The 72,089-nt window shown below is 41.9% G+C and overlaps 1 protein-coding gene, 1 long non-coding RNA gene and 1 pseudogene across 3 annotated transcripts; all 3 read right to left on the reverse strand.

Annotated features, from left to right (window-relative positions):
- Positions 1-24,867: 24,867 nt before the first annotated feature.
- Positions 24,868-32,507, reverse strand: LOC132398256 (uncharacterized). The gene is made up of 3 exons (XR_009513594.1): positions 32,425-32,507; positions 29,420-29,516; positions 24,868-25,238 (listed from the first exon to the last, which is right to left on the reverse strand). It is a non-coding gene; the product is annotated as an uncharacterized LOC132398256 (long non-coding RNA).
- A 1,420-nt stretch (positions 32,508-33,927) lies between these two features.
- Positions 33,928-46,524, reverse strand: LOC132398245 (interferon-inducible GTPase 5-like). Of its 2 annotated transcripts, XM_059977383.1 has the most exons (4): positions 45,886-46,524; positions 44,152-44,255; positions 40,934-41,067; positions 33,928-37,745 (listed from the first exon to the last, which is right to left on the reverse strand). In XM_059977383.1, the coding sequence occupies exons 2-4, from the start codon at positions 44,200-44,202 to the stop codon at positions 36,542-36,544; spliced, it is 1,389 nt and encodes a 462-aa protein (XP_059833366.1). In that variant the 5' UTR covers positions 44,203-44,255; positions 45,886-46,524; the 3' UTR covers positions 33,928-36,541. The 2 variants fall into 2 exon arrangements, with proteins under 2 accessions (XP_059833366.1, XP_059833367.1); XM_059977384.1 differs by lacking the exon at positions 44,152-44,255.
- A 14,637-nt stretch (positions 46,525-61,161) lies between these two features.
- Positions 61,162-63,516, reverse strand: LOC132398254 (interferon-inducible GTPase 5-like; annotated as a pseudogene).
- Positions 63,517-72,089: the final 8,573 nt, after the last annotated feature.

Raw genomic sequence — 72,089 nt, forward strand, 5'->3', positions numbered from 1 at the left:
AATCAATATATAGAGATACCAATGAGAGAGAATGCAATACTTGATCTCCCATTAGGGAACCAGACTGGTCAGGTGACATAAGTATGTGTAGGTGAAAATTTTGGGTCCAGTGACCATAATGTCATTAGTTTTAAGTTAATTATGGATAAGGATAGGTTTGGTCCTCAAGTTAAGGCTCTAAATTGGAGAAGGGCCAAGTTTGTGGAAATGAGAAAGGATCTAGGAAGAGTGGATTGGGATAAGTTGCTTTCCGGCAAGGATGTATTCAATAAGTGGAAGGCCTTGAAGAGCAAAATTTTGAGAGTGCAGAGTTTGCATGTTCCTGCCGGGATTAAAGGCAAAGTTAACAGGCATAGAGAACCTTGGTTTTCAAGGGATATTGGCAATCTGGTTAAGAAGAAGAGAGAGGTGTATAGTAGATATAGGCAACAAGGAACAAATGAGGTACTTGAAGAGTATAGAAAATGTAAGAAAATACTAAAGAAGGAAATCAGGAAGGCAAAAAGAAGACATGAGGTTGCTTTGGCAGATAATGTAAAGGTAAACCCGAAGGGTTTCTACAAGTATATTAAGAGTAAAAGAATAGTAAGGGACAAAATTGGTCCCCTAGAAGATCAGAGTGGTCATCTATGTGTGGAGCCTCACAAGATGGGGGAAATTTTAAAGTTTTTTTGCATCAGTGTTTACTCAGCAAACTGGCATAGCATATATGAAAGGAAGGGAAACAAGCAGTAGTGTCATTGAACATATAGAGATTAAAGAGGAGGAGGTGTTTGCTGCCTTATAGCGAATAAAGGTAGATAAATACCCCGGGCTTGACATCAGATTTCCTCGGACCTTGAGAAAGACTAGTGTAGAAATTGCACAGGCCCTGACAGAAATATTTAAAATGTCCTTAGCCATGGGTGCAGTGCCGGAGGATTGAGGGGAACTCATGTTGTTCTGTTGTCTACAAAAGGCTCCAAAAGTAAACCAGGAAATTACAAGCCAGTGAGCCTGACACCAGTAGTAGGTAAATTATTGGAAGGTGTTCTGAGAGATAGGTTATACAGGTATTTGGACAGCCAAGGCTGTTTAGGGATAGTCAGCATGGCTTTGTGCCTGGTAGATTATGTTTAATGAATCTTGTAGAGTTTTTCGAGGAGGTTACCAAGAAAGTAGATGAAGGAAAGGCTGTGGATGTTGTCTACATGGACTTTAGTAAGGCCTATGACAAGGTCCCGCATGTGAGGTTAGTTCAGCAGGTTCAGACTCTATGTATCCATGGAGAGGTCGTAAACTGGATTTGAAATTGGCTGTGTAGAAGAAGACGGAGAGTGGTATTGGATGATTGCTAATCAGACTGGAGGCCTGTGACTAGCGGTGTGCCTCAGGGATCTGTGCTGGGTCCATTGTTGTTTGTTGCCTGTATCAATGATCTAAATGACAATGTGATAAATTGGATCAGCAAGTTTGCTGGTGACACTAAGATTGGAGATGTTGTGGACAGTGAGGAAGGCTTTCAAAGCTTGCAGAGGGATCTGGACCAACTGGAAAAATGGGCCAGAAAATGGCAGATGCAAATTAATGCAGACAAGTGTGAGGTGTTGCATTTTGGAAGGACAAATAAAGGTAGGACATACACAGTAAATGGTAGGACACTGAAGAGTGCAGAGTGCAGAGAAGTAAAGGGATCTGGCAGTTCAGATACATAATTCCCTGAAAATGGCGTCAGAGGTGAACAGGGTTGTAAAGAAGGCTTTTGACATCCTGGCATTCATAAATCAAAGTATTGAGTATAGAAGTTGGGATGTTATGGTGAAGTTGTATAAGACATTGGTGAGGCCAAATTTGGAATATTGTGTGCAGTTCTGGTCACCTAACTATAGGAAGGACATCAGTAAGATTGAAAGAGTGTAGAAAAGATTTACTAGGATGTTGCCGGGTCTTCAGGAGTTCAGTTACAGGGAAAGATTGAACAGATTACGACTTTATTCCTTGGAGCATAGAAGAACGAGGGGAGGTTTGATAGAGGTTTACAAAATTATGAGGGGTATAGACAGGGTAAATGCAAATAGGCTTTTTCCACTTAGATTAGGTGAGATAAATACGAGAGGACATGGCTTTAGCGTGAAAGGGCGAAGGTTTAAGGGGGACATTTGGGGGAAATTCACTCAGAGAGTGGTGGGAGTGTGGAACGAGCTGCCATCTGACGTGGTAAATACAGGCTCACTCTTAAGTTTTAAGAATACAGTAAATTAGATAGATACATAGATGGGAGAGGTCTGGAGGGTTATGGACTGGGTGCAGGTCAAGAGGAGTAGCGGAATAATGTTTCGGCACACACTAGAAGGGACGAATGGCCTGTTTTCTGTGCTGTAGTGTTCTATGGTTCTCTGTTGATTGTTAGTGTTTTGAGCTAATTAAACAGTCTAGGCTAGTGGTTCCCAAAGTGAGTGTTTATTGGCAGGTGATAAAGGGAGCAGTCGGGCAGAAGTGACACTCGGTAGCAAGGGGGATAGCTGAAGGATTATAGTCTTAATTTAAGAAATTAATAACCTATTATAAACATTTTATCCTGAGTGTCTCTTAATTGTACCATCATATACCATATTGATTTTGTAAAAAAATATGGTGAACGATTACGGAAAACAATGAAGAGGCAAGTGAGGGCAAGGCTGAGAATGAGGGTTGAAGCATGACGGTGCAAGGCGAAGTCAAGGGATTTTGGAGGCAAAGTTTGGACAAGGTTGAGGCATATTCAAAGTAAAGTCAGGGCAAGGTCAAGGTGAGCAGAGCGGAGCAAGAGAGGCTGATTCAAAGCACGTCCACCTTAACCGAGAGTGAGGTTTGATTGATCGAAGCAGCAGGTTGATTTGGAAAGGTTGGGTACGGCCAGAAACATGACAGTAAGATCCAGGCCCAGAGTGTGTCAATGCAAGGTCTTAGTGCAAGGCATAACCTGATGTTTGGATGATTTAAATGCTGGGCCTGATGGATTAGTAATGGCACCAGAGGTGAGGGTCAGGTCAGTTGTGCTGCTAATCCAACATGTTTACTCTGCTCTGAGTTGCACTGAGGCTGAGGCCTGCTCTGGCTGCTCCAGGCTTCGTGCCTGAGGATTCACTTTCATTCTCAATGCTGTTTGCTTACTTTTACTGTTGGATGATTTGTTTCTTTCTCTCTCTGCACATTGGGTGTTTGTTGGTCTTTTTATGGGTTGTATTGGGTGTTTTGTGGCTGTATATAAGCAGACAAATCTCAAGGTTGTATAATCTATACATATTTTGATAATAAATGCACTTTAAACTTTTAATTGATTACAATGATCACATAACCACCACATCTCTTGCTAACACCCCATTCTGTGAGACTTTACTCAAAGTGGGTTATAATGCCACACAATGTGACATTTCTGTATTTGTCTTATCATGAGAAATTATTTCCGAGCTGTGGTAAACTACATGTATACCTGTCTGGACATGCCCCTCTGCTGACTGCTCCTGTGGTTCCTCCCACAGACCCCTGTATAAAGGCGATTGGAGGCACTGCTCCTCCCTCAGTCTCCAAGATGTCATGGTCACATTTGCAGCTAATAAAAGCCTATCTTTTGTCTCCCGTTTCCAAGAGTTATTGATGGTGCATCAATTTTATTAGCTGCAATTTTAAACCATGGAGAGTATTTTACAACCGGACCAGTTTGACATTGATCCTCAAGCTCCCAAAGCAGCTATTGCCTTTGAACTCTGGCTTGCATGCTTCCAATCGTACCTGGAAGAGATTCCCATGACTGAGCCTGCTATCATGCACAAAGTCCTTTCTTTTTTTTTCTTTTTCAATCTTTTTATTAAATTTCATATATAAAGAAAAACATAACATAATATTAAATAGGTTATAAATACACTAGGCTTGAAGTTAAATTAGTAATAAGATAATAATATCTTATTAAAATATCAGCAAAAAAAACATTGTACAATAATCAATCAAACCTATATTGATTATACATGAAAAAGAATAATCACCAAAAGAAAAAAAAGAAAAAAAATACAAAAATGCAAGAAAAAATGTATATTGAAAAAAAAATAAACCTAAACTAACATGGGCAATAATAACAGTTTATGTGTACATGATAGTGTCAAGAACTCCGGAACTCCATACCAGAACAAGAATAAAAAGAGAAAAGGTCTGGAAGAGGCCAAATTAATTTATATGAAAGTGTCGAATGAATGGTCCCCAAGTTTCTTCAAATTTAATTGATGGATCGAAAATAGTACTTCTAATTTTTTCTAAGCTCAAACAAGAAATAGTTTGAGAGAACCACTGAAACGTGGTAGGAGGATTTACTTCTTTCCAATTTTGTAATATAGACCTTCTAGCCATTAAGGTTGCAAAGGTGATCATTCGTCTAATTGAAGGGGAAAGTCGACTACCATCCTCATTTGGTATACCAGAAATTGCAGTGATAAAATGAGGTTGTAAATCAATATTCCAAACTGAGGAAATGGTAGCAAATATGTCCTTCCGATAGTTATGTAAAGTGGGACATGACCAAAACATGTGGGTCAATGAGGCCACATCTGAATGACATCTGTCACATTGAGGGTTAATATGAGAATAGAATCGAGCAAGCTTATCTTTAGACATATGAGCTCTATGTACGACCTTAAATTGTATTAAAGCATGTTTAGCACATATAGAAGAAGAATTAACCATTTGTAGAATTTTTCCCCATTTTTCTGTTGATATATTATATTGAAGTTCTTTTTCCCACTCTTGTTTAATTCTGCCCGACATTTCTGGTTGTATCTTCATAATCATATTATAAATACGAGCCACTAATCCCTTCTAACAAGGATTCAAGGTAAAAATCATGTCTGAAAAATCTATCGGAGTTGAATTGGGAAAGGATGGTAAAACTTTATATAAAAAATTTCTGATTTGTAAATATCTAAAAACATAAGATTTAGGTAACTTAAATTTGTTGGAAAGTTGGTCAAAAGACATCAAACTACCTTCAGAAAAAAGATCACGAAAACATATTATACCTTTCCTTTTCCATATGCTAAAGGCTTGATCTGTTAAAGAAGGTTTAAAAAAGAAGTTAAATAAGATAGGGCTGTCAAGAACAAAGTTTTTCAGAGTAAAAAACTTACGAAATTGAAACCAAATTCGTAATGTGTGTTTGACAATAGGGTTGGATATCTGTTTATTGAATTTGACTAAATCAGCAGGAAGAGAAGAACCAAGAATGGAGAATAAGGAATATCCTTGTGCATCATTACATTCTAAATTTACCCACGGTGGGCACAATGGTGAATCCAAATCTTGTTTCCAATATATTAAGTTTTGAATATTATTCGCCCAATAATAAGATCTGAAGTTAGGTAAAGCTAAACCACCATCTTTTTTAGATTTCTGTAACTGTTTTTTACTTAACCTGGGGTTTTTATTTTGCCACACAAATGAGGAAATTTTTGAATCAATGTTATCAAAAAAAGATATAGGAATAAAAATTGGTAAAGCTTGAAATAAATATAAAAATTTCGGTAAAATCATCATTTTAATAGCATTAATCCGACCAACCAATGATAAGGATAAGGGAGACCATCTAGTAGTAAGTTGTTGAATTTGATGAAGCATAGGTAAAAAATTCAATCTGAATAAATCTTTATATTTCTTGGTGATTTTTATACCTAAATAAATAAAGTTATCAGTAACAACTTTAAATGGTATCCTGTCATTCAATAAAGTTTGCGCATTTAAAGGAAATAATTCACTCTTATCCAAATTTAATTTATAACCAGAGAAACTACCAAATTGAACCAACAAGGATAGAATAGCGGGAATAGACCTATCAGGATCAGAAATATATAACAACAAGTCATCAGCATAAAGTGATAACTTGTATAACTTCTCATTACGGGTAATACCAAAAATATTAGGAGATTCATGAATAGCAATGGCTAGAGGTTCGAATGCAATATTAAATAATAAAGGACTTAAGGGACAACCTTGTCTCGTACCACGAGATAATTGAAAAAAAAGGATCTATGATTATTTGTAAGAACAGAAGCAACAGGTTTATAATATATTAATTTAATCCATGATATAAAATTAGAACTAAAATTAAAATTTTTCAAGGCATTAAATAAGTATATCCATTCAACGCTATCAAAAGCTTTTTCAGCATTTAATGAAATAACACATTCTGGGGTTCTGGGTGAAGAAATATAGATTATATTAATCAATTTTCTAACATTGAAAAAGGAACACCGGTTCTTAATAAAACCAGTTTGATCTTCTGAAATAATCTGTGATAGTATCTTTTCTAACCTAATAGCTAAAATTTTTGTAAGAATCTTAGAGTCTACATTTAATAGCGATATAGGGCGATAGGATGCACATAAAGTAGGATCCTTATCTTTTTTAAGAATTAGAGAGATAGCAGCTTCATAAAAAGACTTGGGTAATCTCTTCTTAGTAAATGCATCATTAAAGATTTCACATAACCAAGGGGAAAGCAAAGAAGAAAAAGTTTTTAAAAATTCTATAATATAACCATCAGGACCAGGAGCTTTCCCTGAATTCATTGATGAGATAGCCTCTCCTACTTCAGCCATAGAAATAGGAGCATCAAACAAACTCCGATCTTCATCTATCAGTTTGGGAATATTCAAATTATTAAAAAAATGATCCATCATGGACAGATCGCCATCAAATTCTGATTGATATAAAGATTTATAAAAATCTTGGAAAGTATTATTAATTTCTTTATGATCAGTAGTCAAATTACCGTCTTGTTTACGAATTTTAATAATTTGTTGCTTAGTTGAAATGGCTTTTAATTGGTTAGCTAACAATTTACCAGTTCGATCACTATGAATATAAAATTGAGCCCTGGTCTTAATTAATTGATTCTCAATTGAAGAAGATGATAATAAGCTATGTTCCATTTGAAGCTCAACTCTCTTCTTATAAAGTTCTTTGGTAGGAGTCACGGAATAAATCTTATCAATTTCTTTAATTTTATCCACCAATAAAGCTATATCTAAATATCTTTGTTTTCTTTTACCAACGGAATATGAGATAATTTGTCCACGGATAAAAGCCTTAAAAGAATCCCAAAGTATTCCTCTGTCAATCTCTTCGGTATAATTTGTTGAAAAAAACAAGTCAATTTGCTGTTCTATGAAGGTGATAAATTCTGGATCTTGAAGCAAAGTAGCATTGAGTCTCCAAGATCTAGTATTAATGGAAGAGTCCGATATCTTAATAGATAACTTCAAAGGTGCATGATCCAAAATGGCAATAGAATCGTATTTACAATCAATAACATCTGTTAATAAACGATGATCAATAAGGAAATAATCAATTCTAGAATAACTATGATATACATGTGAAAAAATGAAAATTCTTTATCTTTAGGGTTCAAAAACCGCCATATTTCAGTAATTCCCGAATCAACCATAAAGGAATTAATAAGTAAGGCTGATCTATTCAGAAGAATTCAAATAGGTTTAGATCTATCCATCAAAGGATTCAAACAACAATTGAAATCTCCACACATTATCAACATATGTTCATTTAGATTAGGAAGGGAAGTAAATAAACATTTAAAAAATTCAGGGCAGTCAAAGTTTGGAGCATAAATATTAACTAGAACCACTTTCCGATTGAAAAGTGAACCAGTAATCAACAAAAATCTGCCCTGTGGGTCAGAAATAATTTCATGATGTGTAAATGAAATTGAGGGGTCAAAAAAAATAGACACACCCCTAATTTTGGCAGTACAATTCGAGTGAAATTGTTGACCCCTCCAGAACCTAAAAAGCGTTGATTATCCTCCCTCCTAATATGGGTCTCCTGTGCAAAGATAATATTAGCATTTAGTCTATGGAATACTTTAAATATTTTTTTACGTTTAATCGGATGATTTAAACCATTAGTATTCCAAGAGATAAAATTAATAGACTTATCCATCATGCCAATATTAATTGTATATATCATAAAAGGTTAAAAAGACACATAACCCATAATTCAGGAAGAAGGAAAAATGATTCAGGAGCCACCAGAGGACATGACACCTCAACAATATTAATAATTTAAAGTCGGCCCATAAACTAAAAGCAAAAAAATAAAAAGCAAAAGAGTGAAAAAAGATCCCTACCCCCTCCCCCAAACCCTCAAAAAAAAGCCAAGCGGCAGGCGCACAAACTAATACTAATTTCAAGATGGCAACTCCACGAAAAGATAAAAAGAGACTATATAACACCCAGATTTAAATACAGGGTTGCTAAGAAAAAGGGATATATATCAATCAAAATGAAAAAGAAAGTAATATAATAAAGCAAAAGATCATTAATAAAAAAGGATAAACATTAAAGTTTGAAAAAGTGTAATATACCTTTAAAAAATAGATTCCATATTCAAATACAAGAAAATGACGTTTCAAAAGCAAAGACTTATGGGAAGAAGAAACGATATTTTGAAAAAACCATATTACAAAATATAAATTCACCAATCTATTAAAAAAATTTTAAAAAGTCATCAAAATAGGATTGAAAAAGGATTCAGTAATCACTACAATATAAAAAAAAGGTCCAAAAATCCAAAACATTTGTCCCATATTCAAGTACAAGGAAACAAATAAACGCTTACGGAAAGCAAAGTCTTATGGGAAGAAGAAACAACATCTTAAAAAATAAATCATTATTACAATGTATTAACGTGTATATCCAATTCAGAGAAAAAAAATTCAGAAAAAAAGACATTATAGTAAAATTAAAAGAGCATCTATAAGCCGTGATAATAAAAAAAAAACCAGGTCTACAGACCAAAGTAAAAAGCTATAACGCAGCTTCATGAGTTAAAGCCCAAAACGAAATGGCATCTTCTCTCCAAAAATTCTTCAACATAACACATAGTTCAACTTATACTAGAAGGTCGATATTCTTCGATGAATTTCTTCGTGTCTGCCGGAGTTTTAAAGAAGTGCTGACTGTCGTCACTCAAAGTAACTCTGAGATTCGCTGGGTATCTTAAAACTTGTTTAAATCCAATCGAATGAATCTCTGCCATCACTGGTTTAAAAGCGATTCTTGCTTTCATCACTTCAAATGAATAATCTTCAACAATACGAAACTTATTGTTTCTGTGAAAAATCATGCCTTTCTGACGAGCTAATCGGATTAGAAGCTCTTTCTCCCAAGGATAATGGAGGCGAACAATCACAGCTCGTGGCTTGTCGCTCGAGATCGAAAATCTCGAAACTCTGTGGGCGCGATCAATTGTAGGTTTAGCATGCAAAGCTTCAGCGCCAAAAACTTCCCATAATAAGTTAGAGAAAAATTCAGTTAAGTCACCAGACTCAACTTTCTCGGGAAGCCCAATGATTTGCAAATTCTGTCTGTGAGATCTGTTTTCAAGATCGGTGATTTTAAACTTATAATGCTCTACTGTTTCAGCAGTCAACAGTACCTTCTTCTCCAATGTTTCAATTGTACGTATTTTTTCACAAATTAACTTTTCAAGAGCTGAGAACTTTTCTTCATGCCGTTGAATATCTGCTGCCTGCGATTGAAGCTTGGTATCAAGCGATCTAACGACTTCTTCAAGCTCAGACATTTTCGCAGTAAGCTTATTTTCCAGACTTGCAAGTTTAGTATCCAGTTTAGTATCTAGAAGATTAGAAATTGCCTCAAGAGATAGAGGCTCTTTAGGCGATTTCTTAGTTGTAGCCATTTTAAGTTTGAAAAGATTAGATCAAGTATTATTTTAGAAAAAAAAGTAAATCGTAAGTATCAACCCATGTAATTAAGTACGAAAAGATTTTATTAAAGGGTGATTATAGTTTAAAAAATGAAGAGCGCCTAAAAGGCAGATGTCTACGTTGCCATCTTGAAACTCCACCCCCCATGCACAAAGCTCTGCTCTCCAGAGTCAGTCCGCGGATATACTCCCTTATCAGAGACCTGCCGACCTACCAAGGGGAACTGGACGCCCTCAAAAGACAATACCTGCGGCCGGTGAACACCATCTACACAAGACATCGCTTAGCGACATGGCCGCAGCGGGCCGGAGAGTCGAACGCTGCGTTTGTCCGGGTCCTACAGACACTCATGCGGGCCTGCGACTGCAGGGGATTGATGGTGGAACAGCATGCGGAGCTCCTGGTACGAGACACCTTCATTATAGGGATCAGGTCGGTGTACATGTGCCAGCGGCTGCTGGAAAACGCCAATCTTACCTTACAGTTGGCGATCGAGCTGGCTGACACACTGGAGGCTGCTCTGCACAACGCTGACGCTGTCCAGCCACGCGATCTCCTGCCGGTCCCATGGATGCTGCAGACCCTGCCACCCGCCGGCGAATCAACCACAGCTGCTGCCACTCGCGAGTCAGTGAATTCCCCGCAATCGACCATGGCTCCTGCCAATCGCAAGTCTACGCAGTGTTACTTCTGCGGACTCAAAAAGCACCCCCAAAATCACTGCCTGGCCCGAAAAGCTACCTGCTCCAGCTGTGGAAAGAAGGGCCACTTCACCAAGGCCTGTAAGTCTAAATCACGAGCGAGGTCGAGCAGCGCCGCATGCGAGGCATGGGGGTCGCCATCTTGGTCACCGCCATTTTGCCTGCCCGCCTCATGCGAGGCGTGGGTGTGGCCATCTCTGTTGGCGTCACCTCGCCCCACCTCTGACCCACGGGTGCTTACCGGGCCTTCAACTCTGGCCTCCATAACCCTCGACCAAAGCGCTCCACACCAGCTCGCAAGGTCAATGATGGACATCCTGGTGGAGGGGCACAGGACTAGCTGCCTGTTTGACACGGGCAGCACTGAAAGTTTTATTTACCTGGACACTGTGCAACGCTGCGGACTCGTGACACAGCCGGTAAGCCAGAGAGTCACCATGGCTCCTGGGTCGCATTGCACAGACATCCGGGGGGGGGGGTTGTGTAGCGACATTGGTGGTGCGGGCACTGAATATTGGAACTTTGCGTTACTGGTCATGCCTCAACTGTGTGCCCCTGTGCTATTGGGGCTCGACTTCCAGAGCCACCTGAAAAGTGTGACAATGGAGTATGATGGGCCCCGCCCACCAATCACTGTCAGAAATCCTGTTTTGTGGGACTTCGTCATATACCCCGCTACTGACCACGCACACACACCGACCCGCACATCCCACCCAACACCATGCCAATGGCCACGCTACTGACACCACTTGCAGCCTCTCCACCCTCAAGATCCCTCCCCCACCGCTGTTCGCCAACCTGACACCCAACTATAAACCTGTGGCAACTAAAAGCAGGAGGTACAGTGCGGGGGACAGGGCCTTCATTCAGTCAGAGGTGCAGCGGCTGCTCGGGGAGGGGATCATTGAGCCAAGCACAAGTCCTCGGAGGGCCCAGCTGGTTGTTATTCGGACCGGGCAAAAAAATAGGATGGTTGTGGACTATAGCCAGGCCATCTATAGGTTCACGCAGCTTGACGTGAACCCCCTACCCCGCCTCGTGGATATGGTCAGTCAGATAGCCCAGTACAAGGTGTACTTGACCATAGACCTGAAATCCGCTTACCATCAGCTCCCCATCCACCTGGAGGACCGCCCCTACACCGCCTTTGAGGCAGGCGGCAGGCTCTATCACTTCCTACGCGTCTCCTTCGGTGTCACGAATGGTGTCTCTGTCTTCCAGAGGGAAATGGACCGGATGGTGGACCACTGCCAAATGAAGGCTAGGTTCCCATATTTGGATAACATCACCATCTGCGGTCACGACTGGCAGGGTCACGACACCAACCTCCAATGATTTTTCCAAGCGGCCAAAGCTCTTAACCTCACCTATAATAGGGACAAGTGTGCGTTCGAAACCACACGACTTGCTATCCTTGGGTATGTCGTGGAGAATGGGGTCATTGGCCCTGATCCCAACCTATTGGAACTCCCTCTCCCCACCACCCTCAGAGCCCTCAAACGGTGCCTGGGCTTCTTTTTCTATTACGTCCAATGGGTCCCCCACTATGCAGACAAGGCCCGCCCCCTGGTCAAGTCCACCGCATTTCCGCTCTCAGCCGAGGCCCGCGTGGCCTTCAGCCGCATTAAAGGGGACATTGCCAAAGCAACAATGCATGCGGTGGACGAGACCATTCCCTTCCAAGTAGAGAGTGATGCCTCCGACTTTGCGCTGGCTGCTACCCTCAATCAGGCAGGCAGGCTGGTAGCATTCTTCTCTCGTACCCTTCAGGGCTCTGAAATTTGGCACTCCGCGGTGGAGAAAGAAGCCCAGGCCATAGTGGAGGCTGTTAGGCACTGGAGGCACTATCTTGCTGGCAAAAGGTTCACCTTGCTGACTGACCAGCGCTCGGTTGCGTTCCTGTTCAGCAACCAACAGCGGGGCAAAATCAAAAATGATAAAATTTTGCGGTGGAGAATAGAACTCTCCACCTACAACTCTGATATCCTGTACCGGCCTGGAAGGCTCAATGAGCCCCCTGATGCCCTATCAAGGGGAACGTGTGCTAGCGCACAGCTCGACCGGCTATACACCCTCCATGCAAATCTTTGCCACCCGGGGGTCACCGACTCTACCATTTCGTGAAAGCCCGGAACCTGCCTTACTCCCCTAAGGAAATCAGGACAATGACAAGGGACTGTCTAGTCTGCGCTGAGTGCAAACCGCACTTCTACCGTCCTGAAAAGGCACACCTTATCAAGGCCACCCGCCTCATTGAGCGACTGAGTGTCGACTTTAAGAGCTCCCTTCCCTCCATCGACCTCAATGTCTACTTTCTCAACGTCATCGACGAGTACTCGCAGTTCCCCTTTGCCATCCCCTGCCCCGATACTACTGCCACGTCCATCATAAAAGCCCTGCGCCAGCTCTTCACTCTGTTGGGATATCCCTGCTATATCCACAGTGATAGAGGGTCCTCGTTTACGTGTGATGAGCTGCACCAGTACCTGCAGGCTAGGGGTATTACTACTAGTAGGACCACGAGCTATAATCCCCTGGGGAATGGACAGGTGGAGAGGGAGAATGCCACTGCAATAAATACTCCCCAATGGTCGAGAGGGTTCACCTACTTCATGTGAACCCCCAGTATGCCTACATGGTTTTACCTGATGGGCAGGAGGACATGGTCTCCGTCCGTGACCTGGCGCCCGCAGGAGCACCAGACCCCTACCCCCAACACTCCACAGTGACTATCAACCCCGTACTCCTCACGACACTCCCATACTGGGCGCCAGGCACACGCATGAGGGATTACTGACGCCTAACGGGCTGGCACCTCAAGTCAGGCCGGAACCAGCACAACCACCGTCACCAGTGCAATCACCACCAGTGCTACAAAGATCGCAGCAACAGACTCGACCACCTGAAAGACTTAACCTGGGGACTCTCTTTTAAAACAAGGGATGGTGAAAGTGGTACACTATGTGAATACCTGTCTGGTCATGCCCCTCTGCTGACTGCTCCTGTGGCTCCTCCCACAGACCCCTGTATAAAGGCGATTGGAGGCACTGCTCCTCCCTCAGTCTCCAAGATGTCGTGGTCACGTTTGCAGCTAATAAAAGCCTATCTTTTGCCTCCCGTCTCTGAGAGTTATTGATGGTGCATCATGAGCACATGCATTATTTCCTTTCACTACCTCAGTACAGTGTTAGCGAGGAGGATCCACAGACACAAATCATGCAGTGAACCAGAGTACATGTTGAAAGGGGTAGAGTTTAGAATCTGCACTTTTGATGGTCCTGACCACACTTCTCTACCCCACAGCCCAACCAAGATATCACTACCACACTTTATTTACCGTCCGGAAGAGAATCAGGATCTGCCTGAGCTATTATGATGTCGTCACTTACCCCTTTATTGATCGTAAGCTTCATGTTAGACAATAGATGATTGACCGTGATTGTTAATCTATAAAGAAAATGGCAGAAGCAGATTTTCAAAAAAGTGTAGATGGAATTATGGATTTACAGTCTATAAAAAGTATTCACATCCCCATGGAATTTTTCATGTTTTATTCTTTTACAACATTGATTAACATTGATTTAATTTGGCTTTTTTGACACTGATCAACAGAGAATGTTTTGTGTCAAAGTGAAAACAGATCTCTGCAAAATTATCTAAATTAGTTACCAGTATAAAACACAAAATATTTGATTGCATAAGCATTCACCCCCCCCCTTTAAAGTGACACACCAAATCATCACTGGTGGAGCCAATTAGAAGTCACCTAATTAGTTAAATGGAGATCAATTTTTGGAGACCTGTGCACAATCAACGTGTAATTGTTTGTAATAAAAAAACCTGTATCTAGAAGGTCCAAAGGCTGATGGGTCAGTATTCTGGCAAAAACTACACCATGAAGACAAGAGCACTCCAAGCAACTTTGCAAATAGGTCACTGAAAAGCTCAAGTCTCAAGTCAGGAGGTGGATACAAGAAAATTTCCACGTCACTGAATATCCCTTGGAGTACAGTTAAGTTAATCATCAAGAAATGGAAAGAATGTGGGACATCTGTAAATCTGCCTTGAACTGGACATCCTTAAAAACTCAATAACCGTGCAGGAAGGGGCTAATGAAGAAGGCCACCAAGTGACCTATGGAAACTCTGGAGGGGTTACAAGCTTCTTGGTTATGTTCACTTCAAATAACACAAAGTGGTTCAAGAGCTGTTATTTGCCAAGTGATTAGAATAACTTCTACACCCGGTTTGAGCTGGAAAATGACGTTACGGCAAGGAAGTCCACCCCTCATCCGAATGACCAGGTGCTGTGTCTCTCCGTGGCCGACGTGAGAAGAACCCTTTGCAGGGTCAACCCACGGAAGGCTGCTGGACCAGGCAACATCCCTGGTAGAGTGCTCAGAGGATGTGCAGACCAGCTAGCAGATGTTCTCACTGACATCTTCAACATCTCCCTGAGCAGCGCCACCGTTCCAACGTGCTTCAAGGCCACCACCATCGTCGCCATGCCGAAGAAGTCTTCAGTGACCTGCCTGAATGACTACTGTCCCGATGCACACATGTCCATCATCAAGAAGTGTTTTGAGAGGCTTGTCATGAGACATATCAAGACCCTGCTGCCCCCCTCACTGGACCCCCTGCAGTTTGCGTACCATCCCAACTGCTCAACAGATGATGCCATTGCCACCACCCTCCACCTGGCCCTAACCCACCTGGACAAAAAAGACACATACGTTCGGACGCTGTTCATAGACTTCAGTTCAGCATTCAACACAATCATCCCTCAGAAACTGACTGGAAAGCTGAGCCTATTGGGCCTGAACACCTCCCTCTGCAACGGGATCCTAGACTTCCTGACTGGGAGACCTCAGTCAGTCCAGATCCGGAGCAGCATCTCCAACACCATCACACTGAGCTCGGGGGCTCCCCAGGGTTGCGTGCTCAGTCCACTGCTGTTCACTCTGCTGACCCATGACTGTGCTGCAACTCACAGCTCGAACCACATCATCAAGTTCGCCGATAACACAACTGTGGTGGGTCTCATCAGCAAGAACAATGAGTCAGCTTACAAAGAGGAGGTGCAGCGGCTAATGGACTGGTGCAGAGCCAACAACCTGTCTCTGAATGTGAACAAAACAAAAAAGATGGATGTTGACTTCAGGAGGGCACAGAGCGACCCCTCCCCGCTGAATATCAATGGCTCCTCGGTAGAGACTGTAAACAGCACCAAATTTCTTGGTGTTCACCTGATGGAGAATCTCACCTGGTCCCTCAACACTAGCTCCATAGCAAAGAAAGCCCAGCAGCGTCTCTACTTTCTGCGAAGACTGAGGAAAGTCCATCTCCCACCCCCCATCCTCATCACATTCTACAGGGGTTGTATTGAGAGCATCCTGAGCAGCTGCATCACTGCCTGGTTCCAAAATTGCACCATCTCGGATCGCAAGACCCTGCAGTGGAAAGTGATGTCAGCTGAGAAGATCATCGGGGTCTCTCTTCCTGCCATTATGGACATTTACACTACACGCTGCATCCGCAAAGGAAACAGCATTATGAAGGACCCCATGCACCCCTCATAAATCTTTTCTCCCTCCTGCCATCTGGGAAAAGGCTCTGAAGCATTTAGATTCAGATTCAGTTTATTGTCATTTAGAAACCACAAATGCAATGCAATTAAAAAATGAGACAACGTTCCTCCAGAATGATATCACAAAAGCATATGACAAAACAGACTACACCAGAAAATCCATGTAACGTTTGGCAATCCCCAATCCAGAGTCCAGAGAGGCTGATGTGTATTAATATCGCTCCTAATCCACTAGACAAAAACAAGACCAAAAACTAAAGCTACAAGACCTGCACAAAACTACATAGTTACAACAGTGCAAACAATAGCATAATTGATTTTAAAAAAAACTGACTATGGTCCCAGTAAAAATAATCCAAGATGTTAAAGTTCTGTAAGTTCAAAAGAAATCACCACAGTTTCCACAAGTCCCCAGGGTCCCGACAGACTCGCCATCACATGCCGACGGCAGAAGGGAGTACCCCCGCTATGGACTTCCACAGAGCCGCCTGACTCAGCCTCGTAGACGCAGCACACAGTGAAAGCGACCTGAGTCCGTCAAACCTCCGTGCCGACGACCATCCCCTCCGGCACAGCTTCTCCGAGCACCATCCTCTGCTGAGCATATTAAGACGGCCCCGCCAACGGCCATCGGCAACGCAACCCCGAGGACTGGGGGCCTGTTCTTCCCAGCAGAGTCCCGGACCTCACAGCAGCAGCAACGAAGAAGGTCTTCCTGGAATTTCCCAATATTTCTCCGTGCTCCCACATCCGTTTTTAATTGATCATGATTGCGCGTGGCACCCCACTTCACAAATAACAGATAATCAGTTCCGGAGTGGCCGCAGCAAGCTGCGTCGTGCCACCATCTTGGATCTTGCACGATCTTGATCATTCTGGCTCTCACGACCAGACCGTGTAACAGTTTCTCCCCCTAAACTATCAGACTCCTCAATACCCAAAGCCTGGACTGACACCTTGCCCTACTGTCCTGTTTAATATTTATTGTAATGCCTGCACTGTTTTGTGCACTTTATGTAGTCCTGTGTAGGTCTGTAGTCTAGTGTAGCTTTCTCTGTGTTTTCTTATTATGTTTTTAAGTCTAGATTTTTGTACTGTGTCATGTAACACCATAGTCCTGAAAGATTTTGTCTCATTTTTACTATGCACTGTACCAGCAGTTGTGGTCGAAATGACAGTAAAAGTTGACTTGACGACTTTACTTGTAGGGGAAGTCAGTATTTTGGGTTGTTGGACAATTTTTCAAAGAGAGCACATTTCATTCACTAACAACCTTGCTTGTGCAACAGATGGGGCACCATCGTGGGATTATTATTTTCTTCAAAAACCTCTCCCTATCATATTCCCCATTCACTGTGTAATTCACAGACAACATCAGTGGTTCATAGCTGTTTTCTCACAGCTTGAAGAGCAGCCAATTGGAGTTAAAGATTCATTAACAAAGTCAAATAAAAATAAGGCAGGGGAAACTGACAAGGCATTGTTGGAGAGGGCCAGTGTTGGGCAGACTTTTGGCTTTGGCAATGGTGACTTAAGTATTTGTTGTTGTACCTTTTCATACCTTGTGGTATATCAGGTACCATTGTTACTGTTTCCATATTATTTGTTTTTTATGAGGGCAAGTTGCTAGCTCAATGCTCAACCCAACTCTGATGGAAAGCTTTTGAATTCAGGACCTCAAAGATTTACTGTGCTGTTGCCACTATTGTAAATAGCTGGTAAGCTTTTTCTATCTCATTCTTCATCTGTAAGTGTATCATTTGGGCAGTAAGAATGGCTCAAGGGACAGTATTTTGTTCATTGTGTGAAATGTAGTAATTCTGGTAGACTTGCAGTCTCCTGGATAACCACACTTTCACCAGGTGCACCAAGCTTCAGCTCCTCAGACAGTGTGTTAATGAACTGGAGATATACCTTCAGTCCATAAGAGAGATGACAGATAAGAGCTACAGGGATGTAGTCACCCCTAGGTTGCAGGAGGCTGGTGAATGGGTGTCTGTCAGGACTGGCAGAAGAGAGAAGGAAGATAGGCAGTCAGTACAGGGTTCCCCTGTGGCCATTCCCCGACCATTTTGGATATATTTGGTGGGTTGTGGGCTCAAATTACCAGGGAGGAGCCACAGTGCCCAGGTCTCTGACACTGAGTCTTATGCTGGGGCTCAGAAGGGAAGCAGACAAAGAAAGAATATAGTTGTAATAGGAGATTCCGCAGTGAGAGGTGAGTCGGTGGATGCCATAGAGTGTCTCAGATGGTATGTTGCCTCCCAGCTGCCAGTTTCAGGGATGTCTCAGATCATGACACATTAAAGGGGAGGGTGAGCAGCCAGATGTTCTGATTCTTATTGGTACCAGTGACATCGGAAGGAAAAGAGGGGAGGTCCTAAAGAGAAAATTTAGAAAGCTAGGTGGAAAGCTGAAAAGCAGGACCAGCAGGCTAACCATCTGTGGATTACTGCCTGTGCCATGCGCCATTGAGTGCAAGAATAGAATGATGTGGCTGTTGAATGCATGAGAGAGAAACTGGTACTGGGGGCAAGGTTTCAGATTTCTGGATCATCGAGATCTCTGCTGGTGAAGGTATGATCAGTACAAAATGGACCGGCTACACCTGAACTCAAGGAGGACCAATATCCTTGCTGGAGCTGTTGTGGGGAGGGGGGGTGGTGGGTGGTAGTGATAAAACTAAACTGGTAGGGGAATAGCAACCGGAGTGATAGGACTGAGAATAGGGCTGTTGGTTAACATCAGAGGTCGTGTATGGTGAGACCGTCAGAAAATAGATGATGTTGTAGCACAGTTAGAGATTGGCAGATATGATGTTGTGGGTATAACGGAGTCATGGCTAAAAGAGAATGATAGTTGGGAGCTTAATATCCAAGGATATACAATCTATTGAAATGTAGGCAGAAGAGGAGAAGTGGCTCTGCTGGTAAAATGTGAAACCACATCTTTAGAGCGAGGTGATATAGGATCAGAAGATGTAAAATCCTTGGGGGTAAAGTTAAGAAACAGTAAGGGTAAAAAAAAACCCTGATAGGAGTTATCTACAGGCCTCAGAAAAGTAGCTCGGATGTGGTCTACAAAGTGCAGTGTGAGATAGAAAATGCATATCAAACAGGCACTGGGATGGATTTCAATATGCAGGTAGCTTGGGAAAATTAAGTTGATGCTGGAACCCAAGAGAGAGGATTTGTGGAATTAATCCAAGCTGGCCCTTTATCAATCTGTAATTCTGGATTGGGTGCTGTGTAATGAATTTGATATGATTAGAGAGTAAAGGATAATGGAACCATTACTAAGCATTATATGATAGAATTCACCCAGTAGTTTGAGAGGGAGAAGCTAAAGTCAGATGTGTCAGTATTATGGTAGAGAAAAGGGAATTACAGAGGCATGGGAGAGGATCTGACCAAATGATTGGAAGGGGACTCTAGATGGGATGACAGCATAACAGTAGTGGCTGGAGTTCCTGGGAACAATTTAGTAGGAACAGGATAGATACATCCCAAAGACGAAGTATTGTCAAGGCAGGATGACTCATCTGTGGTTGTCATGGGAAGTGAAAGCCAACATAACAGCCAAAGAGAGAACAAATCTTAGAGTAAAAACTCTGTGGGAACTTCGAGGATTGGGAAGCTTTTTTAAGCAAAGAAAACCCATAATAGCTTTTTCAGATGAATAAAGAGTAAAAAAGAGACGGGAGTAGATCTTGGACCAGTGGAGAATGATATTGCAGAGATAGTAATGGGAAGACAAGGAAATGATTAAGTATTTTGCATCAGTCTTCACTGTGAAGTACACTAGTAGCAAGCTGGAAGTTCAAGAGTGTCAAGCGGCAGAAGTGAGTGCAGTTTGCTATGACTAGAGAGATGGTGCTTGGGAAATTAATAGGTTTGAAGGTAGATAAATCACCTAGACCTGATGGACTACACCCTATGGTTCTAAAACTGAAAGCTGAAGAGATTATGGAGGTATTAGAAGTGGTTTTCCAAGAATCAAATAGATTCTGGCATGATTCCAGAAGACTGGAAAATTGCAAATGTCCCTCCACTCTTCAAGAAGACAGAAGAAAAGAAATAATATGCCAGTCAGCCTTACCACAGTGGGTGGGACAACAATGGGGTTGAGGTTAAATGGATGTGGTTTTGGGATACTTTGAAGTACATGGCAAAATTGGCTAAAGTCGGCATGGTTTCCTTAAGGGAAGATCTTCCCTGACATATCCGTTGGAATTCTTTAAAGAAATAACAAGCCAGATGGACAAAGGATAATCAGTGGATGTTGTGTACTTGGTTTTCAGAAGGCCCCTGTGACACACATGATGCTGCTTGTCAAGTTAAGAGCCCATGGTATTAGAGGAAAAATACTCACATAGATAATACATTAGCTGATTGGCAGAAGGCAAACAGTGGGGAAAAAAGGGATCCTTTTCAGATTGGCTGCTGGTGACTACTGGTGTTCCACAGGAGTCTGCTTTGGGGCCATTTATTTTTAAGTTGTATATCTGGGACATGTGTGATGAAATAGATGGCTTTGTGACCAAGACTGCAGATGAAATGAAGATAGGTAAAGCAGTAGGTAGTTTTCAGACAGTAGAGAGGCTACAGAGGACTTTGACAGATTAGGAGAATGGGCAAAGATGAGGCAGCTGGAAGACAGTGTTGGGAAGTGTACGGTCATGCACTTTAGTAGAAGGAGAAAATAGACTACAGGTAGAACATTTCTAAAATTTGGGGTGCAAAGGTACTTGGGAATCCTTGTGCAGGATTCCCTAAAGGTTAATTTGAAGGCTGATGAGGAAGGCAAATGCAATATTCACATTTGTTTCCAGAGGACTAGAATATAAAAGCAAGAATGTTGTGCTGAGGATTTTGTAGGGCACTGGTGAGGCCTCACTTGGAATATTGTGAGCAGTTTTATGCCCCTTATTGAAGGAAGGATATGCTCTCATTGGAGAGGGTTCAGAGCAGGTTAATGAGGTGTTTCCGGGAATGAAAGGGTTATCATATGAGCAGCAATTGAGGACTCTGGGCCCATACTGTCTGGAGTTTTGAAGAATGAGTGGGTATCTCGCTGAAACCAATTCAATGTTGAAAGGCCTAGATAGAATGTATTTGAACAGGATGTTTCCTTTGGTTGGCACAGCCTCAAAATAGAGAGACGTCCATTTAGAACAGAGATGAGGTGGATTTTTCTTAGCCAGAGGATGGTTAATCTGTGGAATTCATTGCCACAAATGGCTCTGGTGGTAAGATACAGGGTGTATTTAAGGCAAAGGTTGCGAGGTCCTTGATTAGTCATGGCATGTAAGGATATCAGGACTTTTGGTTGCAGAAAGAAATCTCAACACTATCCTGCACTGTGCAAATAGGTCAAGATGTTCCTTATTACCTTTCAATCATCATATTTAGTGGAGCGTGGTTTCAGTGCAGTGTCCCAACTTCTTTCGAAGTAACAAAACAGACTGTAAGTTACTGAATGTGGGGATCTGAGACACATGAGTGACACTCAGTCTGATGTTGAGAATCTGATATCACTGCCCCAAGCCCATCCATCTCACTGAAAGATGAAAAAGCAATGAATCAGTGAATAGTTGCACTATGATACTGGGAATGTGGTCCAGGAACCCAGGGGACATAAACAGAAAAATGTTCGGGAACCACTGTACTACAGTAGTGAACAGCAATAATGCACGGGCTGGCCAGAGAAGTAACAGGATTATTCAGTCAAGATTTATCATGATATGCCAAGTACAGAAATGTCATATTGCCTTTCAATATTTGTAACCCGCTTCGAGCAAAGGCTAAGAGAACGTAGGTCAGCAAGAGATGAGGTGATTGCATGGTTATTGCAATCATTCAAATTTCAAAGTACCTTATTATCAAAGTATGTATACATTAACACATAACACATTGATGAAGGAAGAGCAGTAGATGTAGTGTATATGGATTTCAGAAAGGCATTTGACAAGGTAGCCCATGCAAGGCATATTGAGAATATAAGGAGGCATGAGATCCAAGGAGACATTGCTTTGTGCATCCAGAACTGGCTTGCCCACAGAAGGCAAAGAGTGGTTGTAGGAGGGTCATATTCTGCATGGAGGTCGGTGACCAGTGGTGTGCCTCAGGGATCTGTTCTGGGACCCTTACTTTTTGTGATCTTTCTAAATGACCTGGATGAGGAAGTGGAGGGATGATTTAGTAAGTGTGCTGATGACACAATGGTTGGGGGTGTTGTGGATAGTGTAGAGAGCTGTCAGAGGTTACAGTGGGATATAGATAGGATGCAAAACTGGGCTGAGAAGTGGCAGATGGAGTTCAACCCGGATAAGTGTGAAGTGGTTCATTTTGGTAGGTCAAATATGATGGCAGAATATAGTATTAATGGTAAGACTCTTGGCAGTGTGAAAGATCAGAGGGACCTTGGGGTCCGAGTCCATAGGACGCTCAAAGCAGCTGCGCAGGTTGACTTTGTGGTTAAGAAGGCATACGGTATATGGGACTTCATTAACTATGGAATTGAATTTAGGAGCCAAGAGGTAACGTTGCAGCTATATAGGACCCTGGTCAGACCCCACTCGGAGTACTGTGATCAGTTCTGGTCACCTCACTACAGGAAGGATGTGGAAATGTTAGAAAGGTACACAGGAGACTTCCAAGAATGTTGCCTGGATTGGGGAGCATGCCTTATGAAAACAGATTGAGTGAATTTGGCTTTTTCTCCTTGGAGTGATGGAGGATGAGAGATGACCTGATAGAGGTGTACAAGACAATGAGAGGCATTGATCATGTGGATAGTCAGAGGCTTTTTCCCAGGGCTGAGATGGTTGCCACAAGAGGGCACAGGTTTAAAGTGCTGGGGAGTAGGTACAGAGGAGATGTCAGGGGTAACTTTTTTACCCAGAGAATGGTGAGTGTGTGGAATGGGCTGCCAGCAATGGTGGTGGAGGTGGACATGACATGGTCTTTTAAGAGACTTTTGAATAGGTACATGGAGGTTAGAAAAATAGAGGACTACAGGTAACCCTAGTAATTTCTAAGGTAGGGACATGTTCGGCACAACTTTATGGGCAAAAGGGTCTGTATTGTGCTGTAGTTTTTCTGTGTTTTCTATGTTTTTTCTATTATATGACCTTCAGATTTGTCTCCTTACAAGCATACACAAAACAAACACAAAAGAACCCACTGAAAAACTGACAATCACCCTTTGAGCAGAGAGAAAGAAAACAAACCATACAGACAATAAAAGTAAACAAGTAGTATTTGGAACAAAAGTGAACCTCAGACACAAAGCCCAGAGCAGCTGGAGCAGGCCCCAGCCGCAGTCTCAGTTCAGTGCAGAGCACAATAAACATCGCAGAGCAGTGAGCAGAAATGGCCCGACCCTCACTTCTCCTCCAAACATTCTGCATTTATAATCCATCTGGTCCAGCGTCTGGATCACCTAAGCACTGGATAATTTGTTGCACTAGGACCTTGTGCTCTTGTATTGATGTGCTCGGGGTCTGGACCCTGCTGCAACGTTTCAGTACATACCTGACCTTTCCGAATCATCCTGGTGACTAGATCAATCAAACCACTCTCTGTTTATGTGGACAGATCTCGAATCTGCCTCTCCTCCCTTCCAACCTAGCTCCGCTCCGCTCCACTCGCCAAGAAAATGCCTCCACCTCACTCCGTCTTTGCCTTGAATTTGCTTTGACCTCAAACCAAATTTGCCTCGAACATGGCCTGACTTTACAATGCATCCATGAGCTTCAACGTTCGAATCAGCCTCGTCTTCGCGAACCTCTTCATTGTTTTTGGAGATCGTTTACCATCAGCTTTTTCATGAAAAGTTTATGGTGAAAGATGGTACAAGTATGAGGATCAAATGCTAATAACAAGTAATTAATTTCTTAAAATAATTTATTTATCCCTCAGCTGCACCACCCACCTTGCTACTGATTGCCCCTACCCCAACTGCCCCCTTTATCATTATCACCTGCTAATAAACTTTTACTGTCCCAATTGGAGCGATATCACCCACTTTGGGAACCACAGTCCTTGACTGTTCAATTGGCTGAAAACACAATAAATCAACACTGGTTCATATTAAGTTCTCTGTTTGCTGGTTGAGAGACTTTGTTTCCATTGACCACATTTATTAAAATTTCTGCTTGATGCTCCACAGTACATCATGTTGCCTTTGATTATTTTGCTTGAAATGATGATCGTCAGCCAGTGTGTAAGTCCATTTGTCTGATGGCATCTCCAGCAGGATACTTATCCCCTGAGAGAGGGTGAAATTGTGTAATTTTAAGGGAGAATCAGCAAAACACCTGCTACTGGAAGGGGAATGAATTGAAATTTATTGTATTCACTTGATTGAACTGAGTGAAGAGGATAGCAGCCAGTGTAGAGGAGTCAATGGTTATGTTCAGATTCAGATTCAGATTCAGTTTATTGTTACTTAGATACCACAAATGCAATGCAGTTAAAAAATGAGACAACGTTCCTCCAGAATGATATCACAAAGCATATGAGAAAATAGACTACACCAGAATATCCACATAACATTTGGCAATCCCCAATCAAGAGTCCGGAGAGGCTGCTGCATATTAATATTGCGCTACCTTCTTAGCGCATTCCCCGGAAAGGAGCTCCAAATCCATCAGACAAACAAGACCAAAAACTAAAGCAACAAGACCTGCACAAAACCACATAGTTACAACATATAGTTACGACAGTGCAAACAATAGCATTGATAAGAACCAGTCTATGGTCACAGTAAAAATAGCCCAAAGATGTTAAAGGACTATAAGTTCAAAAGAAATCACCACACAGTTTCCACAAGTCCCCAGGGTCCCGACAGACTTGCCATCCCACGCAGGCGGCAGAAGGGAATACCCCTGCTATGGACTTCCATAGCGCCACCCGACTCAGCCTCGCAGACGCAGCACACAGTGAAAGCTCCGTCGAACCCAGCCTCACAGACACAGAACACACCGAAAGCGACCTGACCACAGCGGACTCCAAGTCCATCGAACCTCCGTGCCGACGACCATCCCCTCCGGCACAGCTTCTCCGAGCACCATCCTCTGCCGAACGTATTAAGACAGCTCCGCCAACGGCCATCAGCAATGCGACCCCGAGGACTGGGGGCCTGTTCTTCCCATCAGAGTCCCGGACCTCACAGCAGCAGCAGCAACGAAGAAGGTTTTCCTGGAACCACAATAGAATTTTCAAAGCATCAGCAAATCTCTAACCCCATTTTCCAATATTTTCCTTCCTGTACTGGGTGACATGATTCAGATTGGCAAGTCGCTACACACAGCTCCAATGCCACATTCAAGTTTGCTGATAACGCCACTATCATAGGCTGATGATGAATCAGGATATTGGAGTGAGATTGAAAATCTGGCCGAGATGCCATAACCACATCTTGCTCAATGTCAGCAAGACCAAGGAGCTGAACGTTGACTTCTGAAGGAGGAAACCAGAGGTCCATGAGCCAGTCCTCATCTGAGGATCAGAGTTGAAGAGGGTCAGCAACTTTAAATTCCTCGGTGTTATTATTTCAGAGGATCTGTCCTGGGCCCAGCACCTAAGTGTGGTAACAAAGAAAGCACGGCAGCCCCTCTACTTCCTTCAGAGTTTGTGGAGATTTGGCATGACATCTAAAACTTTCACAAACATCCTTAGATCTGTAGTGGAGTGTATATCGACTGGCTGAATCACAGCCTGGTAGAGAAATACCAATGCCTTTGAATGGGAAATCCTACAAAAAGTTGTGGATACTACCCAGTCCTTTACGATTAAAGCCCTCCCCACTGCTGAGCAATACAGCAGCATCTATCATCACAAATTCCCCCCCCCCCCCCCACACAGGACATACTCTCATCTCATTGATGAAATCAGGAATGAGGTAGGGGAACCTTGGCACCCACACCACCAAGTTCAGGATCAATTATTGACCCTCAGCCATCAGGTTTTTAACGTTAGGGATAACTTCACTCAACTTCACAGACCCTATCATTGAGAGAAATGGTCTTTCATGAATTCTATTGTAGTTGTTATTCTATTAAGATCTTATTAAGTATGCCCACAAGGAAATGAATCACAGGGTTGTTTTTGGTGACATTAATGTACTTTGATAATAAATATACTTTGAACTCTGAAATTTGTTAAGATTCTTTTCCAGGATCCCAACTGTGATTCGTCCTCATTCCTCGGCAACTTTCAGTCTTCATCCCACACTTCTGTTCTCACACACTTTCCACCCATCCAGAACATGGAGAGGATTTTCTTGTCTTCAACATCCACCTCACCAGCATCTACATCCAGATGTCACCATTCTTCCCAGTGTAACAAGACATCTCCAGGCCCTTTTTCAGGTTATTCTCCTCTCCCTCCCCTCAGTCCCAAGGATTTCACATCACTGGTCCCTGCTGATTATCACATTTTCAAACACAGAGTAACCTTTACCATCACTAAACATTGATTTAATGACCCTGGTGGCAACCAGCAGAGTGCATTATGTCTGCTGTTACCAACTTAATTTTGATTGATGGTAATCCTGATGTTCCTGGTCCAAACATGTTGTGCAGGAGGGAACATCATCACGATCTGTGAAATTTTGTCTGTTTGCTGATAATGACACTGTTAAATCTCTACACAGATCCATCACCAAGGACCCTCACCATACAGGTCATGCTCTATTTTCACTGCTGCCTTTGGGAACTAGGAACAGGAGCATTAGGTCCCCCAGGCTTAGGAACAGTTATTACCCTTCAGTCATCAGGCTCCTGAACCAACGTGGATAATTTACTCACCTTAACATTGAACTGATCACTGAACACAACCTATGGACTAATTTTCAAGAACTCTACAACTCTTGTTCTCAGCTTTCTTTCTTTCTTTCCTTATTCGTCTGCCTATCAGTGTTTGTTTATGTATTTATTCATTTATTTGTGTTTGTGTTTATTTATTTGTATTTACACAGTTTGTCTTCTTTTGCAGTTTTCTTGTCCGTCTTTGCATCAGTTTGTCATAGATTCTACTGTATTTCTTTGTTCTACTCTGAATGCCGGCAAGTAAATGAATCTCAGGGTAGAACATGGTATCATATACATACAATGATAATGCTTAATTTGAACTTTGAACTTGAGGCAGCCTAGACTGCCAGGAGCAGTGACACCATCCTTTTCCGATAAGGGAAATGGTAAGATGTTGGTAAAACTTCAGATAATGTCAGGAATCAAAGGATTGAGCATGGTGAGACTAGTGTCCTGTATTTGGCATGTATAGTGGCATGTATTTCAATGGTAAAGGTATTGTAGGAAAGGCAGAAAAGTTCTGGGCAAGGATCAACATGTGGAATTATGATATTGCAGACTTTAGTGAGGCTTGGTTACATGATGGGCAGGACTGGCAGCTCAGGATTCTGGGGTTCCTACGGGAGGAAAGTGCAAAAATTCTGGGGCCCTACCAAAGATATTTAAACCATCCTTATATCAGGATAGTTAACAGAGGATTGAAGGATAGACAATGTTGTTCTGTTATTCAAGAAAGGCTGTGAACATAAACCAGGAAATTATAGGCTAATGAGTCTGACATCAGTTGTGGAAAAGTCATTGGAAATCATTCCAAGAGACCAGATACATGGACTGATCAGGGATAGCTGGCATGGTTTTGTGTGTGGTAGATTAAGTGAAATTAATCTAATAGATTTTATTGAGGAAGTTAACAGGAAAATTGAAGGATGTTCTCTATATGGATTTTAGCAAGGTATTTTTACAAAGTCCTACATGGAAGGTTCGTCGAGAAGGTTCAGCATTGAAGATGAGGCAGTAAATTGGATTAGACATTGCCTTTGTGGGAGAAGCTAGAGAGTGGTCGTAGATAATTGCCTTTCTGACAGGGGACTGTGACTAGTGGTATGCCGCAGGACTGGTGCAGGGTTTATTGTTGTTTGTCATCTATATCAATGACCTAGAAGACAATGTAGTCAACTGGATCAGCAAATTTGTGGATGACACAAAAATTGAGGAGTAGTGGACAGCAAGGAAGACTACCATGGCTTGCAGAGGAATATGGATCAGTTAGCAAAATGGGCTGAAAAATTGGCATGTGGAAGTTAATACAGACAAGTGTGAGGAGTTGCACTTCAATAGGACCAACCAAGGTAGGTCTTACACAGTGAATGATAGGACACTGAGCAGAATGCTAGAACAAAGGGATCTGAGGATATTGGTCCATAATACATTAAAAATTGTGTTACAGGTAGATAGGATCATAACAGGATCAGAAGGAAACCTTTTGGGGGATTGGACTTCATAAATCAAAGTACTGTGTGCAGGAGATGTGATGTTGAAATTCTATAAGACATTGGTGAGGTCCAGATTGGATTGCAGCACATAATTCTCTGCAACATCCGCCATCTCCAAAGGGATCCCACCACCAAGCACACCTTTCCCTTGACGCCCCCACCCCACTCCCACTTTCTGCAGGGATCGTCCCTACACAACTCTCTTGTCCATTAGTCCATCCCCACTGATCTCCCTCCTGGCACTTATGCTTGCAAGCAGAACAAATGCTACACATGCCCCTGCACCCCCTCCTTCCTTACCATTAAGGACCCCAAAGAGTCCTTCCAGGTGAGGTGTCACTTCACCTGTGAATCTGTTGGGTTCATATACTGTGTCCAGTGCTCCTGGTGTGGCCTCCTCTATATCAGTGATACGTGATGCAGATTGGGAGACCAAATCACTGAGCGCCTACACTCTATCTGCCAGAAAAAGCGGGTTCTCCCAGCAGCCATTTAATTCCACTTCCCATTCCCATTCTGAAATGTCTATCCATGGACTCCTCTACTGTTGCGATGAGGTCACACTAGGTTGAAGGAACAACACCTTATATTCTATGTCCTGTCTTGACAAAGGGTCTCGGCCCAAAACGTCGACAGTGCTTCTCCCTATATTTGCTGCCTAGCCTGCTGTGTTCTACCAACATTTTGTGTGTGTTGTTGTTTGAATTTCCAGCATCTGCAGATTTCCTCGTGTTTGCACCTTATATTCTATCTGAGTAGCCTACAACCTGATGGTATGAACATCGATTTCTTGAATTTCCAGTAATACCTCCATGCCTTCACTGTTCCCTGTCTCCTTTCCCCTCTCTCACCTTGTCTCATTGCCAGCCTTCGCCTCCCTCTGGTGCTTCAACCCCTTTTCTTTCTTTCTTCCGTGGCCTTCTGTCCTCTCCTATTAGTTTCCCCCTTTTCCAGCCCTGCATCTCTTTTAGGAATCAACTTCCCAGCTCTTTGCTTCACCCCTCCTGCTCCCAGATTCAACTGTCATCGTCTGCTTCTCCCTCCCCTACCCCAACCTTTTAACTCTACTCCTTACCTTTTTTTCTTCAGTCCTGCCGAAGGGTCAACTTCCATAGATGCTGCCTGGACTGCTGAGTCCAGCATTTTGTGTCTGTTGCTTGGAGATTGGTCAACTAGGTACAGGATCGATGTAAATAAGGTTGAAAGAATACCAAGAAAATTTACAAGGATATCTCCAGGACTTGAATAATAAGAAAACTTTGAATATTATTCCTTAGACATTATGTCCTTAGGACATTATTCCTTAGACTGTAGAAGATTGAGTGGAGATTTTACAGAGGTGTACAAAATTATGAAGGATATATATAAGGTAAATGCTAGCAGACTTTTTCCACTGAGGGTTGATGGGACTACAATCCAGAGTCATGGGTTAAGGGAGAAAGTTGAAAAGTTCACCCAGAACATGAGGGAGAAGTTTGTAACTCAGAGGGTCAGGACAGTGTGGAGTGAGTTGTTCTTTTCTATGACTCTTTGACTCTAAATGGCTGTGAAAGATCACTTTAAGTTTAATGGAATTTACATTGTTTAATTTGTTAATTTTACTACAGTTCCTTGGTTAGTTATTAAGTATATTTTCTCTTGTACAATTCTAATAGTTTTCTGATCTTTAATCATTCTAGGATATCAGGCAGCACCGTATCATAATGATCTAGACCCAGGGATTGGAAAGTCCGTGTTCAATTCCCATTACTGTTGATAAGGAGACATGTACTCCCTGTGATTATGTGCATTTCCTCTGGATGTGCTGGTTTCCTCCCATATGCACAGGTCAGGGTTAGTAAGTTGTGGCCACACTATATTGGCACCAGAATCATGGTGACAATTGTGGGCTGTCCCCAGAACATCCCTGGACTGTATTGGACGTTGCCTCACATGATGTATTTCACTGTAAGTTTCAATGTTTCAATACACCGGTAATCTTTAATCAATCTTTTAATTTTTTTTTTGAAATGCATTCAGTTTTTAAAAACTGTGACATCCAGCTAAAAGGTGTGATTCAGCCAATTGCAAGCTGTTTCAACATTTCTGTGAGCATTCTTTCTTTTCCCCCGCTGTGGAAATCACTCATTGACCCAGACACTCACCAATGAAAAGACTGGGACAAACTTGTGTGAATATATCTTCACAGGTGAACATACATATTGTAGATCAGTGACCAACACTGTGACAACAACCCACTGTAAATCTCAAGAGTTACTGTGATTCACTGGATTCTGGACTCGTCGATTTCTTTATTCCATGTGTCATTAAGTATGATTTGTATCTAATGGAAGAGGGTAATTCTACCAAATATCTGATCAACCATTGTAATGAAAAGATGTTTGTGACTGGGTGGTCTAGAAGATATCAGCTGTGTCCATTACTCTGCATTCTACAGGTGAGGTGTTCACATCTGGCAGATCCCTTTACATATTTATATTCTCATTGAACTGCACACCCCAGCAGTATGAAGTACAAAGTGTATCACTGGGCATTATTTCATCTAGAAGATTTATGGCAGGCAGGAAGGAGTTTAAGAATGAAATTATGGGAGCAAGAAGGGGCCAGGATTAAGGGGCCAGGAATAAGGAAAACCCCAAGGCACTGTAAAAGTATGTGAAGAGCAAGATGTTAAGATGTGAGAGAATAGGACCAAACAAGTGTGACAGTGGAAAAGTGTGTATGAAACCAATGGAGATAGCAGAGGTACTTAATGAAAACTTTGCTTCAGTATTCACTACGGAAAAGGATCTTGGTGATTGTAGGGATGACATACAGTGGGCTGAAAAGCTTGAGCAGGTTGATATTAAGAAAGAGGATGTGCTGGACCTTTTGGAAAGTTGGGTAAGTTACCGGGATCAGATGAGATGTACCTGAGGCTACTGTGGCAGGTGAGTGAGGAAATTGTAGAGCATCTGATAATGATCTTTGCATCATCAGTGGGGATGGGAGAGGTTCTGGAGGATTGTAGTAGAGAGTAGAGATAGCCCAGGAAATTATAGACCAATGAGTTTTACTTCAGTGGTTGGTAAGTTGATTGAGAATATCCTGAGAGGCAGGATTTATAAACATTTGGAGGGGCATTATATGATTAGGAATAGTTAACATGGCTTTGTCAAAGGCCGGTCATACCACACGAGTCTGACTGAATTTTTGATGTGACTATACACATTGATGAAGGTAAACAGTAGATGTAGTGTATATGAACTTCAGCAAGGCACTTGATAAGGTACCCCTTGTAAGGCTTACTGAGAAAGTAAGGAAGCATGGGACCCAAGGGGACATTGCTTTGTGGATCCAGAACTGGGTTGCCCACAGAAGGCAAAGTGCGGAATTAGACAGGTCATATTCTGCATGGAGGTTGGTGACCAGTTGTGTGCCTCAGGGATCTGTTTTGGGACCCCAACTCCATGATTCTTATAAATGACCTGAATGAGAAAGTGGATGGAATGGGTAGTAAATTTGCTCATGACACAAAGGTTGGTGGAGTTGTGGTGTTATGGATAGTGTGGAGGGTTGTCAGATGTTACAGCAGGACACCAATAGTGCTGTAGGTTTTATGTTTCTAGCTCCTTTTTTTCAAAGTACAAGGTTTCCCTTCTACCACCATCATTGCTGCCCTCACCAGCCACGTTCTCTATTACTCAAACATCTGTCCTCATCCCATCCCATCCCATCCCATCCCATAACAGGGACAGGGTTTCCCTTGTCCTTACTTATCACCACAAAAGCCTCAGTATCAAGCATATCATTCTCCGTAACATTCACCCTTTCCAACGGGTTCCTACCACTAAGTACATCTTTCTATTCCACTGTACCCCACCCCATCCCACACACTGCCTCTCCACAGGAAATGCTCACTGTGTGATTCCCTTGTCTACTCTTCCTTCTCCACTGACCTCGTTGACAAATTGTATCCCTGCACGTGTGCATTCTAAACCTATCCCTACACCTTCTCCCTCATTGATGAAGGCAGAGCAGTGGATGTGTGTATATGGATCTCAGGAAGGCATTTGATAAGTTTCCCCATTTGAGACTCACTCAGAAAGTAACGAGGCAGGGGGTCCAAGGAGACCTGGCTTTGTGGATCCGGAATTGGCTTGACAACAGAAGGCAAAGGCTGGTGGTGGATGGTTCATATTCTGCATGGAGGACAGTGTTCAGTGGTGTTCCACAGGGATCTGTTCTGGAATCCCTTCTCTTTGTGATTTTTCTAAATGACCTGGATGAAGAAGTGGAGGGATGACTTAGTAAGCTTGCTAATGACACAAACGTTGGGGGTGTTGTGGATAGTGTGGAGGACTATCAGAGGTTACAGTGGGACGTCAATTGGATGTAGAACTGGGCTGAGAAGTGGCAAATGGAGTTCAACACAGATAAGTATGAGGTAGTTCATTTTGGTAGGTCAAATATGATGGCAGAATACAGTATCGCTGTGTGGAAAAGCTGTGAAATTTTGTGGTCTGAATCCATAGGATGCTCAAAGCTGCTGCGCAGGTTGACAGTGCTGCTAAGAAAGTGAATGGTGTGTTGGCCTTCATCACCCGTCGGATTGAGTTCAAGAGCCATGAGGTAACATTATAGCTATCTGAGACCTTAGTTAGACACCACGGAGCATTGTGCTCAGTTCTGGTCACCTCGCTACAGGAAAGAAGTGGATACTATAGAGAGCGTGCAGAGGAGATTTACAAGGATGTTGCCTGGATTGGAGAGCATGCCTTATGAAAATAGGTTGAGTGAACTTGGCCTTTTCTCCTCGGAGCAACAGAGGATGAGTGGTGACCTGGTAGAGGTGCATAAGGTGATGAGAGGCTTTGATCATGTGGAAAGCCAGAGGTGTTTTCCCAAGGCTGAAATGGCTAACAAGAGCGGGCATATTTTTAGGTGCTTGTAAGTAGGTACAAGGGGAATGTCGGAGGTAAGATTTTCACACAGAGTGGTGGGCATGTGAAATGCACTGCCAGCGAAGGTGGTAGATGCTGATACAATAGGGTCTTTTAAGAGACTCTTTGATAGGTACATGAGCTTAGAAAAATAGAGGGCTATGGTAGGCAAGTTCCTAGCAGCTTCTAGATTAGGTACCACAGTCAGCACAACATTGTGGGCTGAAGGGCCTGTCACGTGCTGAAGACTTCTATGTTTCTATGCTTCATCACCATTCGGGGGTAGCTGTCCTTCCAGGTGACACAACACTTCAGTTGTGAGTCCGTCAGTGTCATCTGAGGCCACACTCAGACTGGATGAATAACACTGTTATATTTTGTAACTCAAAAACATGAAACTAAGCAACAAAAAAAAACACAGGGAGACTGGGACAAACGTGTACTCTTCATTTTTATGTTTATCGAGGCATGTACTTAAGATATGGTGATGTGATGATGTATGACATTCACGCACTGTTATATATAACCCATAATAGATTATTAAGTAAATACTTAATGCTTAATCAAACAATATATCTGGCGAGCTGTTGGCTGTGGAGTGTGTTGCATTACGACATGCAAGGAGCATTTCTGATTCAAGTTTCAAAGTACACTTTTTATTAAAGTTTGTGTGAATCATACAATCGAGATTTGTTTGCTTACAAACAACTGCAAAGCAAGAAGCCCGAAAGAACCCAGTGATAATAAAATCAAATAAAGACCAACACCTGGTGTGCAGAGAGAGGGAGAAAAACACAGATCATTCAAACAATAGAAGTCAGCAACAGCATTCTGAACCAAAATGATTCGTTCACTCCAATCCCCACAGCAGCCCATAGTGGACCCAAAGCCTCAGTATCAGTTCAATACATCAGTGGGTACAGAGCACAGCAGCCAGGGCAGTCTACATAGCCCCAGCACCATGGAGAGAGGAGTGGTCATTGCGGGGACAACGAGTGATATCGGATGTCACCTCTGATCCTGACACCCTGTCTTTCCAGTATTTCTAGACCAGCATTTAAATTGTCCAAACAGTGTGTCATATTTTGCACTAGGGCTCAGGCAAATCTGCTGTGAAAGACTCTGAACCAAGACCACGCTGTCTGGCGACTCGCTTCATATCCAAATTTCACTGCCCATCCCAAAGTCACTCTTGACTTCTCCAAATTGGCTCAGTGCCCAGTGCGATCTAACCTTCACCCGGGCCAGTTGCATGGGCATCAAAACTCCTCTGCCTCAATTTCTCCTCTCCACATGCCTCATTACATCGCCTAAATTCTGCAAAGTACCATTATCGTTCATCCCTCGAATTTGGTTTGCCTCACGTCTCTTCATTTTTTTGGGGTGGAAATTTACCACGTTACTCCAGAAAAGGGGTAATTAGTGATGCTTTTGGTTGGATTTCTTGCCTTTTGAACATCTAGTGAGCCGCCACATGTGTTCGGTAGCAGATTCAGTGTTAGAAAGATGTGTTCTGCTGACGTTGATCGCAGTGCAGTCTTTAGACTCTGGACAAACCTCTCCACTAAACCATCTGTAGCTGGATGTTGCAGTACAGGTGTGCTTTGTCTTAATCAAGGGGAGCGACCTCTTTTCTAAATTGTTTTTAGGAAATTCCTTTTCCAAGTGTAAACTGGGCCACCCATCAGCATTTGCATGATTTATCATCTTCTTGATTTCAATCTTGTAATTGAGTCCTCCAAGAATCAGAGCACATCTTTGCATTTGTGCTGCTGAAGTCAGTGGAATATTCTTCTGTGGATTTAAAATGGACACCAGTGCTTGGTAATCAGTAATAACGGTAAAATCTCTCCCCTACAGGTCGTGGTTGTACTATTTTACTCCCCAAACCAGATTCAAGGCCTCTCAGTCAATCTGTGCATTATTTTTCTCTGCAGGGGTCAGGGAATGTAACACTAAGGCTATGGAGCATTCACATACATATCTCATATCAGTTGATTTGACTGTACCTGTACCTTAAGGCAAGGAAACGAAAGCAAGCTTCACTGGACGAGGTGGATCATAATGTGTGAGTACTGTGTCTGACGTCACCATCTGTTGGTCGGCCTCAGCTAAGCCCACAGCTGAAATGCTTCCCTGCAGAAAGGGGTGCAAAGATATCCTCTGTCCTGGGGAAAGGGCATTGATCTACTTTCAGGACTGGGTTGGTGGTGACCTTAAAATCAACACTGATCCTGTTAGACTCATTCTTCTTGGCTAATGTGAACATTGCTATTGCCGATGGGCTCCACACAATCTTGAAAATAATTATTTAGCCTCCAGCTGATCTAGCTCACTGGCTACTGTATCACTGATGGTAGAAGGAACCAGATGAGCTCTATAAAATGTGGGTGTTTCATTTTCAGTTAACACTATTTTACTGTTGATAAGTTTGAGTTTTCCAATGCCATGCTTGAACACTGCTATTTACTTTTGTCTGCCGCACATGCTCTGTGACCTACATTGTTGTATTTTCTGCAAGTTTCCCCTTTAAACCTGAAATGTTCTGGTGTAAACACGAGGAAATCTGCAGATGCTGGAAGTTCAAGCAACACACACAAAATGCTGGTGGAACACAGCAGGCCAGGCAGCATCTATAGGGAGATGCACTGTCGATGTTTTGGGCCGAGGCCCTTCGTCAGGACTGGTCTGGTGTATGTGTTCTTTTGCCACAACGGTTACACAATCTGATTGGTCAGGCTCTTTCCTCTTTAGATGCTGAGATTTTGTTCCAGCTCACTTTCATTCCTGACTGCAACTCAGTCGTATCTCTGGCTGCTGTTTCATCTGATACTGTAATTTCTTGCAATGCCTTTCCATTGCCCTTTTTATGATGTCACAATCAGATCTTTATAGATATTGATGGGAAAACGCAAACACCAGTTTGTACACAGCAATAATGCATACACTGTGACATTATAATTTCCAAACAGTCTGCCCCAGAGCTATTGATTGACGAGTGAGCATCATTCAGACACCTGGAGATAACTTCTCAGCTCCTCTTCAAATTAGGGTCACATGTCATTTATATCCATCTGTTTCATGTCTTTAACAGAGTCGCGCTCCCTCGGTCAGGCACAAGTGTTCCTCAGAAATGGATAAGCAATATTTCAGAAGGAAAGCAGCAAACGGGAAAGTTATCATGTAGAATTACAGCAGGGTTCAGTGACAGGCTGAATGAATATTTTTACCGCAGTATAACATGAGCTCATTGTGTTGATGTTGGTGCTGACCAGTTAATCAATGCCATATGCGACCTTCACCACCCTCTCTGCACTCTCTGTAAGGTCCTTCAGTGCATCGGTCAGCATTCTGTAGGTCATGAGAAAGGATGATCCTGCTCCAAAGATGGAACCAATGATAGGGATGAAGTTAACACCAACTTCCAAAGCTGAAACGGCAACAGATGTAGCACCCCAACCTAACCTTTTAATTATATCTTTATTTATTATCCCCAGCAGAAGAGGGTTAACAACGGCCTTAAGCTCTTTAACAGGTTTTTCTGTGATGTTGGCCAGTCTTTGAAGAGAAGCTTCATCCAGACCCAGGTGTTTACGAAAATAGATTATTTCCTCAATCAGAATGGTGATGTCACAAGCAAGGGAGAGACCAGAAATGGGGACTGCTCCTACAGCTCCCGAAATTATTGCCGACATCCAAACACGTTTCTGCAGCATCTTGCTTTTCCGCTGAACAATCTCCACACTTGTGTTTGCATAGGCCAGAACAAAGATACTTTTCTTTAAATATGGCAGATCATCTTCAAGTGCTTTATTTAAACGATTGAAATCATATCGATCCTGTTCAAAACTGGATATCAGGAACACAGGTGGGGTCCGAATCCCCGCTTCTCTCAAATTGTTGACACAGTTACTCCGAATATCATCCAGCTTTTCTTTCTCATTAATTTTATTTCTTCCCCCCTTTCTCATTGAGTAAAAATCTTGATCAATCTTAGTGCGGACAAAGTAGAAATTTTTCCTGAGCTGTTTAATCTCTTCAGCAAGTTTTGCATCATTTTCTTTGAAACGACAAGCTGATATTATGATGAAGAAATCATATCTTTCAAAATTCATTTTCTTGAGATAAGTAGCAGCTGGAAATTTTGTGGATCCGATCCCTGGCAGGTCCCAGTAGCGGACGTTGGACTGATTGGGATGTGGGTACGCGGTTGGCTTCATTGTAGCTTCAATGACATCAACTTTAGCAGCTCCATCATCATTGTTCCGAAGTCCTCTCATGGCATTGATGAAGGTGGATTTTCCTGTACCTGTTTCTCCAGTCACTGCGATGTTAAGCTCTGTCCCATCCAGCTCCGATAACTTCTCTTGTATCAGAAAGGTAACTTTTTCCACCCCGCCTTCTTCAAAGAAGGATTTCAGTTTGTTGAGCTGTTCCATTGTGAAAAATGTGGCATTCTCAGACTGAGTATCCTGTTGCCTGAAAGGAAACCGTTTCCGTTAGAATTTCTAAACAAAAAAACTTCCATTTCCACAGATCCCTATTTGGTTGACAAACATCTCATATGTGACAACATGCGGTGAACAACTAAGCCAAAAGTTAGCATGTCTTTGGGATGGGGAGGTAATTGCAACATACAGTCAAACCTACAGGACAAAGAATGCTTGCAAATTTCATGAGGATAACACCATAGGTCAGGCTGCAACCTGTCTCTCTAGAACTATGAGTATTGGAAATCTATCCATACAACCTCATGATATCAATGCAGAAGTCCTTACATGAGAGCTGCCAGTTCAACCAGTATCATTCCTTTCTCCACAAGGTCAGATGACAGATGTTTGCTGATCATTACACAAGATCCAATTAATTTGACAATGAAAACTAAACTAATTCATGCCTGCTGTAACAAAGTTACCCAGGGTGGTTCAGCAGACTGACACCACCAGTGACCTGGCTTCACTCCTGGTCTCTGGTGCTGTCTGTGTGGAGTCTGCATGCTCTCCTGTGACCGAGTCGATTTCCTGTGGGTGATCCTGCCACACTGTATTAGTTGTTAGGTTAATGTGCCCCTGTAAATTGCTTGTTATGCAGGTGGGGGTGGGAAAGTTAAAAATTTGATGTGTGTGTGAGAGAGAATTTGTTAGATGGAAATAAGCAGATCCATGGGAAAGGTGGGAATGCTCAGTGGGGGGGTGGAGGGTGGCAACAGAGATGAGTCTGGGTATCATAATGAAAAATAAAAAAGTACAAGTGATTTGAATAGATGAAAAAGATGAAAAAGTTGTAAACAAAGACTAGTAACGTGTTTGTAACAAATGTACCAGGCTGTGACCATCTCCAAACAAGGAGAGTCTAACCACCTACTCTTGACACCAATACCACACAGACTTGTCACTGTGTGTCACATACACATCCCCTACACTGTTTCTTCTTGGCTACTCTGACAGCAACTGATAACCTCAAGATCTCCACTAATAAAACAGGGCACTACTGATTAGGGAAAATATCGCGGCTGCTCTCAGAGGGAGTGGATAATGGGGGCTTATCAACTGAGCCCATAAGGATAAAACACAAGGTGCAATTACTCTGAGTGGATTACGTTATAGAGCCTCCAGCAGAAACAAGATATTGAGAAAAGAACTGCAGGCAGCTGAGGATAATTTGCAAGAACGACAGGGTAGCTTTATTGCGTAACTGCCACTTCACCAAATAGACTGGGGTCTTCTTTGTGCAAGAGAGGTAGATAGGGCAGAATTGTTAGGTGCATCAAAGACAGCTTCTTAAAACAATATGTGAATAACCCAACTAGAACAGGATCCATACTAGACCTGGTATTGGGCAGTGTAATTTGTCAGCTGACTGACCTTTCAGTCAGTGGAAATAAAAAGAATCAGTAATTACAATAGCTTAAGTTCTCATATAGCTGAGTAAATATAGTTGTTGCAAGAAAGCTTTAAATAGCAGGAGGATAATTCTCTCTGTTTTAAGCAGGACCTAGGTAGAGTTATTCAGAAACAGTTGTTGCTAGGCAAATCTCTTCTGTGGAGGGTGTTCCATGGCCACATTACAGAGTATGGAATTGATATGATCCAGTAAGTTGGAAGGATAAGGGTGGCAAGATAGGGGAGCATTTGAAAGAAGTCAAGAGGGAAAGGTAAGCATATGTACAGTTTAAGTTAAAATAATCAAAGTGTCCTTGATTGAGAGAAGAACCCAAGAAGGGAATTAGGTGACTCACATGAAAACTCCTTGGCTTGTTCGATTAAATGAATCCCAAAGAATTCTGTACATCAATCAAGAGAATAACTAGAGATCGCATAGGACTAGTCAGGGACAGATGATATGCTTGGAGGTGGAAGATGCAGAGAGCTTCTAAATGAGTACCAGAAAACATGTTGAAGGAATTCAGCAGATCATACAACATCCAAGCCTGACCTACTGAGTTCCAACAGGATTGTGTGTATTGATCCTGATCTCCCACATATACAGTCTCTCTGGTGTCTCGTAAATGAGTACTTATTGTAAGGATCCAAAAAGGGGAAAGTCATGGAGAACAGTGTGGGGCATGTTAATGAGCTTGGACATTTTTAGATAAAGAAAAAGGTGATGTTGGATCTTTTGAAGAATGTTAATGTGAAAGGGGTCTTGACCATAGAAATGATTGAGGTGTTTAAAAGGTCCTTTGATAAGCATGTATAATTTCAGGGAATGGAGACGTGTGGACCATGTGAAGGTGTGAATGAATCTTGAAGTGAGATGGATGAAGTAAAGAGCTGGGAAGATGATTGGTGAAAGGGATAGAAGACCATCTACTGTTGTACTGAGTCCACAATAATGCTGGAGGGAAAACACCTTACATTCCGTTTGGGTAGCCTCCAACTGATGGCATGAACATTGATTGCTCAGACTTTGTGTAAGGCCTCTCAGTCCCACCATCCCCTTCACCATTTTCCATCCATTTTCCCTCCCTCACCTTGCCCATCCATCACCTCCCACTGCTGCTCATCCCCCTCTTTTATTTTGCTTCCATGTCCTTGTGTCTCTTTCACCAATCAACTTCCCAGCTCTTTACTTCATCCCTCCAAGGTTCACCTATCACCTGGTGTTTCTCTCTCCCCTCTTCCCACCTTTTAAATCTACTCCTTCGCTTTTCCCTTCCAGCCCTGCTGAAGGAGTTTGGCCCGGAACTTCAACTGTACTTTTTCCAAAGATGCTGCCCAGCCTGCTGAGTTCCTCCAGCAGTTTGTGTGTGTGTTGCTTGGATTTCCAGCATCTGCAGATTTTCTCTTGTTTGCAGGCAAGAGAATTTGTTTGAGGTGTCATTAGCTCAAATGGTGCAGCATAACATCATTTGATGAGGGGCCTGTTCCCCGGTTGAGTCATTCTGTGTTCTGTGACAAGGGCTTTGATGGAAGGGAACACCACCACCTACAGATTCCCCTCCATCATACACTGATATCATTGCTCCACACGGTCACTGGGTCTACACTCAGGAATTCCAGATCCAACCCCACAATGGGATCAGATTTATCAGGATGGCAGCTGATCAACAAAGCAGATCCCATGCACCAATGAGAATGCTGAGCACTCAGTGTGCAGTGCACTGGCAGGAGTTGCTGAGGTGGGGTTCATTGAAGAGACACACGGTGTGGTATGTTCTGACCTACCTGGAGCTTGCTCCTTCCATTCTTGACAGCTGTTTCTCACGGTGTGGCCTGTGTGACAATCCAGTAATCCCAGCACCAAATGTGCAGAGTGGTTGGGGGCTCGAGTGTCCTCTTTGTCTTTTTGTTGCTGCCTCCTTGAAGGAAGTAAAAAGAGTGACTGACAGTTCTTTGTCTAGCAAGATTATTTAATGATGCTCAGCAAATCACCTTTAATCACTGGAGAATAATGCAAGAAACCAGTGCATAGAACAGTACGGCGTAGAAACAGGGTCCTTGGCTCATATTGTTCCTGCTGACCATTATGCCAAAATAAACTCATCCTATCTACCTGCACAAGAGACACATCTCTGCATTTGCTGCATGTTCACGTGTCTGTCCAAATGTCTATTAAATTCTCCTGTTGTGTCTGCTTCCACCACCATCTGTGGCAGAAAGCTCCAGGCACTACTAGTCTCTGAGTAAAACATTACCTTTAAACATGCCCTGTCTCCACATCTCAACCTTTTAGTATTTATATTTCTGGGAAAATAACACCTTCCAGGCCTCTCACAATTTTATACACTTCCAACAGTTTTCCACATCCCTCAAAATCCCACAACTACCCCTTTGCCACCCCCAGCTTTCAAAACTCCAGAGAAAAAAATCATGGTTTGTCCAAATTTTTCTCACAGCACATGGCCTTTCACCTAGGCAACATCCTGGTAAACCTCTTCTGCACCTTCTGCAAGGCCTCCATAACCTTCCTGTAATTGGGCAACCAAACATGAATGGAATCCTTCAGATGCAACCTAACCAGAGTTGCATCATTGGAAAGCTGGAACAAATTGTTGTTTGCCCAATTTTCCTTCTAGTCAAATATCACATTTGCCTGTGATAATCACTATGAACAGTTCTAATACTAATTATGGTTAATTTGCTTTGTTGCTACTTTGGGCAGTTTTTGAATCAAGCGGCATCTGCAAAATGCCACACAATTGCCTGTGATAACGACTTTGAATAGATGGTGTTCTCTACTCAAACTCCAAGAATCACAGGAACTTGTTGCATCTGTGGGTGAAGATGCAACTGTGAGGTTAAATACCAGCCGACTTGATGAACATTGACACTGACTTTTGGAAGGGGGATACACTTGAATGTAAAACTAAATGAAGAGGAAATGATTACTGTATTGCCAATACTATCACATCAGGTCAACCTGCAGAGAATGAACTGAGCTGAACTGTACTGAAATGTACCTTTACATGTTCTGTTTGTATATTCTGTGCTTCTGTTCATTTTTTTTTTGGTCATCATTTGCACGTGGGATGGGAGGGAGTTTGATTTTTGATGTTTTTGCTTTGAACTGGTTTGGTCTATAGTCCTTTCTTTTGTGACTGTAGGTGGGGAAGAAGAATTCCAGGGTTGTGTAAAACATACACACTTTGATAGTAAATGTGATTTGAATTTTGAGAATTTTGAGATTAAAATATAAACATATTCCCACTACCAAGATGTTCCAAGCTCAACATAAGAGAGATGATGCTCTCATAATCTTACACAACTTCCCTGACTTGGAAATCTCCCTCAGATTGTAAAGTTATTTCTCACATTCTATTATTTCACACTGGGAAGAGAAAGAAATAAGACTGATGAAACTGACATCTGCCGTGGGAAATGTGGACATGTCAAAGTGGGACTGAGAATTTGGACACCATGTAGTGATGACCAGAACATTTTCTCAAGTGACAATAATAAACAGGGATTCTGTAACTGGATGAGGAATGAAGAGGCATCAACTGATGATTCAGATTAAAATGAGTTCAGGTCACATCAGAGCAGCAGGGGGATTTAACTTAATGGATTGAAGTATGGTGAAAACAGCCATCTTGCATAATAGTCATGATTCAATCTCCAGATTACCATCAACACTGAGCTTGTTCACCCTTTGCCCTTCAATGAAACATGTGGTGATTGAAAGTCTTTGGATGTCAGGAATTATCCAACGCTTTTCACCTGCTCTTTTAGCCAAAGTACAAATACATTCACAGAATCACTGGTACACACCAAGAGGAGAGTTCACAATGTCAATGACACTGTGTGAGAAAGATTGATGTTTTGAGCCATTCCTAGATGGTGATAGTCAGTCCCTGACATTTCAGTTGCACTGATATTACTGGACACTTTTTTCCTTTGATTAAACATTGCTTTGGCCTTGCTGCAGGCAGTTGATGAGAGCAATGATTGCTGAGAATGTCTGAAACAAAATGAACACTGTATAATCATCAGCAAACATCTCACTTCAGACTGTAGGGTGGAAGGAAGGTAATTACGGAAGCAGTTGAAAATGGTTTGGACCAAGACACTACCCTGAGCAATTTCCACAGTGATATTCTGGGCTGACCTCCAACAACCACACCTATCTTCTCTTATGATATTTTCCCTTTGACGCCACGCTCTGTCAAATGCTGCCTTTATATTTCCAATCACCTGCATCCCAGTGAGTCTATTGAAGTCCACCTGAAAAATTCTAGTCCAAAGACGAGAAAAAAGTGATTTCCAGGGCCATTGTGAGAATGACTGCCCTTGGCAACAAAGCAGAATTCGACTGAGGATCCTGGTAAACTGATGACAAATGGGTATGATGATTTGAATTTAACCTTACAAAATGGAATCTGGCTTTGGTTATTGAGAGATTATCACTCCATCCCTGGGAATTGAATCCTCCAAAGCATTGCCTGGACCCAAACATCAATGAACATTCCTTTCTTTATGAAATGTAGGAATATTTGATGCTGATTGCACAACATTCATGTCAATTCAATGTCCCTCAGATAATAAAACCAGTTGTGCCTGCATGGAGCAGGACCAAGTAAATCTGCAGGCATGAGGTGATAGGTAGTGTATCTGTGTCGGGAGGCTGAGGTGAGGATAGTAAGGACCCGCATACTGGAGTGTCCGAGACTGGAATCGAGACTGAGACAAGAACAGGATTTCTGAGTAGATGCTAGATGAGAGCCTGATGAGATCAGACAGGAAACCAAACGAGACAGAAATTCAAATACAATCTCAGACTGAACCAAGAGACTGAATCAGCTGATCATTGAACACTGAACGTGAGTTCAGGTGCTGTTAAATATCCAAACCTCGGAGTCAAAACATGGCCACCAATTGTGGAGTGGGTCAGAATCTTTAAAGTGAGTTTTCATTATCATTGTAACATTCAAGAAGGTTGTTAATACCTTCAGATACTTCATAGGTTCTAACTTGATGAAGTGGTGAAAGAGTTCCATTTTCACTCCTGCATGTTTCTGACATTTCCACGGCTCAATGCTTGAAACACAATCTGTAGAACAATTCACAGTTGTCTTCGTGCTTATTTCTCATCAACCATCCGTGACAGAACCACTGCTTTTGTCCACACACACACACACACACACACACACACACACACACTTTTAAAACTGTTTTAAATCACTGTGTAGCGTCTAACAGCCACATAAGTGTGTGTGACTAAAATGAGTTAATCTGTTCGACAAGTTTCCTTCCCCAATTAAGTGGCCATGTCCCAAATAAAGGAAAGGAATTTCCTCCATTCGGTTTTGTTCTGTAAACGTTGTCCCAAATAAGTGGCTGACCTGATTACTGATGGCCCAATTAACAGGAACCCACTGTATCTGTATCCCAGAAATGAACAAGTGCAAGGGGAACCCTTCAGCAAGAGCTGTAATCTGCTGTGTTCAAAGTTCAAACTTCTATATGAAGTTATTATCCAAGAATGTATATGTTACCATGTATGATTATTCTGACAGTCAACTCTGAAGCCAGGGGTTTTCTTCCATATGTTTAGTTCCGTGCGATTACCATTAAAACTGTGCCATTTGTTGATAAGTCTCTGTTATGAGGCAACGTTTCCCGGTATCTTTGGTATCGCTGTTGTTCAAAGTTCTCCTCAGCTTTTTCATTACCTAAATCATTAAAGAGCTAATGGCCATAGAATGTCGCCCTCTCGCTCTGGAGGCACAGAACCTCCTCGGTTTGTGCACCCTTGCAAATGCAGATGGTTTCTCTGTTCGACGATTCACACTCTCCCCACGAAGCCCATGAACTCAGAGCCTTGCCCCGGAAATCTCGTCACTTACCCCTTCAATCACCTGGGGTAAATCACCAGGCCCTGGGGACTTATCCACGTTAACACTCATTAGGAGACCAACACTTCCTCCTCCTTAACCTCTAAACATCCAAATACATTTACACACTAGACACTGATCTCCCAGTTCTTCCTATCCTTTTCCTCGTTAAAAACTGACACTCGTTAAGTACATTACTCAGATTCTGTGCATTCAAGCTAACGTTCCCCCCTTCATCCTCGAGTGGCCCCAGCCTTTCCTGAGATGTGCTCTTGCTCTTGATATATGCATACGGTGCCTTGGGATTCACCTTAATCCTACTTGCCAGCGAATTTTCATGGCCCCTCCTGACTTCCCTAATTCCATACTTTCATTCTTTTCTGGGTTCTGTATGCTCCTCGTGTGGCCGATTTGATCGTAAATTCTGAAACTTTACATAATTTTCCTTTCTCTTTTTGACTAAATTCATCACCTCTCTGGATATCCATGTTTCTGTTATCTTTCCATTCATGATCTCCCTTCTAACAGGAACACACCATTCCTGTATTCTATGCAATTGATCTTTAAACACCCTCCACGTGTCTGATGTGGACTTGTCAGTAAAAGGTCTTGCAACTTCACACCCCCCCCCCCCCCAACCACCTCCTTGACCTTCCCTTCAGTCTTTTCTAAAACTTCCAGAGCCTGGGATATTACTCGACCATTCCTACCTCCTCCCCCACCAAGTTTCAGTAATGGCCACAGCATCGTGATTCCATGTACTGATCCACGCTTAAGTTCATCACCCTTACCCAGAATACGCCTAGCATCAAATATGCACACTTCAAACTATCCGACCCATCATACCTCTTATTGGGATCTTGCCTTTCAATACTTCTCTGCTCAGACAGTTGGGTTATTTGCAAGTTGTTATCGTTCTGTTGTTTTGGCTTCGAACTCAGTGTTCCAGTCCTCGTTCCGTCCCCTTCTCGGAAAAGGTGTAGTTTCACAGAAGGTCTCTGCAGTGACTGATGCCTCTCTCAATCACTCTGATCACGAGGATTCACGTTCAAAGCCTCCCAGATCCAATGAAACAGAGTGAGCTGGGAAAGTTCCACACAATAACGTGAGTGCCTCAGTCTCCCCACCCGCTTCACTGGTCGGACCGGTGTGGTTCTCCGGGTTCAAAGTCCGGGCGCTGTTGAATTTAGTTTGATCGGTGATAAAGTGATGGCGTTTAGAGTAGCTCAGTGTGTGTGTGGTTCACAGTCCGTGAACAGCAGGGGCCCGAAGGGAGAATGAGCAGCCTGAGACTAGTGATGGGCCGAAAGGAGCTGTCTGGATTTTCAGATGTTGGCGGTATTCATGATCAGTTGGGATGGGGAATGAGAGCCATTAGTTCAGGGTTGGAATGTACCCCCGCCCACTCGGGAAGTAGTTTAAGCGGTGCCGAGTGGAGAGTCGAAAGGCTGCGGGACCGGACGGCATCCCAGGGCGGGTGCACAAGAAGTGCGCGGCTCATCTGGCAGGGGTGTTTACAGATATTTTTAATCTCTCCCTCTCCCAGTATAGACTGCCCTCCTACTTCAAAACATCCACAATTGTTCTGGTACATAAACAGACCAAGGTAACAGGTCTGAACCACTGTCGCACTCACCTCAATAATGAGCAAATGCTTTAAGAGCCTGGTCAAGGACTACATCTGCAGCTTGCTACCACCCACACTGGACTCCATACAATTCGCCTTCCAACACAACCGATCGACAGATGCCGCAGCTCTACTCAACGTCCTTCCACATTTGGAGAAGAAGGATGCTTATGTGAGAATGCTGTTCTTGGACTACAGTTCTGAACTATAGTCCAAGAGAAAAAACCAGCGGACATGGGTTAAGGGTGAAGGGGGAAAAGCTTAAAGGGGACATTGGAGGGGGGGGGGGCTTCTTCACACAGAGAGTGGTGGGAATGTGGAATAAGCTGCCAGATGAAGTGGTAAATGCGGGCTCACTTTTAACATTTAAGAAAAACTTGGACAGGTCCATGGATAAGAGATGTATGGAGGAATATGGTCCAGGTGCAAGTCAGTGGGACTAGGCAGAAAAATGGTTTGGCACAGCCAAGAAGGGCCAAATGGCCTATTTCTGTGCTGTAATATTCTATGGTTCTATGATGGGATATTAGTACCCTTTTGTATAGTATCATGCAATCCATCCCTTTTGACAATTAGTCTATTCTCTCAGAGAGCCCATTAATCCAGGAACCTGAATCACTGCCCCCCACCCTGCACACATCCCTTCAGTCAGACATTCATCTGGCCTATCCTTCTATTCCTGGACTCACTAACACATGACACTCGAGTAATTCAGAGATCACTTCCCTTGATATCTTGCATTTCAATTTCCTACCTGATTCCAATACTCGCTCTGTGGGGCTTCATTCCTCATTCTACCTTTTGTGTTTCTACCTGTGTGTACATCAATCTCTATTTTCTGAAACCTGAAACAACATCCCCCTCCACCTATTGTTGAGGGCAATGGCAACAGGACAACATTGCATTGACTACAACTACCCTTGTTTCTCCAGAGTCCTGAAGCCTGTATCATTGGTGAAACCACCCCACACAAACTATGTCCTCCTCAGCCTTATGGATGATCCAGATTACATCCACCTGTTCCTCCAGACCCCAGATGGGTGAGAGAGAGAGATAAGAGAGACAGAAGGAGAAAGAGACAGAGAGAGAGAGAGAGAGATAAGAGAGACAGAGGGAGAAAGAGGGAGAGAGAGAGAGATTTCATGATGCGGTTGCTGTTGTTTTTTGCGAGTGAGGGAGTTGGGGATTCTTTTTGCCACAATTTTCCTTTGTGGGAGGTGGTCCAAATTCTCTTGAAATCGATAACCATCCCCTTTGTCTTGTTGGCATTGTGGAAGAGGATATTTGCCTGGCACTAGCCCTCAATCTCTCCATCTCTGCTGGTAGGGCAGTTCATCATTAAACCCCACTCTCGTGCCATCAGCAAACTTGACACGTGATTACTCAGGTGTTTGGCCATGCAGTCACATGTGATCAGAGTGAACAGCAATGGGCTCAGCACACAGCCTGGGGGCATCCCTGTTGAGGAAAATGGGGAGGGAGGAGTGTTTGTGCATCCTGACTGTGTGATGTCTGTTCATTTGCCAGTCCAAGTCCCACTTGCACAGTGGGGTATTTAGACTGAGGAGCAGGAGTTTGTTCTGCAAGGTTTGTGAGACAAGAGTGTTGAATGTTGAACTGAAATCCAGAAACAGCATTCTGACAAAAGTGTCCTTGTTTTCTCAGTGTGTCAGGGCCAGGTGCATGACAGACTTTATGGCATCTGTTGTAGAGTGGTTCTGTTGGTAAGCATATTGGAGAGTGTCCATTGTGGCAGAAATGGGGTTTTTAATTTTATCATTACCATCCATTCAAAGCACTTCCCAATCATTGGCGTCAGAGCCAGGGGGCAGTCGTCGTTATGTGCTGAAGGTGCAGAGTTCCTTGTACAGGGATGATGGTTGCTGATTTGATGCATGTGGGGTCAGTAGCCTGAATGAGTGATATGTGGTAGGCAAGTTAAAGTATTGGTTATCGCGGTCACATTCCAGAGCCAGTGATCACAGATTGGAGTTTGATTCCACCTCTGTCTGTGAGGAGATTGTACATTCTCCCTGTGATCACCTGTATTTCCTCTGGGTGCCCCAGTTTCCTCCCCTTTCCAAACAGTTAGTGAGTTGTGGGCATGCTGTGTTTGTACTGAAGCATGGTGGGCTGACCCATCACAATCCTTGTTGATTCGATTTCTATGTCGCTGCGACAAATAAAGCTAATCTTTAACATCTTACACCAGCTCCATCTCCATCCTTCTGGATACTCTGGGTATGTCTTGTAACTCCAAACATTAAACTAATTTACAGAAAGACACGGGAGTCCAAATGGTGAGTCCAGCCTGTGTTTACTTTAAGTGAGGTGAGCACGTATCACCTGGTAGCATCATGATATATGCAGTTCACATATTTTTACATGTAACCATGATGAAATTTATAAACAACAGAGATCACTTAATCAAACAATGCAGTTGTGTTACTCAAATATTGCTGAAATATTAAGTACACAACACTCCTCCCTGCTTAGCTACAAACTCCAACTCAACATCGACTGCATCTCAAAGATATACATGTATACCATATAATACAACCACAATACTGATTTCCACAGCATTGTAAATTTCAAATTGTCTCATTATTTAATCATTGTGGAGGATTTCTTACTTTTGTAGGATAATGTTTTTCCTGATAAGTGAGGTCGCTGTGTTTGGCAAGTTATACTTGTGGCTGAGTTCTGAGGTTCTGGGGCCTCCTCCATGGTGGTTTTAGGAGTTGACTCTGAGACTGCAGGAGGTGGTTCTGACAACTCCAAACACCTTTCTTCTCTTTCCTTTTTATTCTTGTAGTTTGTGCATCTTGATCTTGAGAGGGTCCACTTAGATCACTAGAGTATTCTCTTATTAATCTTTCTATTGGTCTCTTTATGATCTGATCTCTCCTCTTGATTTCCTCATCCACAACATCATCTGATGAATCCTTTGTTTTGTATCTCACTGACTTCCTTCATTTTGGGCTTCCAATCACCCAACTGGGCTTTGGTCTTTTTATCTACATTTAAAGCAGCTGTTTGTCTCCCACTTGATGTTCACGTAATAATCTCAATGCACAAAAAGTTTACTCTGGTCCTTCATACTCACAAAAGCCAAATATTTGCAACATTCCTGAAGTTACTTGAACTCTCATCCAGCTTAATCCCCATCACAGCGCTCACTGGGAATCTTGGCTCATTAGCCGGCCCTGCTGACAGCCACTGGACTCAGCGGTGAGAAAGCCAGCTTTCTTAAACCATATACGTCTAGGGTCAGCACGATTAGGCTCCAACCAAATAGGAAAGTTGGGATGTTTCGATGAACAGAACACCGATATGAGCAAATGCTATGTAAATACTGTCTAATTTGGCAAGAAATAACAGATCGTACACCACATGCGATAATAAAAAAGCGTATTTACTAACTTCAGCTTCATTAACCAGTTATTTAGAGGAAAAGAAGAAAGAAATAAAAGAGCACCTTACAATTAACCCAGTCTAAATGTGCACATCATTGGAGCTCATATTGTTCAAAAGCTGGGTATGCCCATTACTCATCACACTGTATTCTCATCACTAATCACTGGTAGAACTTCCCATCTTGGATTCCTTTGACTCACGAAGCGCTCATTGCAATCGTGTCTTCCTGTTGGATGGAATCCTAGGGCCGTCTTTCCTGAAATTCTCCTCTCTACATCTTCCACCAAAAAAGGTCACAAACTTGAGTCACAAACCTAAGTCACTGCATTTCACTGCTTCAAAAGGGATGGGGGGGGGGTGGAGGGAAGGAGGGATGGCATTACTGGTCAGGGATGTTATTACAGTTACAGAAAGGGTGGATAATGTAGCAGGATCCTCTTTTGATTCAGTATGAGTAGAAGTCAGGAACAGGAAGGGAGCAGATACTCTATTGGGAATATTCTATAGGCCCCCAGGTAGCAGCAGAGGTACCGAGAAGAAGATTGGGAGGCAGATTTTGGAAAGGTGTGAAAATAACAGGGTTGATATCATAGGTGACTTTAACTTCCCTAATATTGATTGGCACCTGATTAGTTCCAATGGGTTAGATGGGGCAGAGTTGTTAAGTGCGTCCAGGATGGATTCCTGTCACAGTATGTTGACAGGCCGACTGGGGGAATGGCATACTAGATTAGGTAACTAGTATTAGGTAACAAATTCGGTCAGGTCACAGATCTATCAGTGGGTGAGCATCTGTGGGACAGTGACCACCGCTCCCTGGTCTTTAACATTATCATGGAAAAGGACAGAACCAGAGAGGACAGGAAAATTTTTAATTGGGGAAGGGCAAATTATAAGGCTATAAGGACAGAACTTGTTGGTGTGAATTGGGATGATGTTTTTGCAGGGAAATATACTATGGACATGTGGTCAATGTTTAGGGATCTCTTGCAGGATGTTAGGCATAAGTTTGACCCGGTGAGGAAGATAAAGAATGATAATTTGAAGGAAGCCTGGGTGACAAGTGAGGTGGAGAATCTAGTCAGATGGAAGAAGGCAGCATAGGTGAGGTTTAGGAAGCAAGCATCAGATGAGTTTATTGAAGAATATAGGGTAGCAAGAAAGGAGCTTAAGAAGGGGCTGAGAAGAACAAGAAGGGGACATGAGAAGACCTTGGCGAGTAGGATAAAGGAAAGCCCCAAGGCATTCTTCAATTATATGAAGAATAAAAGGTTGATAGGAGTGAAGATAGGACCGATTGGAGATAAAGGTGGGAAGATGTGCCTGGAGGCTGTGGAAGTGAGTGAGGTCCTCAATGAATACTTCTCTTCGGTATTCACCAATGAGAGGGAACTTGAAGACGGTGAGGACAATATGAGTTAGGTTGATGTTCTGGAGCGTGTTGATATTAAGGGAGAAGAGGTGTTGGAGTTGTTAAAATACATTAAGACGGATAAGTTCCCGGGGCCTGACGGAATATTCCCCAGGCTGCTCCATGAGGTGAGGGAAGAGATTGCTGAGCCTTTGGCTAGGATCTTTATGTCCTTGTTGTCCATGGGAATGGTACCGAAGGATTGGAGGAAAGTGAATATTGTCCCCTTGTTCAAAAAAGGTAGTAGGGATAGTCCAGATAATTATAGACCAGTGAGCCTTGCGTCTGTGGTGGGAAAGCTTGTTGTAAAAGATTCATAGGGATAGAATCTATGAGCATTTAGAGAATCATAGTCTGATCAGGGACAGTCAGCATGGCTTTGTGAAGGGCAGATCATGTCTAACAAGCCTGATAAAGTTCTTTGAGGAGGTGACCAGATATATAGATGAGGGTAGTGCAGTGGATGTGATCTACATAGATTTTAGTCAGGCATTTGACAAGCTACCACACAGTAGGCTTATTCAGAAATGCAGAAGGCATGGGATCCAGGGAAGTTTGGCCAGGTGGATTCAGAATTGGCTTGTCTGCAGAAAGCAGAGGGTCATGGTGGAGGGAATACATTTGGATTGGAGGGTTGTGACTAGTGGTGTCCCACAAGGGTCAGTTCAGGGACCTCTACTTTTCGTGATTTTTATTAACAACCTGGATATGGGGGTAGAAGGGTGGGTTGGCAAGTTTGCAGACAGCACAAAGGTTGGTGGTGTTGTGGATAGTGCTGAGGATTGTTGAAGGTTGCAGAGAGACATTGATAGAATGCAGGAGTGGGCTGAGAAGTGGCAAATGGGGTTCAACCCAGAGAAATGTGAGGTGGACATACACTTTAGAAGGACAAACTCCAAGGCAGAGTACAAAGTAAATGGCAGGATACTTGATAGTGTGGAGGAGCAGAGGGATCTGGGGGTACATGTCCACAGATCCCTGAAAGTTGCCTCACAAGTAGATAGGGTAGTTAAGAAAGATTATGGAGTATTAGTATTCATTAATCGAGGGATAGTTTAAGAGTCGCGGGGTAATGATGCAGCTCTATAAAACTGTGGTTAGGCCACACTTGGAGTACTGTGTCCCAATTTTGGTTGCCTTACTATAGGAAGGATGTGGAAGCACTGGAAAGGGTACAGAGGAGATTTACCAGCATACTGCCTAGTTTAGAGAGGATTCTTTTTGATCAGAGATTAAGGGAGCTAGAGCTTTACCTCTGGAGAGAAGGAAGATAAGAGGAGACATGACAGAGGTGTACAAGTTATTAAGAGGAATAGATAGAGTGGACAGCCAGCACCTCTTCCCCAGGGCACCACTGGACATGGCTTTAAGGTAAGGGGAGGAAAGATCAAGGGGGATATTAGAGGAAGGTTTTTTTTACTCAGTGAGTGGTTGGTGCGTGGAATGCACTGCCCGAGTCAGTAGTGGAGGCAGATACACTAGTGAAATTTAAGAGACTATTAGACAGATATATGGAGGAATTTAAGGTGGAGGGTTATATGGGAGGCAGGATTTAAGGGTCAGTGCAACATTGTGGGCTGAATGGCCTGTACTGTGCTGTAGCATACTATATTCTATATTGTTCAAACCTCTCTCTGCCCAGCTTACTCTGGAACTTTCACCCAATTCCACCATCCAGATTAGCTGACTCAACATTCCTAAGGTGAACATCATAGCCCATTACCTTTAGCCTGAACTCCAAAACTGCTATAGCAGGGCACACTGCTTCTACAGAAAGCAAGTAAATGAAATACATTACAGCATTAGCAGTAAAAATATTAAACAGAGCATTACATTCTCCCCACATGTCCCCATGACTTTGAAATTTAGCAAACCATTAGTAATCACTAAACAGTATTCAAATGAACTTTGTGACTTCAGGACCCTCAACCCATTTGTAAATGGCAGTAACATTTCTTACTGTGGAGCTAGATGAAACACTCTGTTTCCCTTGTGCATCATGTGCTGGCATGTCTTGGTGTTTCCTGACTCTCTGAGATCTTCTTATCTCATCTTCAGTCTCAGGTAATCCCTGGGACCTTTCCTATCAACTTAGGGATGTATCCCCCTGTCGATTACACGTGCCTTCTAGCAACTCAGGTCTCCTTGTCACCTGACTGAGCTCAGCATCATCCTCAATTACATTGGAGCCCAGTTTCTCGTCACCGTCTGGCATTGTGTCCTCCTGTCCACTGCTAGTTCCCCCAATACATCTGAGTCAGGGTTTGGAGATTCAGGAATCTCTTCAGCAATTCTTGGGGATTCTGCATGAGGTAGAATATACCACATCCCCCACTTCCTCGTCCTCTCAGTCTGTAGAGTATTCAGTGGTTGGGTCCGTTTCAGGTCTTTCTGATTGTCTTTCTGTTCTCCTTCTGTTCAATCTTGGAGTTGTGTCCTCAAAAATACAAAGCAGATCTTTATATTTGTGCTGCTGCTGTTTGTGGACACCTTACTGTGGGTTGATGCTCGTCTCTGGTCCAGATCCCTGCCTTTTCAGTCCACCAGGTACTGTTTTACACCCCAAACCAGACTCAACGCCTCTCTGTCAGTCTGAGCATTATTTTACTCTGCAGTGGTCAGGGAACATGATGCAAAGGTTATGGGGTGATCACACCCATCACTCACAACATTTGACATACCTGCACCTACATCGGTAGGTGAGGCGTCACAGGCAAGCTTCACTGGATGAGATGGATCATAATGTGTGAGTCCAGAGTCTAACGTCAGCATCTGTTGGTCAGCCTCAGCTACGTCCACAGCTGAAATGCTTCTCTCCAGAAAGTTTTGCAAAGATATCCCCTATCCTGGGCAGAGGGCATTGATCTACTTTCAGGACTGCTTTGGGAGTACCCTTAAAATACCACAGATCATGCCAGACCTATTCTTCTCGGCTGTTAGAAATGCTGCTGTTACCCATGGGCTCCAGTCTACCTTGAAAATAATTATTCTGTCTCCAGCCAATTGAGCTCACTTGAATCTTTATCATAAGTTGTACAAGGAAATGGAATGGCTTTGCAACTCTGGGATATGGCATTCTCACTTAACACTATTTTTCCCTTGTTATGTTTGAGTTTTCCAATGCCATCCTTGAACACTGCAGTGGCATCAACCAGTAGCTTTCTTAATTCATTTTCAGTTGACTCTATGGCAGAGTACATGGCATGCAAATGGTGGTTTTGTCTCCAGTCATGTTGAAGTTATTTCAGCCACTCAGATCGCCACAATGCTGGCCCTCCTGTGTTTACCACTTGCAAGCCCAATGTGGCTTGTTGGTTGTTGCTTGTCACTGTTACAAATGTCAGTCCACTGAAGATATCTTTTCTCCAGAATGAGTTCTTAGTTGGATATAGCAAGATTTAGTTCATTTTAAAATGCAATTGAAACTCATTTTGTGAAATGACTGAAACAGCCAAGCCAATGTCCAATTCCTTTTTAATTCATTTGCCATTCATTTCTGGTGTAAGTCCTATTGCTCGTCTCTTGTTACCTTTCACGTTGTAAATCTCTAGGCTACTCAGTCCTGTATCACTCTCATCATTATCAGATCTTTCATCAACAGCATGCAGATTATGCTCTTTTTGAAACTGCATGTTGACTTTTTATCTTTTTCTCTACCCTCTGTAGTCTATTTCTTTTTTGTCTGCCAGATATACTTCGTTGCATTTTCTGCGAGTTTCATCTTTAAGCCTGCAATAGTCTGGTGTGTGTGAGCCATTGCCACAACAGTAACACAATTTGATTGGTCAGGCTGGTTTCTTCTCAGACACTGCAATTTTGTTCACATTCACTTTCATTCCTGACCGAAACTCAATTGTCTCTCTCCTGCTCCCTTTGATATAGTGATTTCAACTGCTCTTTTAAATATGACTTTTTGAAATGCCTTTCCATTACCCTTTTAATGACTTAACTATAAGAAGGGAAAACACAGCCATTAATTTGTACACAGCAATATTGCATACTCTGTGACCTTATAATGACCAAGCAATCCGCTACTGGGTTGTTGATTGATGGGTGAGCATCATTCCGACACGTGGAGATAACTTCTCAGCTCCTCTTTAAATTAGGATCACATGTTGCTATGTTACTTCTATTTAAATGTACTATCCATAACAGTGAAGAATCATCTTCTGGAAGAATTAGAGAACTTTATTTAAAGTAAGGTGGAAGGTCATGTTTGACAAATCTTATTGAATTTTTTGAAGAGGTTACGAGGAAAGTTGACAAGGATAAAGCAGTGGATGTTGTCTATATGGACTTCAGTAAGGCATTTAACAAGGTTCTGCATGGAAGATTAGTTAGGAAGGTTCAATCATTAGGTATTAATATTGAAGTAGTAAAATGGATTCAACAGTGGCTGGATGGGAGATGCCAGAGTGTAGTGGTGGGTTACTGTTTGTCAGGTTGGAGGGCGGTGACTAGTGTTGTGCCTCAGGGATCTGTACTGGGTCCAATGCTGTTTGTCATATACATTAATGATCTGGATGATGTGGTTGTAAATTGGATTAGTAAGTGTGCAGATAATACTAAGGTAGGTGGCGTTGTGGATAATGAAGTAGGTTTTCAAAGCTTGCAGAGAGATTTAGGCCAGTTAGAAGAGTGGGCTGACCGATGGCAGATGGAGTTTAATGCTGGTAAGTGTGAGGTGCTACATTTTGGTAGGAATAATCCAAATAGGACATACGTGGTAAATGGTAGGGCATTGAAGAATTCAGTAGAACAGAGTGACTTAGGAATAATGGTGCATAGTTCCCTGAAGGTGAATCTCATGTGGATAGGGTGGTGATGAAAGCTTTTAGTATGTTGGCCTTTATAAATCAGAGCATTGGGTATAGGAGTTGGAATGTAATGTTAAAATTGTATAAGGCATTGGGAATGCCGAATTTGGAGTATTATGTACAGTTCTGGTCACTGAATTATAGGAAAGATGTCAAAAAAATAGAGAGAGTCGATAGAAGATTTACTAGAATGTTACCTAGATTTCAGCACCTAAGTTACAGGGAAAGGTTGAACATGTTAGTTCTTTATTCTTTGGAGTGTAGAAGGTTGAGGTTGATAGAGGTATTTAAAATTATGAGGGGGTCGATTCTCAAATCGGTTAATTCAACCTCTCTTTGTGCTCACCATTGCCTTTTACAGTTTAAGATTGTTCATAGAGCTCATATGTCTAAATCTAAACTATCTCGATTTTACCCTAACATTAGTCCGCTTTGTGATAAATGCAAGAGGGGCGAGGCCTCTCTCATTCATATGTACTGGTTCTGTCCTAGCTTGGAGAAATTTTGGAAAGATGTCTTCACTACGTTATTGTATATTCTGAATCACCACATAGAACCAAACCCTTTAATTGCTTTGTTCGGTTTCTGTGGCGAGACAGATTTACGTCTGAGTCCGACCAAATGCTGAATATTATCCTTTGCCTCTCTCCTGGCTAGACGCTTGATCCTCCTTAGATGGAGAGATATTGCCCCGCCCACGCATGCTCAATGGATAAAAAACATTATGGCCTGCTTGGACCTTGGAAAAATTCATTATTCAGTTCTTAATTCGGATTTGAAGTTCCATAAGGTCTGGGGACGCTCTATCGAGTACTTTCATAACCTTCTTCTTGACTAGGGTTTTTTTTTCGGTCCCTTGCTTTCAGCTCCCTTTTTTTTGGTAGTAGGCATTATTATCCTCTGTTGCTAAGTGTATTCACAGTTTGGGAGTTTGATTGTCCTGATTTATATTCTCTATATTGTGTTGTGGTTGGTCTGGAGGTTTTTTTTGTGTTGTGGGGCTTGGGGAGGATACGAAGTTTACTTGTCTTCAATGTGGGTGCTTTTTTCTAATTTTCTTTCTTTGTATCATATTGTCATTGTTTGCTTAATTTTGCACTGTATTATTTTCCTCATTTTGATCTGAGGTTTTTTAATTTGTAGTTATGTAGAAAATGTATTAAAAATAATTTAAAAAATAAAATAAAATTATGAGGGGGATAGATAGAGTTGATGTGGATAGGCTTTTTCCATTGAGAGTAGGGGAGATTCAAACAAGAGGACATGAGTTGAGAGTTAGGGGGCAAAAGTTTAAGGGTAACATGAGGGGGAATTTCTTTACTCAGAGAGTGGTAGCTGTGTGGAATGAGCTTCCAGTAGAAGTGGTAGAGGCAGGTTTGGTATTGTCATTCAAAGCAAAATTGGATAGGTATATGGACAGGAAAGGAATGGAGGGTTATGGGCTGAATGTGGGTCAGTGGGATTAGGTGAGAGCAAGCATTTAGCACGGACTAGGAGGGCCAAGATGGTCTGTTTCCGTGCTGTAATTGTTATATGGTTAGAAGGTTAATAAACGGATACGTCCTAACCCAGCCACATGCTGGAACATTCTAGCAATCCCGCTCATGCTCAGTGTTATGTCCAGTCATGTGCTGACACATTATTGCATGTGATACCTCCACATCTTCCTTCCCATTAAAAGTAAAATTAACAACATTGGTCAAAGCAAATACATAACTCAGCAAGTCTCAATCAGTTTCTCTGTGGGTTTACGAACACGAGTAGACTTTCTAAGTGGCAGACACAGATCTTGTGTTTCCTTTTTATTATTTACATGTTTTGTCTTATCTGCATCAGTTAACTGAATCTCTGAAGAATCACATCTTCTTTTCCTTAAAAAGAAAAACAAATAACAACATTAACCAATAAACAAAACAGCTAATGGATACTCTGAAGTTGGCTCTTCACTATCTGGGCCATGATTCTTCTTGTGCTTCTTCTTTTTCTTCTTCTGTTCTGCTTTAAGCTTTTTTTTATGCATCTCAACTAAACTTTTTGGCATATTCTCACGACTCCTGGTTAGAATCTGGAATTTCAGGTTAGCAGTTCACACTATCCTCCTTAGAAAATCTGCTTCCCTGCTTCTGTTAGGAACAGGTATGATCTGGTCTGTGTCCATGAGTTCATTTATCTTGTACCCTCACTTTGTCTCCCTGTTCTACAGGCAAACATTTCCTTAGATCAGTCAATTCATGTTCCACTTCCATTTTAAATGAAATTTGAATCTTCTTTTCTTCATTTAATTCATTCATTAATTCATTAATTACACATTCATGTGTAATGCCTTTTTTATGCTGAGACTTCATCATTTCAATAAAACATCAATTCCGTTACTTGTGCTTTCACTTCTTCCTTATGCTGTGCCCAGTGTGTGTGTTCTTACTCTAGACAGTGATTAGCATGAATCTCGTATTCTCTCAGTCTCTCTTTCATTATTGCTTGCATTGACGCAACCTCCTCCTCCCATTGTTTTATCAGATCATCAATTGCCTCCTGTTTGGTCATCTCAGACACTGCAGCTACTGCTTTTATATTCTCCAAGTCAGCATTTTCATTTGAAAATTCCTCACGGTCATCTTCAGTCACTGCATTTACTTGTTTCATTTCATTTTCCTTCTTTCTACTTCCACAACTTTGCAAAAAATTATTAATCTTACCACAGTTGTAGCAGATTTTGTCATATGTGGGACACTGATTTAGACCATGTTCCCGCGGACAGCGATCACATGACTTTTTTCTTTCAAATGCTGTCTTGCTCCCTGTCAGCTTTGTTAACATATTAATATATTTCTTCAAATTCAGATTCAAATTCAGTTTGTCATTTAGAAACCACAAATGCAATGCAGTTAAAAAATGAGACAACGTTCCTCCAGAATGATATCACAAAAGCACATGACAAAACATACACCAGAAAAATCCACATAACGTTTGGCAATCCCCAATCCAGAGTCCGGAGAGGCTGCTGCGTATTAATATCATGCTACCGGCTTAGCGCATTTCCCGGAAAGGAGCTCCAAAACTACCAGACAAACAAGACCAAAAACTAAAGCTACAAGACCTGCACAAAACCACATATTTACAACATATAGTTACAACAGTGCAAACAATAGCATAATTGATAAAAAAAACAGACTGTGGGCACAGTAAAAATAGTCCAAAGATGTTAAAGAACTATGAGTTCAAAAGAAATCACCACACAGTTTGCACAAGTCCCCAGGGTCCCGACAGACTTGCCATCCCATGCCGGCTGCAGAAGGGAATGGACTATCGTCTTCCATGGCGCTGCCCAACTCAGCCTTGCAGACGCAGCACACTATGAGAGCTCTGTCAAACCCAGCCTCGCAGACGCAGCAGACACCGAAAGTGACCTGACTGCAGCGGACTCCGAGTCTGTCGAACCTCCGAGCCGACAACCATCCCCTCCGGCACAGTTTCTCTGAGCACCATCCTCTGCCGAGCGTATTAAGACGGCCCCACCAATGGCCATCGGCAATGCAACCCCGAGGATTGGGTGTCTGTTCTTCCCAGCAGAGTCCCGGACCTCACAGCAGCAGCAGCAATGAAGAAGGTCTTCCTGGAGATTTTCCGATGTTCCTCCGTGCTCGGATGTCTGTTTTCAATCAATTATGATTGCACACGACACCCCACTTCACAAATAACAGATAATCAGCTCCGGAGTGGCCGCTGCAAGCTGCCTCATGCTGCTATCTTGGAGATCTTGATATATTTGTGCTTTTTTACAGGATTTACATTGCAGTTTTCAACAAAAAGCTCTTCAACCTGCAACATTACGGTCTCAGAAGCTTTGCTGAGCATGAAAGTTTTTTTGAAATTTAAATCTTGCTTTCTCAACAGCCTTTCTCTCAGTGCATTATCTCAAATGCCAAACACAATTCTATCTTTAATAGGGCAGTCTGTGAGTAATCCAAACTCGCATGTTCTACTATGCTTTCTTATCTCCGTAACATACTGATCAATTGTTTCAGTAGCTCTCTGCGCACATGTGAAGAATTTATACCGCTCTTATGTTAAAGTACGCTTAGGTATACAAAATACTTCAAATCTGTCCATTATCGACTTTAAATTGAAATTATCTCCATCTTCAAAGACAAAATTATTGTATAACTGTACTGTGTCATTCCCAATTACATGGACCAGAAACACAGCTTTGATTTTTTCTGATTTTTCTTCACAATCGATTGCTGATAAGTACAGTTCAAACTATTGCTTGAATATCCTCCAATTCTCAGCTACATTCCCAGTCAGCTGAAGTTCTGATGGGGGTTGTAAACCTTCCATTTTACCGTTTACATTTTGAAATTCTTTCTTAATCTTCTTTTTCTGATTATCTTCAATTCTCGATTCTTGATTCTCCTGTATTATTCTTCCAGTACCACTTCTGACACCATGTTATATTACTTCTATTTAAATATACCATGGGTTAACAATGAAGAATCATATTATGGAAGAATTAGAGAACTTTATTTACAGTAATAAACAAACACGTCTTAACCCAGCCACATGCTGGAATATTCTGGCAATACCGCGCATGCTCAGTGCTCTGTCCAGTCGTACTGACGCATCATTGCACATGATATCACCACACATGTCATTTATGTCCACCTGGTTCATGTCTTTAATAGAGTCAACCTCCCTCAGTCAGGCACAACTGTTCCTCAGTAATGGATAAGAAGTATTTCAGAAAGGAAATCAACAAAGAGGAAAGTTGAAATGTAGAATTACAGCATATAATTAAATATTTTATCCACAGAAAGACATGAGCTCATTGTATTCATGTTGGTGCAGACTAGTTAATCAATGCCATATGCAACCTTCACCACCCTCTCTGCACTCTCTGTAAGGTCCTTCAGTGCATCGGTCAGTATTGTGTAGGTCATGACAAATGATGATCCTGCTCCAAAAATGGAACCAATGATAGGGATGAAGTCAAGACCATATTCCGCAGCTGGAAAAGCAATAACCGCAGCACCCCAACCAATTTTTAGAATTATTTCTTTATCTATTTTCCCCAGCAGGAGAGCTTTAACTACTGCCTTATCTCTTCTACAGGTTTATCTGTGCCACTGGCCAGTCTTTGAAGTGAGGCATCATCCAGACACAGACATTCACGGAAATTGATTATTCCTGTAATCAGTATGCTGATATCACAAGCAAAAGAGAGACCAGGAATGGGGGCTGCTCCCACAGTTTGTGAAAGTGTTGCCAACATCCAGAAACATTTCTGCAGCATCTTACTTTTCTCCTGAACAATCTCCACACTTCGGTTTGGATAGGCCAGGACAAAAATCCTGCTCAAAACTGGATATCAGGAGCACAGATATCAGGATCCCGGCTTCTCTCAAATTCATTAAACAGTCTTTCCAAATAAATTCCAGTTATTTTTCCTCATCAATTTCCTTCCCCCCTTTTCTCATTGAATCAAAATCAGCATCAATCTTGCTGCAAAGTAGAAATTTTTCCCGAGCTGTTTAAGCTCTTTCGCAAGTTTGCATCATTTTCTTTGAAATAACAAGCTAATATTATGATGAAGAAATCATATCTTTCAAATTTCATTTTCTTGAGATAAAGACCAGCTGGAAATTTTGTAGATCCAATTCCTGGCAGGTCCCCAGTAGCAGACATTGGGCAGATTGGGATGTGGGTATCCGGTTGGCTCCTTCGTTGTTTCCCTGATCCCAACTTCAGCTGCTCCCGGATCAGTGTTCCGAAGTCCTCTCATGGCATTGATGAAGGTGGATTTTCCTGCACCTGTGTCTCCTGTCACTGCGATGTTAAGCTCTGTGTTATCCAGTTCCACTAGCTTCTGCTCTATCAAAGGTTTGATTTTTTCCACCCCACAGGTTTCAAAGTCAGAATTCATTTTCTTGAACTCTTCCTGTGTGAAGAATGTGAGATACTCAGACTCCGCCACCTGTTGACTGAAAGGAAACATGTTTCACTATAATTCCTAATCATAAAAACTTCCATTTCTACAGAGCCCCATTCTTATGTTGTCCATTATGCTTGAGACAACTTGCAGAGAACAATTACCCCAAAAAATCAGCAAAAAATGCTCAGGGGGTGGTGGGGGTGGCAACTGAGATGAGTCTGGGTATCATAAAGAAAAATGTCCATGCTTGGGATATACAAAGACTAGTAACATGTTTGTAACTAATGTACCAGGCTGAGACCATCTCCAAACAAGGAGAGTCTCACCACCTACTCTTGACACCAATTCCACAAAGACTTGTCACTGTGTGCCACATACAGATCCCTACACTGTTTCTTCTTGGCTACTCTGACAGCAACTGATAACCTTAAGATCTCCACTTATAAAACAGGGCACTACTGATCAGGGACAATATCACAGCTGCTCTCAGAGGGTGGATTTTGGGTGGCTTATCCACTGAGCCCATAAGTGTATAACTCAAGGTGCAATTACTCTGGTCAGATTACATAATTGAGCTCCCAATAGCAACTGAATGCTTATTGTAACCATTCAACAAGGGGAAAGTCCTGGGGAACAGTGTGAGCAGCGTGGGGCATGTTAATATGCTGGGGCATTTTGAGATAAAGGAAAAGGTGATTTTGGATCTGTTGAAGAATGTTAAGGTGAAAGGAATGGTGGTGGCAAGAGATATGATGGAAGGGTTTAAGAGGTTCTGTAATTACAGAGAATGGAGAGATACGGACCATGTGCGGTCAGAGTAACTGGTTCAGTGAGGCATCGGTATTTTATGTGGTGTGACGTAACATCGTGAGCTGAGGGGCCTGTTCCCATGTTGAGACGTTCTGTGTTCTGTGACAAGGGCTTTGATGGAAGGGAACACCACCACCTACAGATTCCCCTCCATCATACACTGATATCATTGCTCCACACGGTCACTGGGTCCACACTCAGGAATTCCAGATCCAACCCCACAATGGGATCAGATTTATCAGGATGGCAGCTGATCAGCAAAGCAGATCCCATGCCCCAATGAGAATGCTGAGCACTCAGTGTGCAGTGCACTGGCAGGAGTTGCTGAGGTGGGGTTCATTGTAGAGACACACAGTGTGGCATGTTCTGACCTACCTGGAGCTTGCTCCTCCCATTCTTGATGGCTGTTTCTCACAGTGTGGCCTGTGTGACAATCCAGTAATCCCAGCACCAAAAGTGCAGAGTGGTTGGGGGCTTGGGACTCTTCACATAACATCTTCACATATGTTATCTCCTTGAAGGAATTAAAAAGAGTGACTGATGGTTCTTTGTCTAGCAAGATTATTTAAGGATGCTCAGCAAATCACCTTTAATCACTGGAGAATAATGCATGAACCAGTGCATAGAACAGTACAGTACAGAAACAGGGTCCTTGGCTCATGTTGTTTCTGCTGACCATTATGCCAAAATAAACTCATCCCATCTACCCGCACAAGAGACACATCTCTGCATTCCCTGCATGTTCACATGTTTGTCTAACTGTCTCTTAAATGCTCCCGTTGTGTCTGCTTCCACCACCATCTGTGGCAGAAAGCTCCAGGCACTACCAGTCTCTGTGTAAAAACATTACCTTTAAACATGCCCTCTCACCCCACCGTTGCCCAAATGCCAAATATTTGATATTTCAACCTGGGAAATGAACTCCAACATGCAATGCTTCAACATTCTAAAAAAAAACAACCCTGGCTTGCTCCAGCTTTCCTCACGGTACATAGCTTCTCATCCAGGCAATGTTCTAGTAAAGCTCTTCAATGCTTTATTCAAACCCTCCATATCCTTCTGATAATAGCACAACCAAACATGAATGGAATCCTTCAGGTGCAGCCTCACCAGAGCTGCAGCATTAGAAATTGGAACAAATCCATGTTTGCACAATTTTTCTTTACAGCTAAACAGAAAATACACAACTGTATTGTCCCTCCTTATTTTGTTCATCCAGACAGAGGAGAATGTGAGGGGTGTCATGTTTCCTCCTCAAGGTTTCAGGTAAGGATGTGGTGGAACACTGGAGGTGAATAGAAATAGGAAAGAACATTGTCTGTAGTGCATTCCACAACATGGAATCTGCAGATCATCAACATCTGCAAAATGCCACACAGTTGTCTGTGATAATCTCTTTGAATAGATGGTGCCTTCTACTCAAGGTCTAAGATTCACAGGATCTTGCTGCATCTGTGGGGTGAAGATGCATCTGTGACTTTGCAACTACAATCAAATCAGGGCAACCTGCAAATAATGAACACTGGGCTGAACTGCACTGAAATATGCCTTTTCATTTTCTGTTTTTATATTTTGTGCTTTTGTTTGTTTTTTTGTTGCTGTTAGTGTGATTTTTTTGCATTTTGGGTGGAGTGTAGTTGAAGTTTGATGTCTTTTCTTTGAATAGGTTGGTTCCAAGGTTCAATTTTGTGTTGTGACTGGACGTGGGGAAGATGAATACCAGGGTTGTATAACACATTCACAGTTTCATTATAAATGTATTTTGAACTTTGAGAATACAGTCTGATTAAATTATAAACATATTCCCACTACCAAGAGATTCCAAATTCAGCAAATGTGAGATGATGCTCTCCTAACCTACCACAACTTCCCTGATTTTGAAAAACTATCTCTGATTGTAAAGTTATTTCTCACACTATTATTTCACACTGGGAAGAGAAAGAAATAAGGCTGATGAAACTGACATCTGCTGTAGGAAATGTGGACATGTCAGAGTGGGACTGAGAATTTGGACACCATGTAGTGATGACCTGAGCATTTTCTCAAGTGACGATTGTTACATATTCAGGCAACAATAAATATATGAGTTAGGCAAGGGTTTATAGAACAAATAACACATTTATTAAACACTGAAAACAAACCCCCCAAAAGTAAACAAACACTAACGTAACCGGACATCAGATGCTGTGTGGCAGCTTAAACAGTTCTTAAAGCGATGCAGCTCAAACAGTTCTTAAAGTGATGTTGCAAAAACAGTTCTTTAAAGTAGTATTGCCAAAAGTTCAAAAATGCTCACAGTCCATTTAAGAGGAGAGACTTTATAAGACGATTTAAATTCTCTTTCATGTCATTTTGCTTCGATCCCCGATGTCGAACTTTTCCCACGAAGAATTTATGAAACGAAACGAAACGGCTTAAAAGCACTGACCTGTCCTTTATCACTGTCCTCAATCTTTTCTGCTATCCCACAGAGATTAACACGAGAACAGTCAACGAATTCCATCCAAATAAGGATCAAACAAGGTTGAACCCGTTTCACCGTCGAAAATCGATTCTCCTCAATCTTTAACTCCTGAACTCCGATCTTCACTCTCCACTGATTCTCAACTAGCAGTATTGTAAAGAAACTGCTGGCAATGACCTTTTAAACTTTAGGCATTAGATAAAAACTTCATCCTTCAACTAAACTGCATCATCACATTAAATCACACAGTGTCATGAAGTCAACTTGGCAAATCCAGCCACGAACTGCCCCCCCTCACAGGGTGGGGTCTTCCTTTTATAACCTGTAAAAAAAACCTGTCACATGACCTCTACTGGCAGGAAAATGATGTCACTTCACTATCACAAGGCCATTACCTCAAGTCCAGTATAGCTTCAACCCCATTCACTTGACAAAGGTACCACTGTCATGTGACACGAGTATGTAACACCTCCCTCCAAAAAAAAACATTTTTGGTCTGACAAGAACAAAAATTTTTAACAATTGCTTACAAGAAAAACAAATGTATAAATTTTATAACATATACAATACACAATACCATCATATAACAGCTTATAACTCACAATACAGTAGGGGTGTTACAATTTGAAAAAAACACTCCATAAAAAAAATTGCATTGTACATTCAACATTGAGATAGACAATCAGCAACCACATTATCTTTACCTTTCATATGAGTTATCACAATATTGTACTCTTGTAACATCAAACTCCAATTTAATAATCTTCAGTTTTTGTTTTTCATCTTACTCAGAAAAACTAACGGATTATGATCAGTGTAAACAATAAGTGGTTTTTGAGTTGTACCAACATATACCTCAAAATATTCTAAAGCTAAAACAAGAGATAACAATTTTTTCTCTATTGTCAAATAGTTTCTTTGATGCTTATTAAATTTCTTAGAAATGTAAGGTACTGGATGATCAACCTCATCACCCTCATTCCTTTGCATTAATACTGCTCCCACAGCCTCATCACTAGCATCTACAGCTAATGAAAAAGGTTTTTCAAAGTCAGGTGCCTTAAGCACAGGTTGTTGACATATCATTATTTTCAATTTTTCAAATGCTTCTTGACAAGTCACTGTCCACACAAACTTCACATTCTTCTGCAGAAGGTTAGTTAATGGAAGGGCAACATTAGCAAAATTCTTACAAAATTTTCGATAATATCCTACCATTCCCAAGAATCTTCTGAGAGTTTTTTTCCCCGTTGGAGTGGGAATCTCTAAAATTGCCCGAACTTTTGCTTGAACAGGAGCTACCTTACCTTGACCCACAACATAACCAAGGTAAGTCACAGTGGCATGTCCAAATTCACTCTTAGCTAAATTAATAGTTATGTTAGCTTTTGAAAGCCTTTCAAACAATTTCTCCACTGCAATAATGTGTGCTTCCCAAGTATCATTTCCTGTCACTAAATCATCAATATAAGCATCAGTATCTTTCAATCCCTGAATCACAGAGTTAATCATCCTCTGGAAAGTACCTGGGGCATTCTTCATCCCAAATGGAAGAACATTATACTCATATAACCCAGATGGAGTTACAAATGCAGAAATCTCTCTACCTTTGTCTGTTAATGGAACACACCAATACCCTTTCAATAAATCAATCTTTGTAAGGAACTTTGCTTTTCCAACTTTATCTACACAATCATCTACTCTAGGAATTGGATATGCATCTGTTTTCATTACAGCATTCACCTTCCTATAGTCTGTACAAAACCTAATCCTACCATCTGGTTTTGGCACCATAACACATGGTGAACTCCAATTCGAGTTAGAATGTCTAATGATATTATTCTCTAACATATATTCAATTTCTTTCTCAGCAAGTTCACATTTTTCTATGTTCATCCTAAATGGATGTTGTTTAATAGGTTTGGCATCTCCAACATCTACATCATGTGAAGCTATAGTAGTGCTTCTCGGAACATCTGGAAACAACTCCTTATATTTAAAAATTAATTCCTTCATTTGTTGTTTCTGCTCTAGCTGTAAATGTGCTAATTTCTCATCAATATTTTCTAGAATGGTTGAATTTGGTAACCTAACAGAAACAATGTTGGATTTAGAATGAAAGTCAGATGAATCATCTATCATGTTCCTAATTAAATCAAACTCATTCTCACTAACCACAACAGTCACAGTATCAGATTGTTTCTCATAATATGGTTTTATCATATTTACATGGCAAAGTTGTGTTGACCTTCTACGATCTGGAGTTTTTATCATGTAATCCACATCATTGATTTTAGACACAATTTCATAAGGACCATGAAATCTAGCTTGTAAAGGATTTGTCTGCACTGGGAAAAGAACCAATACCTTATCTCCAGACTTAAACATCATCATCGTAGCTTCTTTATCATACCAAGTTTTCATTTTCTCCTGAGCCAACTTGAAATTTTCCGTGGCTAAGCTACAAGCTTTATGTAACCTGTCCTTAAATTTCAAAACGTAATCCAACAAATTAGTGTGTACTTCCTTACTAATCCACTGTTCTTTCAATAAAGCTAAAGGTCCTCTAACTCTATGCCCAAACACAAGTTCAAATGGACTAAAACCTAAAGATTCCTGTACCGATTCCCTTACAGCAAATAAAAGTAAGTTTATACCCTCATCCCAGTCACTTTCATTTTCCACACAATATGTCCTAATCATATTCTTGAGGGTAGAATGAAACCTCTCCAAGGCACCTTGCAACTCTGGATGGTATGCAGACGAAGTGATTTGCTTAGCTCCCAATTTATAAACTACCTGTTGAAACAATCCAGACATAAAATTACCGCATTGATCAGTTTGTATCTCCTTAGGTAATCCAAAATAAGTAAAGAATTTTATAAGAGCCTTTGTCACAGTTTTAGCTTTTATATTCCTAAGTGGTACTGCCTCTGGAAACCTAGACGAAGTACACATGATAGTCAACAAATACTGATAACCAGTTTTTGTCTTTGGTAATGGACCAACACAATCTACAATAACTTTAGAAAATGGTTCACCAAATGCTGGAATAGGTTGTAATGGAGCTACTGGTGTAACCTGATTTGGTTTACCCACAATTTGACAAGTATGGCACATTTTACGAAACATCGCCACATATTTTCTTAGACCAGGCCAGTAAAAATGTTTTAAAATCTTGTCCACAGTTTTCCTTACCCCTTGATGTCCACCTAAAGGCACACTATGAGCTAAAGTCAAAATCTCATTTCGATAAACATTCGGGACAACTACCTGGTAAACAACATTCCAATCCTCACTTGCAGGAATTGTAGGCGATTTCCACTTTCTCATCAACACTCCTTTTTCCAAGTAATATCCTACTGGCACCTTCTCAATTTCACTACCTAGTAAAGCTTGCTCTCTTAATTTTATAATCTCAGGGTCTCTATTCTGCTCTGCTATCATCTCCTTCCAATACAGAGATAAATCTTCATAGTCAGACTTCCTCCAAGAATCTTGTTCAAACAACGAAGGTAAGAAAGACTCTGACACATCCTCAAAACTCGAATCCTGAGTTGAACAGTCATGAGTAACAACCTCATTCTGCGCATCAATCTTTTTAGCCATAGCTCTGGAAGAATCTGTGTTAGAATTCAACTCTGGTTCCTCTGACTCCATTGTCAAATGCACTTCAGGAAAAATTTTTCCACCTGCCAAGTCATTACCTAAAAATAAAGAAATACCCTTCACAGGTAAGCTATGCTGTAACCCTACTTTAACAAATCCTGTAACTAACCCTGACTTTAATTTTACTTTATGTAAATGTACAGGCATAAAATCACTCCCAACATCTCTTATGTAATTTACCTCACCAGTATCAGACTCTTCATTAAACTTCAATACACTGTCTAACATCAGTGATTGAGAAGCTCCAGTATCCCTAAGGATTTTTATTGGCACCAGAGTAGATCCTTCTTTCAAGGATACAAACCCTTCAGTTATAAAATGACCATATCCCTCTTTAACATGATCAGACTCTAACAAAGTCTCAGTTGTGTTTATCAAACCCTGTAACTTTACAGGTGCTTCAGTATGTTGCACACAAGCATCTGGAACTGCTTCCTTCTCCTTCTTTTTCAATCTGAAACAGTTAGCTATTACATGGCCAGGCTTCTTACAATAGTTACAAATAAGACTAAACTGTCTTTCCTTCACAGGTTTTCCTTCCTCCTTACCTTTCTCATTAACTTCTGATTTAATTTCTGATTTACCTTGAGTCTCCGTGTTATTTTTCCTCTTAAAAATTCTACCCTGAGGAAATTTATTCTTATGAATTAAAACATACTCATCAGCTAATCTAGCACAGTCCTGCAATTTATCAGTATCCCTCTCATTTAAGTAGGTCCTTACTTCAACAGGAATGCTTCTTTTAAATTCCTCCATTAAAATGAGCTCTCTCAATGTATCATAGTCCCCATTTACATTTTTAGAAGAAACCCATCTCTCAAAACACACAACTTTATCATAGGCAAATTCCACATAAGTTTTTTCCACAGACTGTTTCAAACTTCTGAATCTTTCCCTATAAGCTTCTGGGACTATTTCGTATGCTTTCAGAATATGCATTTTCACAATATCATAATCAAGTGCTTGCGCAAAAGTTAAAGCTGTGTAAACTTCTTGTGCTTTACCTTTAATTACACCCTGTAACAACACTGCCCATTTATCTCTCGGCCACTCTGACATCCAAGCAATAGTTTCAAAATGTTGAAAATATCTTTCCACTTCTGTTTCACTAAATGGAGGGACCAATTTAATTTCTTGACTAGCAACAAACGGTTTTCTAGAACCAGAAGACTGATTCCCAGACCTTAATTCCGACATTGCATATTCAAATTCCCTCTTCTTTTGATCAGCTTCTAACTTACAACGCTCCAATTCTGCTTTACTTTGTTCCAACTTCATTTGTTCGATTTGCAACTGCATCTCCAGATTACTTATTGGAAACGACCCTAAAATCAATTCATCAAAAACACCCGAATCCACATAGTGTGACGCGATTTTTCTCTGTATAACAGCCTTAGAAGTAGTCTGCAAAATACCTTTAAGTTGCAATTTACTAGCTATCTCAGACACCTCAGTCTTTTTTGCCTTTGCTAACAACTCCACATCTGGCGAAACCAGAAACACATCAATATTCATTGTTGCTGAATACCACTCACAAGCCAATCAAACAAAAGAATCGAGTATTCCCCTTATCCAAAACACCGATTCAAAAGTTTGCAAGCATTGGATCAAACGATCCAATCCGGACGCAGCCCCCATATTTATGTTACGTATTCAGGCAACAATAAATATATGAGTTAGGCAAGGGTTTATAGAACAAATAACATGTTTATTGAACACTGAAAACAAACCCCCAAAAGTAAACAAACACTAACGTAACCGGAAATCAGATGCTGTGCGGCAGCTTAAACAGTTCTTAAAGCGATGCAGCTTAAACAGTTCTTAAAGCGATGCAGCTCAAACAGTTCTTAAAGCGATGTTGCGAAAACAGTTCTTTAAAGTAGTATTGCCAAAAGTTCGAAATGCTCACAGTCCATTTAAAAGGAGAGACTTTATAAGATGATTTAAATTCTCTTTCACGTCGTTTTGCTTTGATCCCCAACGTCGAACTTTTCCCACGAAGAATTTACAAAACGAAACGAAACGGCTTAAAAGCACTGACCTTTCCTTTATCACTGTCCTCAATCTTTTCTGCTATCCCACAGAGATTAACACGAGAACAGTCAACAAATTCCTTCCGAATAAGGATCAAACAAGGTCGAACCCGTTTCACTGTCGAAAGTCGATTCTCCTCGATCTTTAACTCCCAAACTCCGATCTTCACTCTCCACTGATTCTCAACTAGCAGTATTGTAAAGAAACTGCTGGCAATGACCTTTTAAACTTTAGGCATTAGATAAAAACTTCATCCTTCAACTAAACTGCATCATCACATTAAATCACACAGCGGCATGAAGTCAACATGGCAAATCCAGCCACGAACTGCCCCCCCCTCACAGGGTGGGATCTTCCTTTTATTACCTGTAAAAAAAACCTGTCACATGATCTCTACTGGTGGGAAAATGACGTCTCTCCACCATCACAAGACCATTACCTCAAATCCAGTATAGCTTCAACACCACTGTCACGTGACAAGGGTACCACTGTCATGTGTCACAAGTACGTAACACGATAATAAACAGGGATACTGTAACTGGATGAGGAATGAAGAGGCACGGACTGATGATTCAGAATAAAATGAGTTCAGGTCACCTCACAGCAGCAGGGGGATATAATTTAATGGATTGAAGTATGGTGAAAACAGCCAGCTTGCATAATAGTCATGATTCAATCTCCAGATTACCATCAACACTGAGCTTGTTCACCCTTTGCCCTTCAAGGAAACATGTGGTGATTGAAAGTCTTTGGATATTAGGAATTATCCAATGCTTTTCACCTGCTCTTTTAACCAAAATACTAATATAAACATAGAATCATTGGTACACACCAAGAGGAGAGTTCACAGTGTGTGAGAAAGATTGATGTTT

This window comes from Hypanus sabinus, chromosome 8 (genome assembly GCF_030144855.1).
Source record: "Hypanus sabinus isolate sHypSab1 chromosome 8, sHypSab1.hap1, whole genome shotgun sequence".
NCBI classification, from domain to species: Eukaryota; Metazoa; Chordata; class Chondrichthyes; order Myliobatiformes; family Dasyatidae; genus Hypanus; species Hypanus sabinus.

Coding starts and splice junctions, on each gene's coding strand:
- LOC132398245 (XM_059977383.1), bottom strand. CDS start 44,202: ATGGAACTCTTTCACCACTTCATCAAGTTAGAACCTATGAAGTATCTG. Junction 41,068..44,151: donor AACCTATGAAGTATCTGAAG/GTATTAACAACC, acceptor ACTTCCTTCAAG/GAGGCAGCAACAAAAAGACA. Junction 37,746..40,933: donor ATGGAAGGAGCAAGCTCCAG/GTAGGTCAGAAC, acceptor GTTTCCTTTCAG/GCAACAGGATACTCAGTCTG.